The sequence below is a fragment of the Aegilops tauschii genome, chromosome 4 (genome assembly GCF_002575655.3).
Source record: "Aegilops tauschii subsp. strangulata cultivar AL8/78 chromosome 4, Aet v6.0, whole genome shotgun sequence".
Lineage (NCBI taxonomy): Eukaryota > Viridiplantae > Streptophyta > Magnoliopsida > Poales > Poaceae > Aegilops > Aegilops tauschii.
The window spans coordinates 493,667,243-493,739,331 of NC_053038.3; the positions used below are offsets into that span (position 1 = coordinate 493,667,243).

Here is a 72,089-nt window from a genome sequence, read left to right on the forward strand (position 1 = left end):
AGATGACATTTTTCTAAGGTGTAGTGTTACAAAACCTGAACATCACGGAAAGCAGCTTCCTCAACTGCCAGTTTGGAAGCTAACTCTGCCACTTGCTTGTATTTTTCTTCATATTTCTTAGACAACAATTCCACCTGAATTGAGTTAAAGACCATCCATCATTTTGCAAAGAACCCAAAAAAAAAGACAACTAGCAACCAATTTCCATGCCTGCACCACTAGCATGAGAAAAATAGGGCTAAAGGAAGAACTACAATGCTGGCATACATCAGATATGATAAGCATTACACAGTAATCTGTACCTCGCGTTTATCAGAAGACGCCCTTTCTGTGATCTCATTCAGTCTATTGTCACACCGACTTTTATACAGAACCTTTGATAAAAGAAGAATAAACGGATTTCAATACAATATGTAATTATATCAACTTTTGTTAACCTAAATAAGACCAGTAAATGTAATAATAGATCACAAACTGCATACGAGTCAGAATTTATTTACTGAGTCCTAATAATTGTAATACTATGAAGACAACTAACAAGATAGAAACATGCTTACAAGATCTTGCATTTTCGTGCGGTAGTACTCTAATTTCTCTCTGGAGTCTAGGACCTGCTTCTCCACCTCAACCTTCAAAATGCAAAAGAGACCAAAAAAAAAGACAAACTGTTTCAGAGTTCACAAACTAGGATTAATAGAAAGTTGTTGCAACTACAGAGCATGAGAAACAACCCCTTCCTGCTATCTATAGGAAATTGCTTGTTTAAGTACATAAGAAAGTGTAATAGAGTAACTAAAAAAAAGGCTACCCTGTAAAGTTTCCAAAAATAGTTCTGGACAAAAGCATAAGAAGTAATCCCTCCCTCCCTACGTGACATTTTAGAGAAGGTTGCTTACAAAGAACTAATTGAACTTCAAGGATTGCCAGAAAGATGACATGTTTCTGCTAAAGTATATAGTAGTTCAGACTTCAGAACTCCAAACTTTGCATCTTGATAAGATGTAATCCTTCGAACAATTGTACTGGCAGTATGATATATACAGGAGATGTTTTTTTACTGCCGGTATGATATATAAAAGACTCGTCTATATGGCTTTTCCCTAGGGCCTAATTTTAGATTTTGCACCGGTCCTTCAATTTCTCGAGTACAACTGGTCAATGTTAAATCATGTTTGCGACAAGATTTGGATACACCATTCAGCTGTAGACTTGCTTAATTGAATAACAAGAGCAGCTTAAATTATTCTCGATGTAATCAACTGGTGTTGAACACCACAAATCCAGTCTGGGCATAGTGGATCAGCAGTTCAGCACACTGATCCAGATTTAAGGAACGGGTCCAATACCTTCTTAGGAGCCTCCTGTGCAGCTGAGTTTACCCCACTTCTGTCATCTTTAATTCCTTGAGCTGCTGCATGATTATCCATACCAGGCATGTGAGGTCTTGGTTGCCCTGGTCTTGTTGCTCCATCAGTCTGTGAATGCATCTGAGGCAAGGGTGGCCGTACACCACCAGTAGGCAACCCAGGTGCGCCAGGTCCCCTATGCGGTAATCCTAGCCCAACATCAAATACCTTGTAAGCGGCAGGCCAAGTAAGCTAGACAAAGTATGCGTGGTTTAACTTGGACTACAGTTATATCATGTAATAACTAATAACTGAGATCTTGCAGCCAATACAAATATTACCTTGATTAGGCTGCCATGATGGGGCGTTGTAAGCTGTAGAAGGCAAGCCGGTTGCTCGTAACAGTGTCTCATCAAATTTAAGAGAGTCAGGGAGCGATGGAGGCAGAGGAGTTCCAGCTCTGTTCCTCTCCATCAAATAAAGAGCAATGCAAAACTCCCTCAGAGAAAGCATGCCGTCATTATCTTGGTCAGACAAGTCCCACACTTGCTTCAGTACATCTACAAAGTATAATGAAACAACAATTGCATTAGCCAATGGCAATGGTATTCATATGGTGATATGTTCGCACATCATATGAAAACCATCATAGAAACAGAAATAAAATACAATGATATCATTATGGAAAAACAATGACAGAATAGCCAAATAGGTCTAACAAGGAGCTCAACCAATAAGCATAGTAAAGGTACCCCGTTACCACAATATATTAGAGCATCTTATAGGCAGAAATACGCATATGCATGCTTAGGAAAGTAAAGTTGGTGATGAGATCCAACCTCTTGGAAGTCTCCAACTGAGAAATAGAGTGCGAGCTTCTGCGCCAGTTATTTTGCCATCTCTGTCCCTATCCACATCCCCAAAGACTTTCGTGTACTTCTGGATATCAGATTGAGTAACTTTTGGCCATTGGGAAGTGGAATTAGAAACGCTGGCAGAAACACCTGGAGATGGAACACTTGGCTTTGTGATGGGCTGCGTCTGCTGAGGTTGGCTGGTGCCGTAACTCACTGTTGGAGTACCTTGGAGAGAACCAGGCTGTGTTAGATTAGCCAGGTTCTGGGAGCCAGTTGGCTTGGACATAAAGCTTGATGAGTTGGGCATCGTGCTGGTCGGAAGTGCAGGTGTGGATGTACTTGGCTTTGGCTGAGTAAGAGCAGAGAAGATGTCAGTGCTTGCTCCTGAGCCACTGGCAGGGCCATTTCCAGATAGCACCAAAGCTCTTGAATCTGAAGGCAATACAGCACTGTTGCTCTGTGGAGGCAACGATGAAGAGGACATTGCATGTGTCTGCTGTCCAGGAACCATGCTCATTGAGCTCGACATTCCAAGACCAAATCCACCTGATGTTGTCTGTGAAGGAACAGCTGCTCCTGGAGAGGGTTGTGAGATACCACCAAATGAACCAACATTACCCCCTTGCCAGCCAACTGATCCTCCCATGCTGCCTCCACCCAGTGGACTTTGATTCATTCCGGTTGCTTGAAGTGATGTTGCGGGAGCTCCCACCTGAGGTGGTGGCCTCATGAAACCAGTGCTTGAAGTGAGGAGCTGCTGAGCATAACCCATGTTGGGAGATTGTGACTGAGTGCCCCTCGGCCCCGTAAACTGATTTGGCGGCATGGCGCCACCCTGACTTGCAGCGGGCATCATCGAGTTGACGCCTTGGGGTCTCGGAACAGCTCCGGCATTCGCCTGCGGTGCACCGGCAAATTGAGTTGAAGTCGGCATCATACCACTTCCCTGGGGCCTCGGAGCAGCAGCAGAAGTCAGCATCATACCGCTTCCCTGGGGCCTCGGAGCAGCAGCAGAAGTCGGCATCATGCCACTTCCCTGGGGCCTCGGCGCAGCGGCGGCCGGATTCATCTGCGGAGCTCCGGCCTGCCCCGAAGCGGGTGCCGGCGCAGCAGCATTACCTTGGGGCCTAGGGGCACCCGCGCCCGCCTGCGGAGGGGCCGGCCCGCCAGCAATCTTCGGAGGCGGGATTCTGGCAGCGGCGGGGCCATACAGCGCGGACTGCACTATGTCGGGCGTGAGCTGGCGCCCGCTCTGCGCCACGGTGACGAGCCGCAGGGCGTTGAAGAACTCGGGCCGGCCGAGGAAGCCGGTCTTGCTCTGATCGGCGTGCATCCACACCTGCGCGCACAAGGTCCGAACGTCACCAACCAACCAACCCTTAGCTTCCATCGAATCAATTCGCTAGAGAGGGGCTCTGATCTAGCGCTGCTCTAGGGAGATCAGGCCTCGAATTCGGGGCGCTCGAACCGGGGGAATGGATTGGGCGGCGGGGTTTAGGGGCGCTCACCTGGGCGAGGACCTGCTGCGGCAGGCTGGCGCCCTGGAAGAAGGCGACGGCCTCCTGGCCGCTGATGCGGCCGTCCTGGTTCAAGTCGGCGCGGCGGAAGTAGGCCTCGAAGGCCTCCATCCCCGCCATGGCCGGGATCCGGGGCGGGGATCTCGCCGGCCGCGCGGATCTGCTGCCGCGGGCTGTGGGGAGATCTCGGGGGAGCGTGTCGCGGGCGGGCGGGCGGCTCTCTCGTGTGTCTGCGAGCGAGGGCAGTGGTTGGGGGTCGGTCCTCCGGGCGGGCGCCACGTCCAGATGGTGTGTGAGCTGCCTGCCTGCCGCAAAACTTTTTGCTAAGTGCCCCCCCTCCAGTTTCAAGTCCTTCTAACCAAGTTTATTTTTCCGAACCATAGAGGAGAAGTGCACGTGATTCACTGAACGAGAAGGCTCTAATCAAGTTTGCCACAGCTTTTTTTTTCCAACCGGGCGCACACCCCTTTCCATTAATTGCTTAACGGAAATACAACAGTAGCAGTCTGAGTATACTGGACTAAAACCACACCAAATGGCTACTAGAGTTAACGCAACAGGAGGCAGAAAGGGGGGTAGCGAGTTGGAGCACCAGCAGAAAACCCACTGTGAGCACTTCTGAAACGAAGTACCCACCATGGGGCGAAAACCTGCTGACAGTAACCATCAAGCACCAAAATAGTATCCAAGAGACGGACCAAAATAAGGCAACTACTGACACCACCCACCAGGAGACAATTTAACCTCAGCGGGCATCAAACCCCAGTGAGTATCTAACAGACCAAACAGCTAGCACACACATCTAGCTCAGACTTTTTCAGCTCCCCTGCTCCAGCGCGAGTCTGCCACATGAAGTAGATCGATCAGCAAGAGACGTCGCCACTCGAACCATCTTCTGCACCCCAGCTTGGAATTTCGCCTTGTCATCACCTTTCATCAAACCTGACCAATACATTATGAAAGAGCACACAGTGAAAACAGTCTCTAGGGGTGTACGAACAGCACGCTTCTCAAACGTGATCTTGTTGCGAGTACACCAGATCCCCCAACAAACAGCAGCTATGAATTCCATGTAATACTTCCTCCCACCAGGGAGGAATTTATACAGCCACACCCAACTTTGCCAAAGAGATCTGGGGCAACTTGATGCCCCCAAGGCCAAGCCAAAAGTTCCCCATACCGAACGAGCAAATGTACAGTCAAAAAATAGGTGTCCAGCAGTTTCAACGTCACGACAAAACGAACACGAAGGATTACCAGGCCAGTTTCTTTTACGCATATTATCTCTAGTAAGGACCGCATTTTGAAACAGTTGCCAGATGAAGATTTTAATCTTCAGGGGAATCTTTGCTTTCCAAACCCACTTATAGTTAGGTCCGGCCAGGTCTTTCTCCAGCCACTCATATACTGATTTGGTGGTAAAGATTTTCTTAGGAGTAAACTTCCAGCCTACAGCATCCGGAAGGTTATTAAAAGGGAAGTGTCTAGCTCTCTCCACAATATCAGACCACTGCTCGGCCAAACCACTAAAGAGAGTGCGTCTGAAATGCATTGTAAAGTTGTTAGTAGCAAAAGATGCAACAGTACAGTCTTGTTCAGAGCAGATATCAAACAGAACAGGGAACTGACATTTTAAAGGTGTTTCATATAGCCAGGGGTCATGCCAAACCCTAGTAAGGTCACCCCTATTCGTCTTAATTTCTCTCCCAGCCATATAAACATCTTTGACTTTCATAATTGCTTTCCAACAGGGTGAATCAGAAAAACGAGCTTGCACATTGGCAACCGTTTTCCTTTTGAAGTATCGAGCACGGACAATACGTTGCCATAAGCCATCCCCAGATTCAAGTTTCCACCACCACTTCACAAGGAGACTGGTATTTTGCTTATGGAGATCCTTAATACCCAAACCTCCAATATTCCTAGAGCGACAGACCCTATCCCACCTGACCATATGATAAGACCGTTTTTTCCTCCCCTTCCTCCAAAAGAACCGGCGACGATGAACATTCATTTTTTCAATAACAGTTTTATTGAGGAGGAACATGGACATAAAGTAGGAGGGAATACCATCCAAGCTAGTGTTTACCAAGATCGCTCTAGCCCCAGTGGAAGCAGCATAACCCATCCACGGCGCTAGCCTTTTAATCAGCTTAGCATCCAAGAAATCCCAATCTACCGTTTTGAGCGAGGAGTATGTTACTGGGACCCCCAAATACTTCATAGGGAGCTTGCCAACTTGACAACCAAACATCTCAGCATACAGCTGATCAATGTTGTTGTCCCCTCCGATAGTAAACACCTCACTTTTATCAAAGTTGATTTTCAAGCCTGACATGAGTTCAAACAGGTAGAGGAGTAACTTAACATTTTTGGCTTTTTCCACATCATGAGAGATGCACAGGACCGTATCGTCGGCATACTGCAAAATGCCCACGCCCCCATCAATGAGATCGGAGGCCAAGCCTTGAAACAGATTATTTTTCTGAGCAGCCAACACCATCTTAGTGTTGGGGATCGTAGCAGAATTAAAAAAAATTCCTACGCATCACCAAGATCCATCTATGGAGTATACTAGCAACGAGGGGAAAGGAGTGCATCTACATACCCTTGTAGATCGCGAGCGGAAGCGTTCCAATGAACGGGGTTGATGGAGTCGTACTCGCCGTGATCCAAATCACCGATGACCGAGTGCCGAACGGACGGCACCTCCGCGTTCAACACACGTACAGAGCAGCGACGTCTCCTCCTTCTTGATCTAGCAAGGGGAAAGGAGAGGTTGATGGAGATGCAGCAGCACGACGGCGTGGTGGTGGAAGTAGCGGGATCCCGGCAGGGCTTCGCCAAGTGCAAACAGGACGGAGAGGTGTTGCAGGGGGAGAGGGAGGCGCCAGGGGTTGTGGTGCTGCTGCCCTCCCTCCCCCCCCACTATATATAGGCCCCCTGGGGGGCGCCGGCCCTGGGAGATCAGATCTCCAAGGGGGGGCGGCGGCCAAGGGGGAAGGGGGGTGGCTTCCCCCCAAGGCAAGTGGGGCGCCCCCCACCCCCAGGGTTTCCAACCTAGGCGCAGGGGGAGGCCCATGGGGGGCGCCCCAGCCCACTAAGGGCTGGTTCCCTTCCCACTTCAGCCCATGGGGCCCTCCGGGATAGGTGGCCCCACCCGGTGGACCCCCGGGACCCTTCCGGTGGTCCCGGTACAATACCGATAACCCCCGAAACTTTTCCGGTGGCCGAAACTGGACTTCCTATATATAATTCTTCACCTCCGGACCATTCCGGAACTCCTCGTGACGTCCGGGATCTCATCCGGGACTCCGAACAACTTTCGGGTTTCCGCATACTAATATCTCTACAACCCTAGCGTCACCGAACCTTAAGTGTGTAGACCCTACGGGTTCGGGAGACATGCAGACATGACCGAGGCGCCTCTCCGGTCAATAACCAACAGCGGGATCTGGATACCCATGTTGGCTCCCACATGTTCCACGATGATCTCATCGGATGAACCACGATGTCGAGGATTCAATCAATCCCGTATACAATTCCCTTTGTCAATCGGTACGTTACTTGCCCGAGATTCGATCATCGGTATCCCAATACCTTGTTCAATCTCGTTACCGGCAAGTCACTTTACTCGTACCGTAATGCATGATCCCGTGGCTAACTCCTTAGTCACATTGAGCTCGTTATGATGATGCATTACCGAGTGGGCCCAGAGATACCTCTCCGTCATACGGAGTGACAAATCCCAGTCTCGATCCGTGCCAACTCAACAGACACTTTCGGAGATACCCGTAGTGTACCTTTATAGTCACCCAGTTACGTTGTGATGTTTGGCACACCCAAAGCACTCCTACGGTATCCGGGAGTTGCACGATCTCATGGTCTAAGGAAATGATACTTGACATTGGAAAAGCTCTAGCAAACGAACTACACGATCTTTTATGCTATGCTTAGGATTGGGTCTTGTCCATCACATCATTCTCCTAATGATGTGATCTCGTTATCAATGACATCCAATGTCCATAGTCAGGAAACCATGACTATCTGTTGATCAACGAGCTAGTCAACTAGAGGCTTACTAGGGACACGTTGTGGTCTATGTATTCACACATGTATTACGATTTCCGGATAACACAATTATAGCATGAACAATAGACAATTATCATGAACAAAGAAATATAATAATAACCATTTATTATTACCTCTAGGGCATATTTCCAACACTTAGTGAGGCACTCAGCCGCCAAGTTGAATAAGAAAGGGGAGAAAGGATCCCCCTGTCGGACCCCTTTAGCACTCTGGATATACGGACCCGTCTCATCATTAATCTTGACACTAACCGTACCATTACGAAGAATTTGAGAAACCCAACCACACCATTTGTCATTAAACCCTCGTTTAACATGACAGTCGAGAAGGAAATCCCAGTTAACTTTGTCGTACGCTTTCTCAAAGTCAAGCTTAAGGATAACCCTGACCTGTTTTTTGATGTGAGTATAATGCATAATTTCATGGAGGGAAAGGACACCATCCATAATATTTCTTCCTTTTATAAAGGCATTTTGCTGGATACTAAACAGCTTAGGAGTATAGACACTCACCCTCCTATCCATCACCTTAGTGATCAGTTTATAGGGACAGCACAGCAAACAAATGGGTCTATACTGCTGGATTCTCTTGGCTTCAGAGGATTTAGGCAACAGGGTAATTATGCCATAATTCTACCTCTGTACATCCAATTTACCTTCATAAAACCATTCGAATAAATGATACAAGTCTGCATTAACCACCTCCCAACAATGTTGATAAAATTCGGTCGGGATACTATCGGGGCCAGGGGCACGATTAGGTTCCATCGCAAACAGAGCTGCTTTAATTTCCTCGAGGGAAAAAGGTCTCGTAAGGTCCTCATTATCACTAGCATTTAGAATTTCCTCCTCAGGCCACAAAGAGGCATCGATTTTGCAAATGTTACCAGGAGCAGGCCCAAATAATTCCTTATAGAAATCTGTGGCATGGGACAAAAGGTTCTTAGTCCCCTCAATGAATATGGAACCACACTCAAGGGAATGCATAGTATTTTTCCTCCGTCTCCCGTTAGCCACTTTATGGAAGAAATCCATATTACGATCCCCTTTAAGCAACCACCTCTCACTAGATTGTTTATGCCAATAAAGCTCTTCCTCTGTATACATATTATTTAGTTCCACTAAAATATCAAGTTTCCTAGCATAGGCTTCCCCACACAGGTCACTCTTCTCCTCTAGCAACTCCAATTCCTGAAGTTCTAGTCTGAGAAGATTCTTATTAATTCTGTTATTACCAAAAATGTTTGACCCCCACCCTTTAAAGAATTTTTTGACCCTCTTCAATTTAATATTAAGGGTGTCAATAGGATCCTCAGTATACACAGGTTTAGACCAAATATTAGCCACAAGAGGGAGGAAATCAGGGTTATTCAACGAGGTCACATCAAACCTAAAACATCTGCTGCCCTGAGCCCTTGAAGGAGCCACCCCCCCCCCCATCAAGAAGTAGGGGATTATGGTCCGAAAGCTCTTTAACCAACTTACGAACAGAGACCAAGGGAAACAAGTCTTCCCAATCAGGAGACATTAAGACCCTGTCCAACTTCTCCAAAGTGGGACATTCTTGCTTATTGGACCAAGTAAAAGAACCACCGGACATATAAATCTCTCTCAGCCCAAGTAAATGGATTATAGAATTAAAAACATCCGAGAAATGAGACATAGGAGTTTGTTTGTTTTTCTCTCCACAATGCCTAAGAATATTAAAATCTCCCAACCAGATATGGAATGTCAATTTTATTACAAAACGAGGACAACTCAGCCAAAAACTCAGGTTTCCTATCATCATGTGCAGCTCCATAAACGACCAGTAGAGCCCACTTGCACTTCTTAATTTTGTCAAAAAGGTTAATTTGCAAAATGTACTTGCCACAAACAGTGTCAATAACATCAAACTTCTCTGCTCTCAAACCACATAGGATTCCTCCAGACTTCCCAATAGAAGGGATCCATTCCCAGTGGAAATTAGACATAGGGTCAAGCTTCCTAAAAAAAGGAGGTTTTATAATTTTTCTTCATGGTCTCTTGAAGACCAATGAAATCAACACCATTAGCACTAATGATATCCGTGAGACAGGAAGACATGCCTTTCTTTCCTGCCCCCCTACAGTTCCAAAAGATACCTATCATTTATATTGACTAGGTTTATCCCTCACCCTGATAGGTCTGCCAGGGTCCGAGACAGACCTATCCTCGATTTTTTTCCTCTGTCTTCTAGTAAGAGGCCTAGAAGAGGAAATAGGGGATGAGAGAGCCACTTTGACCTTACTAGATTTCTCTTTTTTCTTTTTCCGAGACTGTACTTTGATGAAAATGTCATCATCCCCACTCTCCTGATCACCCCAGGTCAATGAGAGAGGAGCAGAGTTACCACAACAGTCATTAATAGTAATTTTAGCAGGAACAGAATTTTTCTCCTGAAGCATCTGCCTAGATGACTCTAATTCCCGAAGAACATCAATCGTAGCAAAATTATCGTCGGGAATTTCAACCCCCATGAGGGAGGCACGCAACATAATAGCAGTATTGGACAGAATAGAAAATTGATTATCAGTAGGAGGGGTGCCATTACCTTCCAAGTTGCGCTTCCTCATTCTTCCAGAGGCTATCTCCTCCACCCTAGCAAGCTTCTGGTACTGATTGCGAGTAGAAGGCCCGGTTGGCTCAGGAGGCACGTTTTCATGTATAGGGGATCCATTGGGCGACTCCACAGTGTACACACTATGAACCCGACCACCCTCCACCGATCCCTCCTCAAGTTCCACCACACGTGGCAGAGCAGGCCACACCACATAGTCTGATAGTTTAGTCAAGTTACTAAAGTGACCAAAATTATCCAAGAAAACAGGCGAAGGAGGAATAGGTGTAACAGCCCAAGCACCTGTTTTCATAGGCCCAACTGGAACCGGAGAGGCACACGAGGAGACAACAACTTCCTGATCTTGACTAAGCCCCTCTGAACTCACATTAACAGTTGGCGAGCTCAGCTCAGGAGACTCCATAGCTGCCTGTTCTTTTGCCATAGAGTGAATGAGCAATTCAGTATGGTTCCCATCGTCACTCTCCTCCTCCTCCTCCTCATTTTCAGATAGAGTGGGCAACCGAGAACACACGGTATAGTTTTGAGAAGATGAATTCCCCACCACAGACGCACTTGTCCCCCCTGGTCAGTAGAAGGCTCATGCTGAAAATCAAACTTAGCTTTTTTGGCAACTGAGGAAGATGCGCCATTGTCAACACGAACAGAAGACTGATTTTTATCAGGGGCCCCCACGATAACTTTTTCCACTTCATAAAAGAAATCATAGAACTTCCTTTCAAGCATACCCTCAGCAGAGGGAGGAATTTTTTAAACTTCCCTACAACCCAGCAGAATACGAGCATACTCAGGTTTATGTAAGGTAGCTGGATCAACTTCCAAAGTGACCCCAACTAAACCCCCAGCATATGACACATATTCGGTACAACGTTTCTCCAAGGGGACATTGCGCACACGAACCCAAGCTTTCTGAAGATCAGCCTTAGCCCCTACCGACGCTGACCAGGAGGAGATACCAACAATCACAGAGCCATCCAGGATCGGGAGGCGTTTACCATAACAACACGCCCTTTGAACCTCACAAGCGTTAGGGAATTGCATAACAAACTGAGTAGGACTGATTTGGCGAGCAGTACAACGCCGCTTTTTAGGTTTCTGAGAGAAAAAACCATTGAATTCAGTCTCTATTTCTTTAACAGAAGCATCCCCCTCTAGAACAGTAATCACAACAGTATTGGTTTTTTCACTGGATTGCTTACTATAGGCACACTCAGGGATGAAGAAAAAACCCTGGCCAGGGGACTGAAATCCACACATCATAGGAATGCATTCCCAGGGGCGAGGAGATTGGTATAGCTGTGCCATGTGCCCAAGTTTACTGCATCTCTCACATCTAATAGTGGGGCAATGAGGAGCGAAATGACCTGGTAAATTGCAGTTGTGGCAGAGCTCGCCTGTGCCTTTGTTGTCCTGGCGAGAAGGAGCAGCGGGAGGAACTGAAGCTCCCCCTTTCGGCACCGTCTTGGAACCTGGGTCAGGCCACTGCTCCCTCGCGCCGCTGCCTTGGGATTTCGCCGCCGCCTCCCATCGGTCCCCCGCGCCCGCGCCCACGGATCTGCTGCCAGGCGGGGGAGGTGTTGGGGAACGTAGTAATTTCAAAAAAATTCCTACGCACACGCAAGATCATGGTGATGCATAGCAATGAGAGGGGAGAGTGTTGTCCACGTACCCTCGTAGACCGAAAGCGGAAGCGTTAGCACAATGCGGTTGATGTAGTCGTACGTCTTCACGATCTGACCGATCAAGTACCGAACGCACGGCACCTCCGAGTTCAGCACACGTTCAGCCCGATGACGTCCCTCGAACTCCGATCCAGCCGAGTGTTGAGGGAGAGTTTCGTCAGCACAACGGCGTGGTGACGATGATGATGTTCTACCGACGCGGAGCTTCGCCTAAGCACCGCTACAGTATTATCGAGGTGGACTATGGTGGAGGGGGGCACCGCACATGGCTAAAAGATCAAACGATCAATTGTTGTGTCTCTAGGGTGCCCCCTGCCCCCGTATATAAAGGAGCAAGGGGGAGAGGTGCGGCCGGCCAGAAGGGGCGCGCCAGGAGGAGTCCTACTCCCACCGGGAGTAGGACTCCCTCCCTTTTCCTTGTTGGACTAGGAGTGGAGGGGGAAAGAGGAGGGAGAGAGGAAGGAAAGGGGGGGGGCGCCGCCCCCCTCTCCTTGTCCTATTCGGACCAGGGGGGAGGGGTGCGCGGCCCTGCCCTGGCCGCCTCTCCTCTCTTCCACTAAGGCCCACTATGGCCCATTAAGCCCCTGGGGGGTTCCGGTAACCTCCCGGTACTCCGGTAAAATTCCGATTTCACCCGGAACACTTTCGATATCCAAACATAGGATTCCAATATATCAATCTTCATGTCTCGACCATTTCGAGACTCCTCGTCATGTCCGTGATCACATCCGGGACTCCGAACAACCTTTGGTACATCAAAACATATAAACTCATAATATAACTATCATCGAAACTTTAAGCGTGCGGACCCTACGGGTTCGAGAACTATGTAGACATGACCGAGACACGTCTCCGGTCAATAACCAATAGCGGAACCTGGATGCTCATATTGGCTCCCACATATTCTACGAAGATCTTTATCGGTCAGACCGCATAACAACATACGTTGTTCCCTTTGTCATCGGTATGTTACTTGCCCGAGATTCGATCGTCGGTATCTCAATACCTAGTTCAATCTCGTTACCGGCAAGTCTCTTTACTCGTTCCGTAATACATCATCCCGCAACAAACTCATTAGTTGCAATGCTTGCAAGGCTTAAGTGATGTGCATTACCGAGAGGGCCCAGAGATACCTCTCTGACAATCGGAGTGACAAATCCTAATCTCGAAATACGCCAACCCAACAAGTACCTTCAGAGACACCTGTAGAGCACCTTTATAATCACCCAGTTACGTTGTGACGTTTGGTAGCACACAAAGTGTTCCTCCGGTAAACGGGAGTTGCATAATCGCATAGTCATAGGAACATGTATAAGTCATGAAGAAAGCAATAGCAACATACTAAACGATCGAGTGCTAAGCTAACGGAATGGGTCAAGTCAATCACATCATTCTCCTAATGATGTGATCCCGTTAATCAAATGACAACTCATGTCTATGGCTAGGAAACATAACCATCTTTCATCAACGAGCTAGTCAAGTAGAGGCATACTAGTGACACTCTGTTTGTCTATGTATTATGTTTCCGGTTAATACAATTCTAGCATGAATAATAAACATTTATCATGATATAAGGAAATAAATAATAACTTTATTATTGCCTCTAGGGCATATTTCCTTCAGGAGGTGGATCCGTGCGTTGCCACACCAGATTCCGCCCCTGGCTCGACGGCGCCTGCGTCCGACCTCCTCCGAAACTGCCACGGCCTGCGCCCTCTTGTCGTCCCCTGAACCTGCCTGCTCCACGATCCGCCATCGGAGGAGTCGGCGCGCGCGACGTCTCCCCGACGACCTGAGCAAACGAGCGCTCGTCGCCGCCAACCTTCCCCGGCCACCACTGAAAGGAATCAGATGAGGGAAGAGGGGAGGCCTTGGATCTGGTCCAGAAATGGCCGAAGAGCCGCTCAAGGTGCGCGTCGGCATTCCCCGCACTGGAATGGGATGTGGTAGGTGCGAGATCCCCTCCCGAAACCCTAAAATGCCCCTACTCGGCCGCTGCAATGGGGTCCTCATGGCGGTGAGCCATCCGTGGCCCCAAGCCCCGCATCCCCGCAGTAGCGCCAGGTGGAACGCATCGAGTGGCTGCATGCGGCCATGGCCCATCTCCAGACGTGCTCGACCCAGGCGCACCTTTCGTCTTACATGGCGGCGGTATCCTCCGGTCAACCCTCGCCAGATGGCAGGGGAACCCAATCACGGCTCCATCGAACACCGCCGCGCCCTTGCGCAGGGACCTCGCATCCACCGTCCAACCATCTGCGTTGAGCAGGACCAGCCGGAGCGCCTCTCGTCGGAGAAGCAGAATGCCCGGCCAGAACGTGACCGTGCTCTTGGAGCGCAGATCCGCAGCGAACGAAGCCTCCCACCTCGGGTCGCCTGAGTCGTCCATCGCATATGGTTTCCAGGACTTCCCCTAGCTAGCTAGCTACCAACAAACACACCGGATGATCCCACCAGATCGAGCGCCCCTGTGGTGGGCACCTAACTCAACTGCCAAAGCTTCTCACTAAGGGTCAGAATTAATGTGACAGAATAAATCTAGTTGGCATCCTTTGCAATAGCTGGATTGTTTTTTTTAACTTTCGCAACTATAATTAGGTAACAAGCATGTCCTTTACAATAAAATGGGATCAGGAAGTCCAGAGGTTTATCATTCCACACCCCATATCCATGTCCCTCAAAACTAAAGCGAGCAATTTCATGAGCACACCCTTTAGCTTCACGCACACAATGACTTATAGTCGCCTTGCCAAAAGAACTCATCAACTTCCGGCAATCATCGGTGATCACTGCTCCTGATGCCCGATACTCAGAAGGATTCTGTATAGCCTAGACAATCTCCATAGAATTGCTCTCGATATTAATAAAGAGAATACACCGCCCCTCAGCAAGTTGTAAGCCTAATAGCACAGCTAACGCCTCCATCGTAGGAGCATCAAGAGCATGTTGCCTAAACTCCATCGTTGCGGCAATAAAACCTCCTTTGCAGTCCCGTAGAATTGCACCACAAGAACCAGCACCTCTGTCCACGTGGTATGAAGCATCCACATTCAATTTTATACATGTCGATGCCGGCCTAGACCAACAAATATCCCTCTGGGAACTGTCTTCTTATCTGCGACCCAATTGGCAACAATCCCTCTAATTTGTAGGGCAGATTGAGCTGGCGTTGGAACCTTCTCATCATGTGAAACCTGACGTCGTTCCCACCATATGTACCAACACGCAACAAGAATAACCTCCACCGCATTTTCTCCAGGGACTTCCACTCCCCCTGGTAGTTTTGAACATAAAATCTCATCCAGAATTAGTGATCCTGACCTGTACTGTGACGCGACAGCTGTCACACAATCTCTAAGCCCTAATTCTTTCCATACTTTTGTAGCTCTTTGGCAAATGAAAAGCATGTGTCTAAGGTCTTCTGGATCAATTTTATACACCGGGCAAATAACCGGTGTCTTTATATGTCTGTCCGCCAAGGTACAATAACAAGGCACAATACCTGTTGGGAATCGTAGCATAATTTTAAAATTTTCCTACGCTCACCAAGATGCATCTATGGAGTATACTAGCAACGAGGGGAAAGGAGTGCATCTACATACCCTTGTAGATCGCGAGCGGAAGCGTTCCAATGAACGTGGATGACGGAGTCGTACTCGCCGTGATCCAAATCACCGATGACCGAGTGTCGAACGGACGGCACCTCCGCGTTCAACACACGTACGGTGCAGCAACGTCTCCTCCTTCTTGATCCACCAAGGGGGAAGGAGAGGTTGATGGAGATCCAGCAGCACGACGGCGTGGTGGTGGATGTAGCGGGTCTCGGCAGGGCTTCGCCGAGCTTCTACGAGAGGGAGAGGTGTAGCAGGGGAGGAGGGAGGCGCCCAAGGCTGTAATCCTACTGCCCTCCCTCTCCCCCCCTTTATATAGGCCCCCTGGGAGGGGGGGGCGCCGGCCAGAACCCATCTGGTGGGGGGGGCGGCCAGGGGGGTGCCTTGCCCCCCAAGGCAAGTGGGGCGCCCCCCACCCTAGGGTTTCCAACCCTAGGCGCAGGGGGGAGGCCCATGGGGGGGCGCCCAGCCCACTAGGGGCTGGTTCCCTTCCCACTTCAGCCCACGGAGCCCTCCGGGATAGGTGGCCCCACCCGGTGGACCCCCGGGACCCTTCCGGTGGTCCCGGTACAATACCGGTAACCCCCGAAACTTTCCCGATGGCCGAAACTTGACTTCCTATATATAATTCTTCACCTCCGGACCATTCCGGAACTCCTCGTGACGTCCGGGATCTCATCCGGGACTCCGAACAACTTTCAGGTTTCCGCATACACATATCTCTACAACCCTAGCGTCACCGAACCTTAAGTGTGTAGACCCTACGGGTTCGGGAGACATGCAGACATGACCGAGACGCCTCTCCGGTCAATAACCAACAGCGGGATCTGGATACCCATGTTGGCTCCCACATGTTCCACGATGATCTCCTCGGATGAACCACGGTGTCGAGGATTCAATCAATCCGTATGCAATTCCCTTTGTCAATCGGTATGTTACTTGCCCGAGATTCGATCGTCGGTATCCCAATACCTGGTTCAATCTCGTTACCGGCAAGTCTCTTTACTCGTACCGCAATGCATGATACCGTGACTAACGCCTTAGTCACATTGAGCTCATTATGATGATGCATTACCGAGTGGGCCCAAAGATACCTCTCCGTCATACGGAGTGACAAATCCCAGTCTCGATCCGTGCCAACCCAACAGACACTTTCGGAGATACCCGTAGTGCACCTTTATAGTCACCCAGTTACTTTGTGACGTTTGGCACACCCAAAGCACTCTTATGGTATCCGGGAGTTGCACGATCTCATGGTCTAAGGAAAAGATACTTGACATTGGAAAAGCTCTAGCAAACGAAACTACACGATCTTTTATGCTACGCTTAGGATTGGGTCTTGTCCATCACATCATTCTCCCAATGATGTGATCCCGTTATCAACGACATCCAATGTCCATAGTCAGGAAACCATGACTATCGGTTGATCAACGAGCTAGTCAACTAGAGGCTTACTAGGGACACGTTGTGGTCTATATATTCACACATGTATTACGATTTCCGGATAACACAATTATAGCATGAACAATAGACAATTATCATGAACAAAGAAATATAATAATAACCCTTTATTATTGCCTCTAGGGCATATTTCCAATAGTCTCCCACTTGCACTAGAGTCAATAATCTAGTTACATTGTGATGAATCGAACACCCATTGCGTCCTGGTGTTGATCATGTTTTGCCCTAGGGAGAGGTTTAGTCAACGGATCTGCTACATTCAGGTCCGTATGTACTTTACAAATATCTATGTCTCCATTTTGAACACTTTCACGAATGGAGTTGAAGCGACGCTTGATATGCCTGGTCTTCCTGTGAAACCTGGGCTCCTTCGCAAGGGCAATAGCTCCAGTGTTGTCACAGAAGAGAGTCATCGGGCCCGACGCATTGGGAATCACCCCTAGGTCGGTAATGAACTCCTTCATCCAGACTGCTTCCTGTGCTGCCTCCGAGGCTGCCATGTACTCCGCTTCACATGTAGATCCCGCCATGACGCTTTGCTTGCAACTGCACCAGCTTACTGCTCCTCCATTCAAAATATACACGTATCCGGTTTGTGACTTCGAGTCATCCAGATCTGTGTCGAAGCTAGCGTCGACGTAACCCTTTACGACGAGCTCTTCGTCACCTCCATAAACGAGAAACATATCCTTAGTCCTCTTCAGGTACTTCAGGATATTCTTGACCGCTGTCCAGTGTTCCATGCCGGGATTACTTTGGTACCTTCCTACCAAACTTACGGCAAGGTTTACATGAGGTCTGGTACACAGCATGGCATACATAATAGACCCTATGGCCGAGGCATAGGGGATGACACTCATCTTTTCTATATCTTCTGCCGTGGTCGGGCATTGAGCCGTGCTCAATTGCACACCTTGCAATACAGGCAAGAACCCCTTCTTGGACTGATCCATATTGAACTTCTTCAATATCTTGTCAAGGTATGTACTCTGTGAAAGACCAATGAGGCGTCTTGATCTATCTCTATAGATCTTGATGCCTAATATATAAGCAGCTTCTCCAAGGTCCTTCATTGAAAAACACTTATTCAAGTAGGCCTTTATACTTTCCAAGAATTCTATATCATTTCGCATCAATAATGTGTCATCCACATATAATAAGAGAAATGCTACAGAGCTCCCACTCACTTTCTTGTAAACACAGGCTTCTCCATAAGTCTGTGTAAACCCAAACGCTTTGATCATCTCACCAAAGCGAATGTTCCAACTCCGAGATGCTTGCACCAGCCCATAGATTGAGCGCTGGAGCTTGCATACTTTGTTAGCATTCTTAGGATCGACAAGACCTTCCGGCTGCATCATATACAACTCTTCCTTAAGGAAGCCGTTAAGGAATGTCGTTTTGACGTCCATCTGCCATATCTCATAATCATAGTATGCGGCAACTGCTAACATGATTCGGACGGACTTCAGCTTCGCTACGGGTGAGAAAGTCTCATCGTAGTCAACCCCTTGAACTTGTCGATAACCCTTAGCGACAAGTCGAGCCTTATAGATGGTCACATTACCATCTGCGTCTGTCTTCTTCTTAAAGATCCATTTGTTTTCTATGGCTCGCCGATCATCAGGCAAGTCAGTCAAAGTCCATACTTCGTTTTCATACATGGATCCTATCTCGGATTTCATGGCTTCTAGCCATTTGTCGGAATCCGGGCCCGCCATCGCTTCTTCATAGTTCGAAGGTTCACCGTTGTCTAACAACATGATTTCCAGGACAGGGTTGCCGTACCACTCTAGTGCGGAACGTGTCCTTGTGGACCTACGAAGTTCAGTAGTAACTTGATTCGAAGCTTCATGATCATCACCATTAACTTCCTCCCCAGTCGGTGTAGGCACCACAGGAACATCTTCCCGCGCTGCGCTACTTTCCGGTTCGGAAGGGGTGACTATCACCTCATCAAGTTCCACTTTCCTCCCACTCAATTCTTTCGAGAGAAACTCCTTCTCCAGAAAGGACCCGTTCTTGGCAACGAAGATCTTGCCTTCGGATCTGAGGTAGAAGGTATACCCAATGGTTTCCTTAGGGTATCCTATGAAGATGCATTTCTCCGACTTGGGTTCGAGCTTTTCAGGTTGAAGTTTCTTGACATAAGCATCGCATCCCCAAACTTTTAGAAACGACAGCTTAGGTTTCTTCCCAAACCATAATTCATACGGTGTCGTCTCAACGGATTTCGACGGAGCCCTATTTAAAGTGAATGCGGCAGTCTCTAAAGCATAGCCCCAAAATGAGAGCGGTAAATCGGTAAGAGACATCATAGATCGCACCATATCCAATAGAGTGCGATTACGACGTTCGGACACACCGTTTCGCTGAGGTGTTCCAGGCGGCGTGAGTTGTGAAACTATTCCACATTTCCTTAAGTGTGCACCAAACTCGTGACTTAAATATTCTCCACCACGATCTGATCGTAAGAAATTTATTTTCCTGTCATGTTGATTCTCAACTTCACTCTGAAATTCCTTGAACTTTTCAAAGGTTTCAGACTTGTGTTTCATTAGGTAGACATACCCATATCTACTTAAGTCATCAGTGAGAGTGAGAACATAACGATATCCTCCGCGAGCCTCAACACTCATTGGACCGCACACATCGGTATGTATGATTTCCAATAAGTTGGTTGCTCGCTCCATTGTTCCGGAGAACGGAGTCTTGGTCATCTTACCCATGAGGCATGGTTCGCACGTGTCAAATGATTCGTAATCAAGAGACTCCAAAAGTCCATCTGCATGGAGCTTCTTCATGCGCTTGACACCAATGTGACCAAGGCGGCAGTGCCACAAGTATGTGGGACTATCGTTATCAACTTTACATCTTTTGGTATTCACACTATGAACATGTGTAACATCACGTTCGAGATTCATCAAGAATAAACCATTGACCAGCGGGGCATGACCATAAAACATATCTCTCAAATAAATAGAACAACCATTATTCTCGGATTTAAATGAGTAGCCATCTCGAATTAAACGAGATCCAGATACAATGTTCATGCTCAAAGCTGGCACTAAATAACAATTATTGAGGTTTAAAACTAATCCCGTAGGTAGATGCAGAGGTAGCGTGCCGACGGCGATCACATCGACCTTGGAACCATTCCCGACGCGCATCGTCACCTCGTCCTTCGCCAGTCTTCGTTTATTCCGTAGTTCCTGTTTTGAGTTACAAATATGAGCAACCGCACCGGTATCAAATACCTAGGAGCTACTACGAGTACTGGTAAGGTACACATCAATTACATGTATATCACATATACCTTTGGTGTTGCCGGCCTTCTTGTCCGCTAAGTATTTGGGGCAGTTCCGCTTCCAGTGACCACTTCCCTTGCAATAAAAGCACTCTGTCTCAGGCTTGGGTCCATTCTTCGACTTCTTCCCAGTAACTGGCTTACCGGGCACGGCAACTCCCTTGCCGTCCTTCTTGAAGTTCTTCTTACCCTTGCCCTTCTTGAACTTAGTGGTTTTATTCACCATCAACACTTGATGTTCTTTTCTGATCTCCACCTCCGCTGATTTCAGCATTGAATATACCTCAGGAATGGTCTTTTCCATCCCCTGCATATTGAAGTTCATCACAAAGCTCTTGTAGCTTGGTGGAAGCGACTGGAGGATTCTGTCAATGACCGCGTCATCCGGGAGATTAACTCCCAGCTGAGTCAAGCAGTTGTGCAACCCAGACATTCTGAGTATGTGCACACTAACAGAACTATTCTCCTCCATTTTACAGCTGAAGAACTTGTCGGAGACATCAAATCTCTCGACCCGGGCATGAGCTTGGAAAACCATTTTCAGCTCCTCGAATATCTCATATGCTCCATGTTTCTCAAAACGCTTTTGGAGACCCGGTTCTAAGCTATAAAGCATGCCGCACTGAACGAGGGAGTAATCATCAGCACGTGATTGCCAAGCGTTCATAACGTCTTGGTTCTCTGGGATTGGTGCTTCACCTTGCGGTGCTTCTAAGACATAATCTTTCTTGGCTACTATGAGGATGATCCTCAGGTTCCGGACCCAGTCCGTATAATTGCTGCCATCATCTTTCAGCTTGGTTTTCTCTAGGAACGCGTTGAAATTGAGGACAACGTTGGCCATTAGATCTACAAGACATAGTGTAAAGATTTTAGACTAAGTTCATGATAATTAAGTTCATTTAATCAAATTACACAATGAACTCCCACTCAGATAGACATCCCTCTAGTCATCTAAGTGAAACATGATCCGAGTTAACTAGGCCGTGTCCGATCATCACGTGAGACGGACTAGTCAAGATCGGTGAGCATCTCCATGTTGATCGTATCTTCTATACGACTCATGCTCGACCTTTCGGTCCTCCGTGTTCCGAGGCCATGTCTGTACATGCTAGGCTCGTCAAGTCAACCTAAGTGTATTGCGTGTGTTCCGAGGCCATGTCTGTATATGCTAGGCTCGTCAACACCCGTTGTATGCGAACGTTAGAATCTATCACACCCGATCATCACGTGGTGCTTCGAAACAACGAACCTTCGCAACGGTGCACAGTTAGGGTGAACACTTTCTTGAAATTATCATAAGGGATCATCTTACTTACTACCGTCGTTCTAAGCAAATAAGATGCAAAACATGATAAACATCACATGCAATCAAATAGTGACATGATATGGCCAATATCATTATGCTCCTTTGATCTCCATCTTCGGGGCACCATGATCATCTTCGTCACCGGCATGACACCATGATCTCCATCATTGTGTCTTCATGAAGTCGTCACGCCAACGATTACTTCTACTTCTATGGCTAACGCGTTTAGCAACAAAGTAAAGTAATTTACATGGCGTTATTCAATGACACGCAGGTCATGCAAAATAATAAAGACAACTCCTATGGCTCCTGCCGGTTGTCATACTCATCGACATGCAAGTCGTGATTCCTATTACAAGAATATGATCAATCTCATACATCACATATATCATTCATCACATCTTCTGGCCATATCACATCACATAACACATGCTGCAAAAACAAGTTAGACGTCCTCTAATTGTTGTTGCAAGTTTTTACGTGGTTTGTAGGTTTCTAGCAAGAACGTTTCTTACCTACGTATGACCACAACGTGATTTGCCAATTTCTATTTACCCTTCATAAGGACCCTTTTCATCGAATCCGTTCCGACTAAAGTAGGAGAGACAGACACCCGCTAGCCACCTTATGCAACTAGTGCATGTCAGTCGGTGGAACCTGTCTCACGTAAGCGTACGTGTAAGGTCGGTCCGGGCCGCTTCATCCCACAATGCCGCCGAAACAAGATACGACTAGTAGCGGCAAGAAGAATTGGCAACATCAACGCCCACAACTGCTTTGTGTTCTACTCGTGCATAGTAACTACGCATAAACCTGGCTCTGATACCACTGTTGGGAATCGTAGCATAATTTTAAAATTTTCCTACGCTCACCAAGATGCATCTATGGAGTATACTAGCAACGAGGGGAAAGGAGTGCATCTACATACCCTTGTAGATCGCGAGCGGAAGCGTTCCAATGAACGTGGATGACGGAGTCGTACTCGCCGTGATCCAAATCACCGATGACCGAGTGCCGAACGGACGGCACCTCCGCGTTCAACACACGTACGGTGCAGCGACGTCTCCTCCTTTTTGATCCAGCAAGGGGGAAGGAGAGGTTGATGGAGATCCAGCACCACGACGGCGTGGTGGTGGATGTAGCGGGTCTCGGCAGGGCTTCGCCGAGCTTCTGCGAGAGGGAGAGGTGTAGCAGGGGAGGAGGGAGGCGCCCAAGGCTGTAATCCTACTGCCCTCCCTCTCCCCCCTTTATATAGGCCCCCTGGGAGGGGTGGGCGCCGGCCAGAACCCATCTGGTGGGGGGGGGGGGGACGGCGGCCAGGGGGGTGCCTTGCCCCCCAAGGCAAGTGGGGCGCCCGCCCACCCTAGGGTTTCCAACCATAGGCGCAGGGGGGAGGCCCATGGGGGGTGCCCAGCCCACTAGGGGCTGGTTCCCTTCCCACTTCAGCCCACGGAGCCCTCCGGGATAGGTGGCCCCACCCGGTGGTCCCGGTACAATACCGGTAACCCCAAAACTTTCCCGGTGGCCGAAACTTGACTTCCTATATATAATTCTTCACCTCCGGACCATTCCGGAACTCCTCGTGACGTCCGGGATCTCATCCGGGACTCCGAACAACTTTCGGGTTTCCGCATACACATATCTCTACAACCCTAGCGTCACCGAACCTTAAGTGTGTAGACCCTACGGGTTCGGAAGACATGCAGACGTGACCGAGACGCCTCTCCGGTCAATAACCAACAGCGGGATCTGGATACCCATGTTGGCTCCCACATGTTCCACGATGATCTCATCGGATGAACCACGATGTCGAGGATTCAATCAATCCCGTATACAATTCCCTTTGTCAATCGGTATGTTACTTGCCCGAGATTCGATCGTCGGTATCCCAATACCTTGTTCAATCTCGTTACCGGCAAGTCACTTTACTCGTACCGCAATGCATGATCCCGTGACTAACGCCTTAGTCACATTGAGCTCATTATGATGATGCATTACCGAGTGGGCCCAGAGATACCTCTCCGTCATACGGAGTGACAAATCCCAGTCTCGATCCGTGCCAACCCAACAGACACTTTCGGAGATACCCGTAGTGCACCTTTATAGTCACCCAGTTACGTTGTGACGTTTGGCACACCCAAAGCACTCTTACGGTATCTGGGAGTTGCACGATCTCATGGTCTAAGGAAAAGATACTTGACATTGGAAAAGCTCTAGCAAACGAAACTACACGATCTTTTATGCTACGCTTAGGATTGGGTCTTGTCCATCACATCATTCTCCCAACGATGTGATCCCGTTATCAACGACATCCAATGTCCATAGTCAGGAAACCATGACTATCGGTTGATCAACAAGCTAGTCAACTAGAGGCTTACTAGGGACACGTTGTGGTCTATATATTTACACATGTATTACGATTTCCGGATAACACAATTATAGCATGAACAATAGATAATTATCATGAACAAAGAAATATAATAATAACCCTTTATTATTGCCTCTAGGGCATATTTCCAGCAATACCACAGCTGGATTGTTGATTACTAGAAGGATCGAGCGCGCTTTGCTGCGTGTTGGTGTTGATGTTGTTGGATTTTATAATTTTTGTTTGTCGTTTTGTTTGGCGCAGGGGAAAGATGGAGTGTTTTTTTTTATAATAATGTGGTGTTTTGATGGACTTTCTTGGTAATGTGATTCTGTGTATCTGCGAATTAACTTATACTTATCTAGGGAAATTTCTTGTGTTGCTGGTTGTATGTAATATATTGATGATACAGTGCCACATGTTGGTGCTTCTTTCTTCTACGTGGTGAAAGGATACGCATGACTAATGTGTTTTTTAGGTTGCCTGATGCTGATTAATTTAAGAAATCATTGACCCGGTCAAAATCATTCAAAATTGAACGACTCGACTGAATGAGAGAGCTCCTTAAAAAATAGTTGACACATTCAAAATGAACACGTCAATTGAATGGGAGGGCTTCAAAATAGAGAGCATGATGTATTAGAAGATTCAAGACCAGTTAACTGAATAATTGAGATAAGGACATAGAGGGAAGTAAAAACCATTTCAGACCAGTCACTTTACTTAACTGTTGTTTGGAGATCAAAACAAAAATCCTAGCAACAGATTGCAAAATTCATTTTGAGCATTGTGCACAAAACCCTTCGCAGCAGAACGATTAAAGAGAGCCTCGCATGAGCATTTAGATACATATACCAATGTCAAACCTTGAAAAGACCTATTATTATGCTTAAGTGGACTTCGCAAAAGCATTTGATATAATCGAACACTCGTCCATGTTGGAAATCATGAAATATATAGGATTTGATGACAGATGGCTAAATTGGATCAAATGCATCTTTGGATCAGGTACCTCGTCGGTGGTGTTGAACTATGTCCCCGGTCGTCGGTTTCTCTGTCGTTGAGGTGTACGTCATGGAGACCCTCTCTCCTCCCATTATTTTCTGTTCCATGGACCTACTGCAATCGGCCATCAATGATGCGTACCGTCGCCAGCTGATGGAACTACCATTACCTGCTTGGGGGCGACGAAATACCCAGTGGTGCAGTACGCCGACAACACAATTTTGGTGATGCCATCTTGCCCATAACAAGTGAAAACTATCAAGAAACTATTGATCGACTAAGCTGACTCAATTGGTCTCAAATCAACTTTCATAAATCGATGATTGTGCCTTTTAACGTGGAAAAATCCCTAGTAACACACCTGGCACATTTCTGGCCATGCTCTATTGTAGCAATGCCTTTTACCCACCTCGGGTTGCCGAGGGGACCACCAAGCCTACTGTGGTACATCTCATGCCCATGGAAGCAAAGAAACCTTTATGAACCATTGACCACATCTATATATGATTTATCCCACATGCACACCAAAGTTTCCACCCAAGCTGATTGAGCATCCCGATAAGATCATAACTAGGTGTATGTGGTGTAAGAAAACTAAACAAGGGGGCATGTAATTTGTTAGCTGCCTGGAGTCTTGTTTTTCGTCCCAAAAAATCATGAAGGGCTCGACATTCTGGACATAAAAGTTCACAACATTGCTCTGCTTTTGAAGTTCCTGCATACTTTTTATAACAAGCAAGATACTCCATGGATAAACCTCGTATGGTCAACATACTATGAGGGCAAAGTGTCCCACGCCTCGAACATTTGTGGATCATTCTGGTGGCGTGACATCATGAATCTTAGTGATATATACCGCAGGGTTGATGAGTGATATTTTACACTCATCTACCTTAGTTTAACCAAGATATTCCATTTAAAAAGAGATATTTGCTCTGATATTGCTACTAATGACTAATGAATGCAAATGATTTCACAAATTCTCTTTTGATGTGTTTCCATGGGAAATGGGCTAAAAAGGTAAGAAATCACATGTGGACATGGAAAGGAAGGGAAATGGAGGAAGAATGAATCAACAGGAGGTGTCTCAAAAAAACAAAGCAAAAGACGGCGTTCCATACAGGCGCGTGCACCTGTATGAGCGTCCGTATGGCGTGGAAACCGAGGTAGATCATCCACCTGAACAACTTTTATAAAAGGGGACCCCATCGAAATGTCAATAGGGGAGCGTCGACAGAAGCCAGAACATCATCATCTTCTTCTTCATCCACAAACCCTAGTCGCCGCCATTTCCATCTTCATAGCCACCATCGCCACCATAGTGGTTCCTAATATAGTTCATACTTGTAATCGTGCATCGCACAAGGCACCCGTTGTAAGACATATTTGCAATCAATCAATCTCCAAGGTGTGTTCTTCAATGTTTTCTTCTCGCGATCTGATCTCCATGTGTGAGTAGTCCGGTAAGGTATGGGTTGAGGCATGAGCCTTGCAACCCTCTGTATTTGTTTTGGGGGTCAATGGAAGGGTTTTCAATTAACATCCCGTATGTTTGAAATAAAATTGTTTCGTTGATGTCTCTTGTCTTGTGTGCGATCTTCATCCCTGCAGGTACCCAGGATCATGGAGATCGAGCCACGGTGAGGCTAGGAGCAAGGAAACCATAAAGTGCTATACAGAACACTGGTGATAGTAAGGTTTAGTATGGTAACACGGATCCTATCCTTGGGGATACATGAGGTATAGTCATTAAACACCCAAAGCTCTTGTCTGATTTCATTATCTTAATTATCGAGGCACCCCCGTGTGATGGATAGGGCCCGCGGTAGGACAACTGATTCTTGATGCACGACTCGTGCTGGTCAAGATGTTATTTGGACACATCCCCCACTTCGGTTCATAACAAGCACATCTCGATGGGTGACTTCAAGCGCACAAATTAAGATCATATCTGGTCTCAACACTACATGGTTGTAAGCATTAAGACCTCATACACGTACCTCTTTTTATTATAAGTGTTTGAATCACTATTTGCTTGATTGATCCGGTCAAAAGCTAAAATTGATCCTTTAACATAATCTTGCTAGAGACCATCGCTTCAAGGACATCTTCCTCTCGTGGGTTCGACAACCCAGGGTCACCTCTGAGGAAATAGGTCCGGGGTACACTTTTCTATTTCATTATCGGATTACTAAAAGGAGGTATCAGGGGTCACTAAGGTGGATGTTGGTGATGGCTCAACTACATTATTTTAGAAAGATCTTTGGTATGATCAACCCTTCAAAGTGTCACACCCACAAGCATTTTCTTTCACAAAACTCGAAGATGCCTCTGTAGCTGTCTTCCTGGCAATGACTGATCTCCAAACCAGCTTTCACTTGTCACTGTCAAAATCAGGCTAGGGTTGAGGTTCAACAACTACAAATGTTGGCAACTTCAACCATGCTTGATGATGCATCGAAGGACGTCTGGTTATGCTCCTGGGGCCCTACATACTCCTCGGCCAAGTTATGCTCCTAATTAGACGTGCTCTAATCTCGGTCTAGTTGGTCTAATAGAATTAGACTCCTAATTAGACGAGAAACGTCGCTAGGCTTTCTCTCTCTACTTTCTCAGAGTTATTCTTCATGGACATTGAATCTCTGCCGGAGTATTACTTCAGAACGTGTGGATACCTCGAAGGGGTCATCTACTTCGACTCTCGTCTCATATAGCGTTTTCGTGGCTAGGAGGTATAACCTAGTTGTGAAATCATCGCGCTTCACCAACTTCTTCACTGCTTCCGCTACTCTGCTTGTTTGTGAGTTTGATCGTTACCGTCATCTTCATAATTCCTGGGTGTGATCTGTAGCATAATTTTTTGTTGCGTAGCACTTTACCCTACAGCTTCTCCATATCATGGTCTACACGGTCATCAAGTTCAAAACAACCAAAAAAGCTTCAAACCCGGCATTGTTAGACAAAACAATGGAAAAATGCCTAGGATGAAGGAGATAATATCCAAGACTACACCGTCATCCATGTTGGGATAAAACCTTCTTAACTGTATGCTCCAACCGGGTAGAGATCACGTAAAAGTAATCATCCTCCAATCTCTCCAAGATAGACCATGCACACGGCAGCATTGTGTACATACATGGATAACCCACGTAGAGATGAAACATTGTTTATGTTGGAAAAAACAAATGTTCTTGGATAGTCGCAATTCGCAAAGCCCAACATAAGGCACATTGCCCCCATCAGGTATGGGAGATAAATCAACCAGGGTGAATGGATGGGGGACAACTACCTGAACTATGGACCATACAGGTCGAGCAAACTCACCTTGACAAACAAGTTTTAATTAAGTGTCGTGATAGTAAAAGTCACAACACTATCAATTTTGCCGCACAAAGGTTGTTTCTAATCAAAGACTACATCACTGTTAAAATTTAACCCAAATGATAATGCCCGCACGTGTGGCATGTTTGCACTTCGTCCACACGCGTTGATACACGTTGATTCTGTTTTGCATGAATCCTAAAGGAATCTGATAGATTTTCAGTGCCACGTGGGCATTATCGTGTGTGCCTAAAGGAATCAGCGTTCAAATTTAAAGAATAATCTTCAGTGTAAGACTTATTTTGAGCTTTCATATTATTTTTGTTAATCTTGAAGGCAAGAGCCGAGCTATAACGACTTGCCTGAAAACCTTGAATCTGATGTAAATTCCATCTAAACTCATCCGGCTTGTGCGTTAGTTGAATGAGCTTCAGATGTTCGAGCAGCTCATTCCATGTAGTAAGATGTAGTCCCTACGAAAAGAAATGGCGGCCTCTACTTGACCCAAGACCTTGCCAAATTTATGCCTGACAATCCGATAAAGTCATGTTCGTCGATACCAGATTCAGCTCCATAGGTGTCGCGGGTGGCTGACCCATCCAAAATGCATCGTGGTCTTCTATGAGCTTCATGTTCGGTCTCCCCAATAAATTTTCGGTAACATTACCGTGCTGACTTTCTCCGGAAGGGCATGGCAAACCAAATGCTTTTATGGCAACTTATATTGCCACCAGGATGGAAAATTTAGTTTAGCAAAGGATGACAAATCCCGGCAAAAAACCGAACCGAGACGGATTTGATCCTTGGTCAACATAAATTACCATGCAAACCGTTCGCAATTGTCATGCAAATGTTTTCTTATAGCAAATTATGTTTTTCAAGTATGATAAGTTTAGTTGACCAGCATGATAAATCCGTCTAAGTTCATATTTTTTGTTTGTCGTGCTTGCAAATTAAAATTGTCATCATCGCACTAATATAAATTACCATAAAAACATGATGTATAAAAATCCATCGTCAGATTTTTTTAGTGTTTCTGTATTTTAGTTTCTAATAACTAGTATCGGAGAAAACTTGGTCGCCGGACAACTTTTGTAGGTAAGACGTGAATTTCTCAGTTCCAGTAACCAGAATAGCGTAAAAGCAATGAGTTTCTCGAAAATCCATCTCTGCAAAAAAATCAAAACAAATACTAAGAAAATACAAAAATTCCAATTTTTTTTGTGAGGTAGACAATTTGATGTGTGAGGTCTGCTTCAATTTTCATGTCATTTGGACATCTGAGGAGCTCTCAGCAAAAAAGACAAATTAAGGGTTTGTAAAAATGTTTACTGTTTATGTACTGTTTTGGCCCGATTTGTCTTTTTTGCTAAGAGCTGCTCAGATGTCCAAATAACTTGAAATTTGGAGCGGGCCTCACGCATCAAATTGTCTACCTCAAGATTTTTTTTTCTCAACTTTACTTCTTGAAACCAGTTTCTGAACAGTAGAAGCATGTTGCACTAATTCGGCGCTGCGCGTTTCTACAATTTTTTGATGGCTACATGAACGTTTCTGTCCAGCAGAAGTTTAAAAGTTTAAAGCACATGGATGCGTTGCGGGTCAGCTTGTTAACGTGTAAGCGTGTTCGTGTATAAATCCATGCCTCCAGAAAAGAACATGTGCGGCTCTCCAACGGACCATTCCGCTCTGAAGGAAGAACAATGAGGACCTGCGCTCTCCTCCTCGCTGTCACCGTCGCCCCCGCGGCGTTCGGCGGCGCACAAGCCGCTAGGAGACGAAGTTTCTGGCGGCCTCTGTGGCAGCCACTGCCAACGCCGCCTGCGATCGCCGCCACGTGCCAGGCGGCTCACGACGCCGACAAGCGCGCCAACGTCACCTTCTGCATGAATATCTTTGGCCTGTTAAGACCGCACGACAGCACCGTGCGGGGCCTCGCCCAGGCCGCCGCATCCATGGGCGCCGGTCGCGCCGACACCGCGCAGACCACGATCGACAGGACGCTCAGGCAGGGCGGCGTCGACGATCCGAGAGCCAGGCGCGCGCTGGAGCGGTGCGACCGGCTGTACGGCTCCGCCGCCGCGGCCTTCAAGGCGGCGCGCAAGGCGATCACGGAGGGGCGGTACGCCGACGTCGGGCGGGCGCTGGAGGGGGTCTCGGAGCTGGGGCGCCAGTGCGACTCGGAGAACCCCCCGGCCAGCAGTGGCAATCTGGCGCCGCTCTGGATCTTCAGCGGGGCAAACGAGCAGCTCACGTACCTCACCATCGCCATCACCAGCCTGATCAAGTGACGGCGTGTCTTCCACTTACACTGTTTTAGGTGGACGTCACCAATCAGTGCCTCGTGTACGGTACATCTGAACTGATAATGAATAAAACAAATGGCACTTGTTCCGGTCATCTAGTCGCAGCAGCGTCGGTTATGTTCCCGTTCGGCTTTGGACGAGATGCATGCCACCAGGCGCGAGACGCTAAGGATGTACTAGTAGACTGCCCGTGCGTTGCCACGGACTCTTGAAATAGTTTACAAGAGTTACATGTTAACTTTATAAGGTCTCGCCTCGTCGTAGATCCAGATCCCCACCACTGATTCCACCCCGCCTAGGCCGCCGCCTGCCGCCGCGCTGCCCCATCGCGTTCGCGTTCGCTCCGGCCGCCCCGACCCCGCCCGCCTCCGCCTCCGGTCCATCCTCCGCCCGGCCCCGCTCCGCCCGCCTCCTTTCCGGCCCTGCTCCATTCGCCTCCTCTCCGGTCCGTCCGCCGCGCCGCTCCGTCCGCTTCCGCCCCGCGCCGCACTCCGCCGCCCCGCTCCGTCCGCCTCCGCCCCGCGCCGCACGTCGCCGCCCCGCTCCCCGCTCGGCCGCCGCCCGCTCCCCGATGGCGCCGAAGAAGACGCCGAAGGGAAAGTCCGGTTTCTTCGGCATGAGGGCGAAGCCCTCCGGGAACTTCGGACTGGAGTTCTCCGATGCCGGGCAGCGTTGGTGGCTCGGCACGTATCCCACCGCCGATGAGGCTGCTCGTGCCTACGACGTGGCGGTGTGGCGTGCCGGACGGCCGAAGACGGATCTAAACTTCCTGGAGGTCGAGTCCCAGGCGGTGGCGGAGTGGCTCGTACCGCAGGGCATCCGGATGGAGGAGATGCCGGCTAAGAAGGCGAAGAAGAGACCGGCGGTTGTTATCGCTCCCGGCGAGAGCGACGAGGCAACGATGGCTTGGTTTGCGTGATTTGCAATTTGCTGCAAAGCCATCTCTAATGAAATGCTATTTGCTACATTTTTAAATAGGAAAATTATTCCGATCAGCCAGCCATAACTCAACAGACCAATCTCTAATGAAATGCTATTTGCTACATTTTTTTAAATAGAAAAATTATTCTGATCAGCCAGCCATAACTCAACAGACCAATCCGAACCCACATTTTCTAAAGTAAAAAAAAATATTCCCTTGATGGATCAAGATGCCAAAGTGTCGTTTGCCCGACTGCTATGTTCCTATACACGTAGAGCAAATTAATTTTCAAATCAAGGAATTAAGAAAAGGAAGAATATCATGATGTTCATGGCACTTGCCAGGTCTGCCATGCTACCCTGGCATCGTCTTTTTAGTCTCTACCCACATGCCGAGTTGAGAAATAATCTTCCGATATACCCACTGTTAACACACTCACGTACATAATGGCCCTTGGCTGATTGATTTGGCTGGCTGTTAACACAAGCACACAACACACAAAATCAGTCAATAGCCACACGTATGCATTGTTTATTTTATTCCAATTGTGATGCAATCGTGACACCTACACGCCCCGTCCGCTCGCCCATCACGGTAATTGCCTACTCGCCGCTGGTGCCAACCGCTCGACCTCGCCACCGCCGCTCACCACTCAGTCTCCACCGGCTGCCCATTGCCTCTTGCGCCACCCGCGCGCTCGCTCGGCCCAATGTTGTTGATTGGAATGCGGGACCGAAGGTAATCCATGGACAGGTTTTAGTTCTGCTTGGCATCAATCTTTGGTACTTGTCAATCCATCTAACGCACAAAAAAATCGACTCTCAGACAGAAAAGTGATCTAACTCTATTGATGAGCACAACAGTACATACCATCCCATCATGATGTTGCCATCTCTCACACTTGATGATTACATCTTGTTATTTACAACATGTACACCATCGGGCGATTGCTTTATTAGAAATATATTTACACAATATGATCAGAGCAACATCAAGGAGTCGGATGCTGGTGCACAGATTCTCCTCAAATTCCACATGCAACCCTTGTAGAGAAGAACGACATATTTTCCTTAGGTGATTTTTGACCGAGCTCCTACAGAAAAATTCAAAGAAATCATGAGGAGCACGGAGCCAGGCAAACTAATCAGAGTAAATCATGAGAGGAGAAGCCTCTCAACCTACTACAGAGAATCGAGTCAACATTAATTCGTGTAAGAATTAAACCGTAATGTAGATCAACAACCCAGTAGTTGATAAAATAACCCTGACACAACCCATTAATACAATAAATGGTCAGAGGAAGTAGATTGAGATTGTGCAGATATCATGATCTACGAACCGTATCTACGAATATTGATTGCAAAGTCACAAACAGAACCTCCTCACATCACAAAACAAATGTTTCATCAACAGAAACTCTAGCGAATGCCAATTGGATTATAGAAGTAAGATAGAGACATCGAAAAAAAGAAAAGATAATTCAAAGAGTATATATTCTATTTTCTTACTTGACATCACAGAGAATGCAAGTCATATTGCGATACATCTTACCCTTCTATAAATTGACTGCAAGGCACAATCCCCAGCAAAATATACAGAATGAATTGCTCCTATGGTCTAAGTATTGCATAAATAGTTATATACATACTATTCAACAGTGAGCATAAACATGGCATGTACTACCAAAATCCCTTGGATATGGAGCTTAGTCTGCATGTCTATTCGTCTTGTTTCCCTAGTACAATGCCCATGCGTTGCCACGGGCCTTTTAATTTTTTTTTTCTGATTGCATACATAAGCATAATGCACTTCCAATTTCACATGTATAGAAAAAATTTACAGTAACAATCGAGAAATGTACTTGATGCAATGTATTTTCATTATTCCACTTCACTTGCATCTCCTAGTAGAATGCCCGTGCGTTGCAACGGGCTATATTGACGACTTCTTCTTTTTTACGTCAAAGCACTCTTCTTTTCTTCCATTCTTCCTTCCCCCAATTAAAAATGTTTCTCAGAGTGATATGTGAATGGATAAATTTACAACGATACTAAAATATGAAGGACTAAAACCATATTTATGGAAGAACATATTTCTACAACACATTCGACATGAAACTTATGGTGTTTGATAGATTGGATAAAACACGATGCTGACTTAGCACCAAATCTCATTGATATTTCAAAACATGGTTGTCGTACCATTGTACCTGAAAGATCTGTCTCCCCCTTCCTCGCTCCCTCTCTAGTAGCCGTCTCATGAGCCGGTCGTCATTGTTGCTGTTGATGGCGATGACAACAATGAGGAGGAACACCACAAGAGCTAGATGTTCTTGACCTCTTCCCTGTGGTAACTGCCGCCTCTGCATTGGGTGTCGTTCATCAACACCACCGCTGCGCCAGCTACTACTTGTATAGAAAATAAGAAGATAGAAACTTTGTGTGTTGGGTGGGCTTGAATTTGAAATTATAGCCTTATAGGAGGAAAACTTATATGAAATATGCTACAAAAATATCATCCTGTGTTTAAAGCCATGGAAACAAGATCTTTAATAAGGCCATGAGAAGACATGTGCAAAGCAACATAGTTAAGGTGACTATGCTTTGCCATGGATTCAAGAAAGACATGAAAGTCCAGCTATAGTAATTTTCTCCTACACATTATGTGTAATTTAGACATAGATCTATTCAAGTCCAAAAAGAATAGTGATGAACACTGATTTATCACAATTTTAATCACAACACCTGTTTAAAAGATCCAGGGAGAGAAAGAGATCCATCCGGGGAGCAAGCATGTGTCGTTTATGACGGCCAAAGTGCAAAAGTAAAAAGGAAAACGACCAGCAACACCACCACAACCCAGTTCTCCTTCTAGCACCTCGTTGGGTCTTTTTTGTTGCAGCCGAGATGTAGGGGATTGCAAGCACCCTGCCTAGAGGATTCCAGAATGGAACCTGCAATATATAAAGGCAAACAGAAAATCATTAAAGGCAATCTTAGAGGTGCAAAATCATCAAGCTATGGATGCCCTCATAGAGAGACTTCTTGTCATCAAAACCGACAAGGTACAACTTGCGTACTCACACAGCTCCCACCGTCTAATTTTACTTTTTACCAATCCAAGTTATTTTTAAGGCTTCATTGGTATGCTGCAAAGTCACACACATGTATAGAAATTACCATTACAATTTGTGTGGCATTCATAGAAGTTACTCCCTCCGTCCCATAATATAAGAGTGTTTTTGACTCTAGTATAGTGTCAAAAACGCTCTTATATTTTACGACGGAGGGAGTAGAAAAAAATGCTAATCCAGTTTAGCTTGATTGGTTACCTTGGTAAACCCACATGTCATTGAAATTAATTATACCTTTTCTAATTTGGAAAGGAATGGGGAAAACATTTGTAGTCTGCACAGATGTTATATGTAGATGTATTGTCTACCCAACAAAGGCCTTTTTTAGGAGAAAGGCGGGAGCTTTGCCCAATTCATTAAGAGAGGAAAATAAAATTACAGAATGGCCCTGTTTACGAGGAAAACAAGGCCGAAAACCACGCGATTTAAAAGGGAAAATTGTGCAAAGCCCCGAAAAAAGAAGAGAAACAAAAAAGAAACAACAATTCCGACATCAGCCAACTCGAAACTATACCACCAACTTGCCCACACCCCAGAGATGAGTGGATGAACTCTTCCGAGATGCCTTCAAGAAGGATAACGACGCCCAAGGGCGCCGCCGTTTCCCTCCTTTTCCCGCTAGGATCGGAAATCCTGTATTTTCCATATCCATACAATCGAGTCATTAGGTTTCTGAAATAGTGTAATGGAAAAAGAAGTGCTTCGAATCATTGCTATTTGACTCGGACCTGTTCTGAAAAAGTCGAGGTATTTCGAATTGTTTGTTGACACGGACAAAGTAAGTCGCGGTCATCGACCCCCTTCGAAGACTTAAGATTTCGCCCAGAGTGACCCACAACAGCTGGCAGACCTCAGGAGATGGCCGCCCACACCAACAACCCCCACGGCAACCCTTAAAACCAGCAAGCCATGGTCTAGTGAAGAGGAGGAACTCATCGATGACAACTCCAGAGAGGAGGGAGCTACAACGCCATGGTCGCTGGTATCCTTCAACGCCCATCAAACCAAGACTTTCACCCTAAGCCCCTCGACCTAACCCAGCCCCGAGGAAGGAACTCAGCCACCGCCGATCGAGAGCAAGCCAAGACCACGCTATACGGGCAGCAGCAAACCATGACCACCAGTTCTGAGAGCCCTTCAATCGATCCGCACGACCAACATGGAGGCGAGTCAACACCAACGCACAACACAACACAACCGAGCCTCAGATACACCACGAAAGCCAAAGCTCACGCAGTAAGCACGGCCCGGACGCAGTCCAACCATGCCCATGTCACAGTATCCAACGGCCAGCCCCATGGCCGGAGCGGACAGATCGGGACCGCCATGATCTGAGCCTTCGAGCCCGCTCCCGGGCAGCTGCCCCAGCAACCGAGTCGCCCACGCCTCCTAGGCCACCGACCTCACCACATCCGCCGACGCAAGAGGCACGACACCGCGCTGGCAGTCGCCCTCCGCTTGCCGCCCGCCCCATGAGCTCCCCAACTCATGGAGGACACAACCGCGGAGAAAAGGAACCGTCCCCGCCGCCGCCCGCTCGGCGACGGTGAGGGGAGGAGGAGGGTGGGGGTCGCCGGGCTTAGGGTCGCCCATGGGGATGGAGTGACATGGGGCTGGTCGGCATTTCACTGTCTAGCTGTTTTATCATTTCCAACAAAGGCCTTTCATGCAATATAATTGGGCTATTAAGTTCTAGTATCGATCATACTGTGAGAACAACAAAAAAGAGCATATTGTATACAACACCACAATAATGATATCATAGACATACATAAAAGTACATGTTAGTACCTTGAGCATTTTAATCCCTTCCTCGTACGTTAGCTTCAACGTTTTCTCTAGGTACTGTATATAAATTAGAAGAAGTTGAGACAGTAAATTAAGCAAAAGCACACATATAACAACACAAAACAGTAAGGAGTAATGTCTTACCTTCAGAGGTTCAAATGGATACTGCCTATTTATTGTCTCGAGTTCCTTCTGACAATTTTCATTTGGGTGTTTGAATATTGCTACAATTAGCAATCTATGATATCACAAACCTGAAAACAAAAATCAGTACTTGGTCAGCATCGCTTCAATAGACAAACTAAAGAAATATTTCCTCCAAATCTTCCTTGCCTCAAAGTAGTGCTTCTTAATCTCCATTTCTGCATCCAACCCAATAAACTCACACAGATGCCTGTGAGTGTTTGATTTTTCTGATCTAAATACCGGACCAGCCTCAAACACGCGCCCAAAGCCACCACAGATGCTCATTTGCTTGTATGATTGTGGAGACTGCGCTAAACAAGCAGGCTGGTAATTGTACGCCAGCTTGAATGGAGATGCACCAAGTTCACTTGATCCACCAATCAACTTTGGACTGTGGATCCCAAGTCCGAGAACAAAAACTCGCTGAAAGTCTGCATGTGTATCCAACAATCATGACATGTACTCCCTATGTAAAGAAATATAAGAGCGTTTAGATCACTTCTTTAGTGATCTAAACACTCTTATATTTCTTTGAGGAGGGATTATGGACCAAAAGAAGAAAATAAACATTGCATGCTACAGAAATGGATAATAAAATCTATCTGCATGAGATGCCACATGAATGTCAGAAACATAAGCATAGTTTCGATGCACACTATCTCATGCTGCATGTTAAATACAGGTTTGTGCACGTTGCCTTTTGCTGGTAGATGGAGATACTAAGATGAAAAAATGGTCACACAAAAATTGCTTTTCAAATGTTAATATTACCAAGACTAATCCATGAATAAAATGTATGCAACTATGCACAGTAAAGATACTTAAAATAGTTACTGTACTAAACTCACTGATATAGAGCTATCAAAACCGGAGCCAAGGCTCAAATCTTGAACAATGATCAAAGCAGACTTCAGCCTTGTGGTTGCCGCATAGGCTCACCACACTGACAACACCAACTCTCTTCCGTCTTCTCAGTTTCTTGACAAAAAATGATACTGCTATTTGCACATTAGGGAGTAAATTATGCTTCAAGCATTCCTCAAACCAAATCGGCAATATGTAGGCTTAAAATATCAGCAGGCATCCACACAGATTTCTACAGCTGAAATATAGTGTTGTGATTTGTGTACCCATAATGCAGAATAACCTATTGTTCTATTTGGTGGTTAAATAAATAAACTTTATTGTTTTTGGCTAGTGCCTGTAGAGCTACTAAATGATAGTCAGTGTCACTGTATATTTCTAAGAAAGAAAATTATAAGACTTCATTGGTTGTAAATAACGCTAATTGTATTGGTTGCCACCAATGTCGACTTGAAAAGAAAATTATGGAGCTTCAGTTCATATGCATCTAGTCATATAAAAAAATAAGAACACATGCTTCAGCTCCTGTTAGTTCAGTCACAAAAAAAAATCACCACCAAAAATCAGAAGACAAAGTATCATTGTTATATTTGTTGACTTGATTGATTACTGTAGGTTAACACACCCAACTGGAATTAACCTGCAATAGGATAAAAGAAATTAAGATTTGAGACGTGTGTTATAGGGTTCATAGAAGAGAGAAGAGGGAGGTACCATAGCAAATCATTGGTCGCACAGTTTGACATTCAACTTTCCATTTGCCAATGAGACCTCAGGGATTCATATACATAAACGTTGATTGATATATCAGGTCCAACTCCCTGTAACTCATAAAAGTTACTGGGAAGTCAACTAAAAAACAATTCTCAGTAGAAGCATACGGCTTACCAATAAGGTGGACCAAAGGCCTTTATACAATCCTCTACCACTCTCTTCTCTACAAATTGTAGACAACGTGTGAAAGATTACCTTGTAATCCTAGTGGTTTTCTGCAGAATTTTATAGACATGAAAGTTTAGCTTACTAAAACCTGTTCCTTTGGTCTGTAAAGCTGCATTGCATGAAAGCGTTAGGTAAAGATGCTCTAAGTTCTAACTGGAAGTTATATTGATTGATTGTTGGCTTAGTGTTATTCACAAATCACAAAAGGAAGAAAAGCATCACCTGTGTTGTCAGGTGATTTCGAACAACATCCAATGGGTAAGTTACAGATGCAGGTGTCACTCACGCTAGACCACCACCAAGTAAACATATAGACACTAACATAATTTGGGCCGTCCATTCCGTGAAGCTGCAACTATATTTTGAAATTTATAAACCTTGCACAAAAAAACATAGTCACGAGAAATCTTGCAAGTTAACATACTAAAATTCAGTGCTGAACTTTTTGTATCGCTCATATCAATAGAAGCTGATGGCGGAATAAGAAAATCGATGTACAATTTTGACAAGATTGCCTTTCGAATATGCCCAAAACACTTCTTGTCGAACAACCCACGAAGCCATGTGCCATATACTACCCTTCCTTAGAGCTGCAACATCTGAATGCATACCTGCCACCTGTCAGATCAGTATGCCACAAGCTCATACAACAAACTTTATCATCAGCATATGGGTTATGTGACAAAAAAATTACTGTATTCAAGAACATTTTCAAGAGATTGCAATTTTGTAGCTATGAACAGCATATGGTACATACAATGAATCCACATCCAAGGTTTAAGTTTGGACCATGATTGGACAATACAGCGCAGAGTGTTGTAAATTAACAACAATAATAATAGGCCATGACTGTCAACCAGAGATATATTGTTTGGGTCAATCAATTCAAAGCGAGGGAAGAATATATATATCACATTCAGGGAACTAAGTTGATATTATCAGCATCCAATTCCTTTGAAGAATCTATATATGTGCAGTGTGAAGGCAGAAGGAGCACAGCAGCACCATGAAATAGAAGAGAAATATTCCTTCACGCTCACAATCCGTGCACACGAGAACGCGGGAGATAAAAGAGGGGGCGGAAAGCCTATTACCTGCAAGAGGATGGAGAGTGGCGAGGATCGAGATGCAGATCTTGCCGACCACGCCGGCGAGGTGTGCGACGGTGATCCAGCCAAGGAGCCGCTGCGCTTGGCAGGGGAAGGCCCTGCCGACGCCATGGAAGAGGACACGGTGGCCGCCGCCAGTCGACGGCAACGGGGACCTGGCCGATATCACCAGGGCCTGGATATCACCTCCATCATCCCAGACACGCCTTCATGGTGGGCATCCTCACGGCCCCTTGAAACCGCAGCAGCTTCTCCTTGCATCCCCGTCGCCAGATCATAGCAAACTGCACACACGCCCGAATCAGATCAAGATGCGGAAATAACCAAACCAGAAGAAGTGGAGGAGGGATTCGTACCTGGTCGAGGCCATGGACCAGAGGGTGATCTGCGGCGCCCACGCCAGATCGGTCATCATGGCCGCGGGCGAGGAAGGCGGCGGCGACCTCGTTCCCCGGCGGCGGCGGCGGATCCTCTCGGGGCTGGGGCGTCTCCTCTCGGCGGCGGTGGCTCCTCTCGGGGCTGGGGCGTCTCCTCTCGGCGGCGGCGGCGGCTCCTCTCGGGGCTGGAGGCTGAGATGAAACAGATCGAGATTGAGGTTAGTTTTACGTGCGGGGTGAGATACGAAAGAAAAACCTGACGAAAAAAAACCAGACGAAGGTGGGACTAAAATAAACCCGGAACGGAGACTACCAACTGAGACATCTCTACTCCTAATGTCTCAGTTGGTAGTCTGCGTTCCGGGTTTAATTTCATCCCACCTTTCATGGTTTTTTGGTACCTCCTCCCACCTCCCACTTTCAAAGAAACCAACCAAAACCACGTCCACGTAGTTCTCTCGCACGCCAGAAAAAACGGACGAAATTAAACCTACGAAATTAAACCAGCGAAAAAAGTTCCGCTACGCGCACGAGCGAGCGAGCGAGCGAGCAGCGAGGCGCCCAGAGAGCCCTCGAGTGAGAACCCCGCTGTCGTCTCCCTCAGAAGCAGCCGCCCGCCGAATCAAATCGCGCTGCCAGCCTCGTCCGCCTCGCCGTGCCTGCGTCCCTCCCCGGACGGCGGCGACGATGGAGGGATCCACTGGCGCTGGCCAGCCCCCCGGCCGATGGACGCGCCGGATCGTCGCTCCTCTGGGCCAGCCCCTCCCGCCGCGCTGGATCACGTGGCAGCCTAGGTAACCCTAACCAGCCCCCGATCTTCGCATCTCTCCCTGAATCCCTCCTCCTCCACGAGCCGTGCGGTGTGCTTCCCTCCCACACGCTGCTCCTCTCCCTCCCCAAATCAACATGGATCTCGCGCTGCTGGATCCCCTCCTCTCCCTCCCTGATTTGCCGTGAATCTTGTGCTGCGAGAGCTGCTCCTATCCCTTCCCTGGCCGCCATGGATCTCGCCAGGCACCATCGGAGGAAGCCCCACACCCAGGCTTGATGTGCTGGGGCTATACTGTCATCTTTTGGATCTCATAGATCACTGAATTTATGTTCAGCATAAAAAAAGGCTACTTGGCTGCACCAATTCCATGTAGCTAATAAACTATGAGACAACATTTTTTCGGAATCTCCAGCATTTGATTCATTTTCGCTGCTGTATGTGAAATAGTATGATTTATGGATACTGGGATGCATCAACGCAATTTTACAGCCTTAGTCTATAATCTGATTGATGATTGTTACATACATAAACTCCTGATTCTTCCATACAACAAAACAGTTCGTCAGTTGTTTTACTCGTGTATTCTCACATAATATTTTTTTCGGAGTTACAAAAATAATGCATAACATGTTGATCACAATACTGTGCCAGCTTGTCAGAGATGGCAAAGCTGTTATATACAGGGTACGGCTCCGAGCTAGCCGATGCCTACTGTATCCAGTGTTCTGTTGCATCCGGTGCGACCTCAAAGAATACCTTCTTCTAGCTGGGCGTTGAGCGCCTCAGGGACGACGAGGTGCAGCGCCTGGGGTGGAAGCAGTTCAACTACATGATGAAGAAGTGAGTGAAGGGGTTAAGACGGTTGCGTTGTGCGTGCGCTGCTTGCTTGCTGGTGAGTGTCGCCTCTGTGACTAGGTGTTCTTTGCTGTCTATGCCCTCTGTAGTTTAAGGTGTTTGTTCTTTTAGCAGCCATTAAAATACTGCAATGTAAATGAATGTCTTCTCTATGTCTACAGCATGCACTTGAAGTATAGAACTAATGGCAGTGTTTTGTCTATACAATATATATAGTATGTTATACATGTTTTTGATTCTAAGTGTATTATAAATTAGTATAGACTATCTATCATCCTTTCATTCAGTTTTTGCAGAGAAGTTCCGTTGCCTTGCAAATGTTAAAAAACTTAAATACAATGAATGATTGTGTTTTCAGATGGGAAACGCCATTTCCAGTAATAGTTGGACAACCTCAAAAGAATTGCTCGAGTAACATGTTTCCAAGCAGCATACTGCATAATCTTTCAAATTATAGGCAAAGTTATACAAGAAACACTGACCTAGGAGTTAGTGTAGTACTTTGTTCATCATTCCATAATTTCTTTGCACCTAGACGTGGATCCTAATGGCTTACTAAGATCTTAATTTTCCATCATGGTGGTTTGAGTTTGTTGCCTGCGCTTATTACTAGGAAATGAAGTTCTCAGCCTGGTTCTAACAAACTTAACTGAACTTCTGTACACGAGATAAATAAATACAGTGTATTAAGATGTTAAGAGTCCTTATACTGATATTTTATTTAGTTCTTTTTATTCAAGGATACATTAATTAAGTTTCAAAGTTAATTGTCATTTTCAGTAAATTGGTGTGTGGTAGCATTCTTTAGGTAGTTGATTACGTCACTTGAATCTTTGCAGCTGTTGCATATAGCTTGTGGCTGTGGTTGTCCAGCCGGGTTATCTCTGGCTGCAGAATCATCAAAGAAAGGATCCACTGCTGGTCTCATTGGCCTTGATCTTCCATTCACAAGCAATTAATGTTTATGGGAGCACGAATTCAAAGTAGCACATTTTCGCGGCTGTGAAATGCAGCAACATGTTTGGATAGCTGACCAAAAAGGATCTCACTGAAAAACTGAAATATTTAAGTAACACGTCAACGACGGCTGCGTCCTGCGTGTTGGCAAGGCGGCGGCGACGGATGGTGTGCAGGATGCGGCCTTTTTTGTGTATAGCTCTCTAAACTTGACAGTTGAGTTTCTTTTTGGTCATGTTAAAACTGAGTTTCTGTTAGTTCAGTTTGCACAAGCGGCCATAGTGCGGACCATCAGGAGACAGGGGCACACAAGCACCAGCACGGCAGCACCACCATCAGAACACACCAGACGGCTCGCATAGGGAATACTTCAAGATGGACACTGGTGGTACAACATGGCTTACTATCATCTGTTTACACATGGCTAATTTGACGGAATAGCTTTGGCCATCTTTGATATATGTTACTCCTACTACAGATTTCGCTCCCTCGTCTCCAAGAAATTCCCTACTAGCTACACTTGACATGAGAGTCCAATTTGAATTCCCATAAATGAGAGGAAAGCTATGATTCGTTTGCTCCACTTTTAGCTTTGTATCTCCTCCTGAAGACATCCTCCCTGAACTACTTGATTTCAGCCATCAGGTCCAGGCTTCTACTGAATGGTGTCCTCTGTCTCCAGCGCCCATTTCCGCTTAGCGAGTTGTTGGATTGCATCCTACTTCTTATTTTCCTCCTGCACACCGTCTCCCTTTGTGTCGTCAATCACGTACTATAACATTTGACAAATAGTATGTGTTGTGTTGGTGTCAGCATGCCAGCACTACATGAATGATCCCACTGCTGCAGACTTCAGCCAATACTGGCCGGCTATGTTTACAAACAGAAATGAATTATTCAGAGAAGAGGAGCAGACGTGGTGCAAAATTTACCTCAAGGTGGTGAATCAGCAAATCGAGGGACTTATTTTTTGGTGGGGCCAGCAGGGTATCCCATTACCTTAATTTCCTCTCCAGTGTGCTGACTCCGATCTCCAGAGTCATGGTTGCTTCTTTCTTAGTCTGTTTAATCGGTTATTTCTTTCAATATGCACTCTCACAATCATATACTTTTTCTGTTCTTGATGGTGATTTTTTGATGGTACAAGGAATGAATGAAACAATGTCTTCTCATCAAGGAAAAGACTTGTGTTCTCCTTATAGAACATAATTTATTATGTGAGGCATTTGCCATTACAACATCTTGTCCAGGGTATGATTTTTCTTCCACTAAACTGAACTGCCTCGCATACAATTGTATGTAATACCCCCTTTTCCAAAAATAAATGACATCTGCTTGGCGGTAGGCCATGCTTGGCATCGCCTCATCCTGGTCTTCGGCGCTCCTACAGGAACTGAGCGCCAGTGTGGTCGAGCCAAGTACAACACCAACAAGCGACAACAGCGCACCACTCTGTAAGGAATTATGGCTCTTGTTTCAATAAATTTGAAATTGGACGTGCATGTGTATATAACTCTACTTGATTCTTCTGTACAGAATATGAACCGAGATGGAGTGGAATGTTAAATATGTGCATACCATGTCTCGATTGAGCAATCTGTTTACTGATGGCAAAGATGTCTTATGAATACAATTTTTTTGTTCAATTGTTTTAGGAGATTTTGACTCAATTATGTCTTCCTATGGGTAATATAGTTATGCTGAACCATGGTGCCGTCATACAAACAGTGTAGATTTCAGAGCTAGCGTATACTTCCTAGATGTTGAATAATTGTTTGTAACTTGCTTATAGACCTCAGTAGTTTAGTTGTTTGTAACTTTGCTCACATACTTCAGTAGTTTGGTGTGAAAAATGAAAGGGTATCTAGAAAAGTATTGGGTTAGTGCTACCGATGACATTTGAAATAAGTAAATAAACACACAAGGTTTGAATTTTATTTATTTTTAGTTTTCCAGATAATGTGGTTCATGCTGATGTGATCAGAGACATTATGATTGATGCTACATCCTCTCTTTGTCCATAGATCTAGGTTTTTACACATCGCTGGTACTTGTTATATTGTTTGGATCTGACTGTTCTGCGTAATCACCAAAATTAACTGTGACCAGGATCCATGCGGGAAACATGCAGTGTACAGAGAAATCAGGTCAGCTACCTTGCCTTTGGAATTTTTGAGAAAGTGAATAGAGGATGTAACAAACCAACCCATGATCTTGCAGCGCTTTCACAGGCTGATAGGAGAAATTTTTGGGTGGGGCCTGCATGTTTCTAGAGAATTGTCGTGTCATAGTGCTAACTAGGAAAATGTTGAGGAGGTCCTGTTGCGTCCCATGTTCAATATAAGGTAAAAGAAATAATAAACTCCTGGTTCTACCAAATGTGTGAACTTAAAATGAAATCACGCGTATGACGCCACTATACTATATTGTACTGTTCTATCAAGAAAAACACCCTCCATTTGGAGGGAATAAATCTCTGACAAATACCAATGAAACATGGCCAAGCAAGAGCAAGCTATTATTTTTTAAGTACCAAATGCTTTCTCCTCTTTTACAACCGGTTGTGAGAAGATATATTGCCGAACTGAAATTTTTGTATTATTTTTAACATATGTGAACTGGGTGGTCATTTTAGATCTAAGACATTAGTCATATATTTAAACTACAAAATGTAGTTCTATTCTCCAAACAAAGGGGACAAGATATATGTCCATATTACAATTTCTGTAATTTTTGTAAAAAAATGTGAACTGGGCGATCATTTATATCCAAGACATTAGTCATACATATGTTACATTCAAATCAATTTTTGTACTTTGTCAAGGGATATAAATATAAAATATGAAACGTTTAGCCATGTGATCAAAGTAGATTTTGTCCGAACCGATCTAATTCTGGAAATTATCTGTTGTTTGAAATATAAATATTTAAATCAATACGAAATTAAATATTTACATTCATATATTTGGTTAGTATGTGAATCAACTAAGCAATCAGCTACCAAAAATTACAGGGGGTGTTAAAAGGGACTCGAAGCATTTTCATGTGTCGATGGCACGAGAGATCCTCCCGATACTCTCCTCAAGGTTGACCCAACTAGATCCTGATGCGCCAGCGGCACGGGTGGTCAGGCCTGAGCAGCGAGCTCTTCTGCCCCCTCCTCATTGGATCGGCGGCCAGGGAGGCCAGATCGTGTGGCACGAGAGAAGGCTCATGTGTGAGGAAGGGGAGCAGCAACATGCGTCGATTGGGGAAGGGAGGAGCAACGGGTGCCACTGAAGGGAGGGGAGCAGCGGCAAGCGCGGAGGGAGGGGAGCACGGGAGCCCCAAGGGAGGCGGAGCAGCGGCAGGTGGCGTGGAGGTTGGAGATCTTGGTGAGGACGGCGCGACGCGAGGTCATGGTGGCATGTGTCGGAGCAGTGGTAGGTGGCATGTGCAGGTAAATAGCAACATCACTACCTCTTTTATTATGTGCATATTACATTTTGAATATTTCAAGTAACCAGATGGACGTGAACATATACACATAATCCACTTTCCAGTTGAAGCTTATTTTCTTGCATGAGTGGTGAAGAAAATGAGTGACAAGGATGATGAGAATAAAGGGAGTGCAATGTGGTTATTGAAGAAGGGCAAGGAAGAGGAAGACACATGTTAGTCGGGTGAAGTCAGCAGCGATCGCTATCAGTGATGTTATTGGCCAAATAGGTTGTCTAAACATTTTGCTAGGTCTCCCTCAGGGATGATGGTGTAACCTTGTTTCAAGTAGATAAACAGAAGTGGGCTAAAAGAGTGTCATATTACAACAGATCAGTTGGTGTGAAACTAGATGTTGGACTAATACGTAATGTAATGGGCATGAATGCATTCTTTTGAGGATTGGTGGTTGCAGCAGCGCCTGATCATGGTTATAAATCCTTTTGCTGCTAAAAAGACGTTGTCACTTGGAGAAATATATGATATGGCCTGATTGGAGTTTATCATAACTGGTAAGTATGGATACTTAATTTTCTTATCTTATACAAATTACATAGGATTCCATTTCCTTGCTTGCTTGTGCGTATATTATGGCAACAAAAACACACCGCAGATTTTGCTTTTACTTTTCCATATTAACACTGAAAAGATGACCCACAAAGACACATAAATAACTAGATTAAAGGGTGGACATATAAGTTTGAGACCTGGTTATGGCCGCCGTACTCGGGGAAGGTGCGATGCTGTGATGAGCAGCAGGTTGCATCGTCATGGTGGTCACCCTCAGCTACGATAGAGTGCACACCTTGGCACCGGGAATCGGCCTGGGATGCCGTGGAGGGAAGAGGAGGGGGCGGGCAACGACTTGTCACCAAAATATAACAAACCCTAACAAGTCATTTGTACTAAAACTTGGGATACGACTCACTATAATAAAAAGCATGATGACACTCACTCTGACTAAAAGTGATCACCTGCTTGCATCTAGCAGCTGATCAATGTATATAAGCCATTTATTTTTATTATATGTTCACTTGTAGATCAGAGAGAAAACCCGATGGCTTCGGATGATGCTTTGAAAATGTCGATTGACAAAGTCACAGACGTAACTAACCGAGCGGACTGAAAACTAATCGAAATTTTAGAATTAGAAGGGATGCATAAAAATAATTGTTCTTTACATATACTGTATATTGCATGCGATAATACAGAAGATGTATTTTTGTATATGTTTATTTTGCAGATTATGGATGGAGGTGGATTATGTGGACGCTCAAAAAGATCCATTGGCAAGGGTCCTGACGATATCGTTGGAAGGGGATGCAACCAGAAAAAAGAGTTCAAAAGCCCGTAGCAACGCATGTGCCTGAGATTGTGGCACGGTTTAGAGGGTTGGCCGGCGGCGGAGGCGGCGACTCGGGTAGGGGGCGATGACCAAAATATTTCAAAAGCCCGTGGCAACGCACGGGCATTATACTAGTTAGGAGTAGAGATTTGGTTGCTCGAATCTTTTTTTACCTATCCGCATACTTGTCCCAGTTGAGCATAATCGAGCTATGCCTGCATATTTCCTTCCTGCATTGTAACGACGCGTCTACGCATCACGTTAGGTTGCTTGTATGGTATGTGGTCAGATGAGTGCATGTTATTTGGTTGCATACGAGCATAAAGTTGTGCTTACCTTGTACCCTACTTGGTGAGCTTATCCAATACTATTACACCTTACACACGATCACACCGAGCACTGTTATGGCGATTAACTGGACGAAGATGATGAAGTCCTTCAGCCCTAACGGATGATCCATCTTCTTGCCAACCTCAACCTTGCTGCATGCCTTCTCTTGCACATACTTGGAGTAAGCATCTTCTGCCGCCTTCCTAGTCTTAAACCCTCTCTGGCTGTTGTCGTTGTACCTTGAAACTTGTTGGTTGCAAATTTCCCATGAACTGTAAACCCCTGGAACCCTCCCTTCGAACACCGCATACCACTTGCCCTAGCAGTGCAAATGAGCAATAAGTTGAAGCAACAAGCATTCAGAAACAACAAGCAATGAAGCACAGAAGCAATGGAGCAGAAGAGCATTAGTAAGCATGCATAATCATACCGCATAGCAAGTTTAACCTACCACTATTTTGATGTCACCTTACCACCACATCCAAAAGAGGGTGTAATCCTACCACCGCAAGTTCATGATCACCATGAGGATCACCGTGAGGGGTTAGAGCATCTACATCCGGACTTGGCAAATCCAGCCCCTCAAACGCTCGCGGGCGCGGAGAGTGACCAGTCACGCCTCAAATTAGCAACTCTACATCCGTCTCCCTCATATTTCATCCCTTAGATCCATACAAAGCATGCAAAGAAATCCTACGTACTACCCTAGCTAGTCTTCATTGTCAGAGATGTCCACGAGCCGGGCTAGGCACGAAGCAGCCGCCGGAGCTGCGCCACGCGGCGCCACCGATCCGACGGAGGAGACGAGCTTCGGACCTCCGGGTTTCAGGGTGTTTCCAGTTGGGACCCCTTCCTCAGTCCGACGTGGCGGGCGTACCCGGGCACGCCCGGGCGCCCTCATATTCGCCCCATATTTGGGCTGGAAATGAGGGTGTCGGTCAGCCCGGGAGTTTGAGAGCCGTTTGAGGGGTCGTTTGGGTCAAAAAATCGTGACCGGACAGTGACCGGCGGCCCACCCGGGCGTATGAGGCGAGTTTGAGGCGCCCGGCTGTAGATGCTCTTAGTATATACCACCTCACCAAAATATACAGACCATAAGATTGTTTTCAGGCCTAAGTACACAAAATATACGTCGTCATCGTCATCCTTGTTGCTATCGCCGTCGAGGATCATGCACGCCGTCGCCACCAGCAGAAGCAACACTAGTAGTAGTGCTTGCCCAGCCAGGTCCTCAGCCAGAGCAACCTGTGGGTGTCTCCCATGGCAACAAACCGAACACCCTGGGCTTTGTTAGCTAGCAGATGGCTGATAGCCACCATGAGAGCCTCTGGGCTGAAGTCACCTTGCTCCATGACAGCGTCATAGAGCTCAGGGTGGACGTCGACCGTCTTGCTCTCCCTGATGGCAGTGGCCACCTCCTTCACTGCCCGAGTGATACGTCCATTTTGCGTCATGTTTTCCTACTGCTATTTTTAGTGTTTTAATCAATATAACACTTTGTAGAGCAATTTCAATGCCTTTTCTCACTTAATATGCAAGATTTACATGAAGAGGGAGATTGCCAGCGGCTGGAATTCTGGACCTGAAAAAGCTATGTCAGAGATACCTTTTTCACAGAGATTTATTTTGGAATAACTAAAAAAATTAGAGAAAAGAAGTACCAGAGGGGGCCACCCAGGTGCCTACAAGGCACTAGGGCGCGCCCTGGTGGCTTGTGGGGCCCCTGGCCAGCCTCCGGTGCCCATCTTCTGGTATATAAGCCCATTTTCCCTAGAAAAATGAGGGGAGGACTTTCGGGGCGGAGTGCCACCGTCTCGAGGCGGAACTTGGGCAGGAGCACATTTGCTCTCCACCGGAGCGATTCCGTCGGGGATACTTCTCTCCGGGTGGGGGGGGGGAGGAATCGAAGCCATCATCATCACCAACAACCCTCTCATTGTGGGAGGATCAATCTTCATCAACATCTTCACCAACACCATCTCATCTCAAACCCTAGTTCCTATCTTGTATTCAATCTTTGTATCAAAACATCATATTGGTACGTGTGGGTTGCTAGTAGTGTTGATTACATCTTGTAGTTGATGCTAGTTTGTTTATTTGGTGAAAGATGATATGTTCAGATCCATTATGCTATTTAGTATTCCTCTGATCCTGAACATCAATATGATATGTGAGTAGTTTCTTTTGTTCTTGAGGACATGGGAGAAGTCTTGTCATAAGTAATCATTTGATTTTGGTATTCGTTTGATATTTTGATGATGTGTATGTTGTGATTCCCTTAGTAGTGTTATGTGAACATCAACTACATGACACTTCGGCATCCTTGGGCCTAAGGGAATGCATTGTGGAGTAGTAATTAGATGATGGGTTGCTAGAGTGACATAAGCTTAAACCCCAGTTTATGCGCTATTCCGTAGGGGGCTGATTTGGATCCATATGTTTAATGCTATGGTTAGATTTATCTTAATTCTTCTTTCGTAGTTGCGGATGCTTGCGAGAGGGGGTACTCATAAGTGGGAGGCTTGTTCAAATAAGAACCGCACCAAAGCACCGGTCCACCCACATATCAAATTATCGAAGTAGCGAACGCGGATCAAACAAACATGATGAAAGTGACTAGATGAAATTCCTGTGTGTCCTCAAGAATGCTTTACCTATTATAAGAGATTGTTCCGGCCTGTCCTTTGCTACAAAAAGGATTGGGCTGCCTTGTTGCACCTTAGTTACTATTGCTACTTGTCACTTATTACAAATTATCTTGCTATGAAACTATATGTTACCGACAATTTGAGTGATTGCAGAAAATACCTTACTAAAAACCGCTTGTCATTTCCCTCTGCTCCTTGTTGGGTTCGATGCTACTTCTTGATCTTGCATTGATTTTTCCCTTGAAGAGGAAAGGGTGATGCAACAAAGTAGAGATAAGTATTTCTCTCAGTTAAGAACCAATGTATCAATCCAGTAGGAGGCACAAGCAAGTCTCCAATCTATGCACCTGCACAAACTAACAAACACTTGCACTCAACGCGAAAAAGGGGTTGTCAATCCCTTCACGGTCTCGAACAAGAGTGAGATCAAATAGAGATAGGTATAAAAGATAAATAAAAAGGCAAACTAAAGTAAATATAAATAAATTGCAGCAAGGTATTTTTGGGTTTTTTGGTTTATAGATCTGAAAATATATGATAGAAAATAGACCCGGGGGCCATAGGTTTCACTAGAGGCTTCTCTCTTGAAAGAAAACATATGGTGGGTAGATAAATTATTGTCGACCAACTGATAGAAAAGCGCAAAGTTATGAAGATATCCAAGGGAATGATTATGAATATAGGCATCATGTCCGTGTCAAGTAGACCGACTCCGGCCTGCATCTACTACTATTACTCCACACATGGACCGCTATCCAGCATGCATCTAGAGTATTAAGTTCATAAGAATGGAGTAATGCCTTAAGTAAGATGACATGATGTAGAGAGATAAACTCAAGCAATATAATGAAAACCCCATCTTTTTACCCTTAATGGCAACAATACAATACGTGCCTCGCTACCCCTACTATGTCACTGGGTGAGGACACCGCAAGATTGAACCCAAAACTAAGCACCTCTTGAAGGAAATATGCCCTGGAGGCAATAATAAAGTTATTATTTATTTCCTTATATCATGACAAATGTTTATTATTCATGCTAGAATTGTATTAGCCGGAAACTTAGTACATGTGTGAATACATAGACAAAACATAAGTGTCCCTAGTATGCCTCTACTTGACTAGCTCGTTTATCAAAGATGGTTATGTTTCCTAACCATAGACATGTGTTTTCATTTGATGAACGGGATCACATCATTAGGAGAATGATGTGATGGACAAGACCCATGCGTTAGCTTAGCACTATGATCGTTTAGTTTATTGCTATTGCTTTCTTCATGACTTATACATGTTCCTATGACTATGAGATTACGCAACTCCCGAATATCGGAGGAACACTTAGTGTGCTATCAAACGTCACAACGTAACTGGGTGATTATAAAGATGCTCTACAGGTGTCTCCGATGGTGTTTGTTGGCTTGGCATAGATCGAGATTAGGATTTGTCACTCCGTGTTTCGGAGAGGTATCTCTAGGCCCTCTCGGTAATGCACATCACTATAAGCCTTGCAAGCAATGTGACTAATGAGTTAGTTGTGGGATGATGCATTACGGAACGAGTAAAGAGACTTGCCAGTAACGAGATTGAACTAGGTATTGAGATACCGATGATCAAATCTCGGGCAAGTAACATACCGATGACAAAGGGAACAACGTATGTTGTTATGCGGTTTGACCGATAAAAATCTTCGTAGAATATGTAGGAACCAATATGAGCATCCAGGTTCCGCTATTGGTTATTGACCGGAAGTGAGTCTCGGTCATGTCTACATAGTTCTCGAACCCGTAGGGTCCGCACGCTTAACGTTCGATGACGATTTGTATTATGAGTTATGTGATTTGATGACCGAAGGGCCTCAAGGGGTGGCCGCCTCTCCCCCCCATGGGCTGGTCCGAATTGGAGTAGGAGGGGGCGGCGCCCCCCTCCTTCCTTCTCCCCTCTTCCTCCTTCGCTTCTTCTCCTAGTTGGAATAGGAAAGGGGGGCCGAATCCTACTTGCACCGGGAGTCCAAGTAGGACTCCCCCCTTGGCGCGCCCCCTCTAGGGCCGGCCTCCTCTTCCTCCCTCCTTTATATACGTGGGCAAGGGGCACCCCAAAGGCACCCAGGATTTGTCTTAGCTGTGTGTGGTGCCCCCCTCCACAGTTACACACCTCGGTCATATCGTCGTAGTGCTTAGGCGAAGCCCTGCGCCGGAACTTCATCATCATCGTCACCACGTTGTTGTGCTGACGAAACTCTCTCTCGGCCTCAACTGGATCAAGAGTACGAGGGACGTCATCGAGCTGAACGTGTGCTGAACACGGAGGTGTCGTACGTTCGGTGCTAGGATTGGTCGGATCGTGAAGACGTACGACTACATCAACCGCGTTGATATAACACTTCCGCTTTTGGTCTATGTGGGTACGTGGACACACTCTCCCCGCTCGTTGCTATGCTTCTCCTAGATAGATCTTGCGTGGTCATAGGAAATTTTTGAAATACTACGTTCCCCAACAATGGTATCAGAGCCAGGTCTATGCGTAGATGTTATATGCACGAGTAGAACACAAAGAGTTGTGGGCGATAATAGTCATACTGCTTACCAGCATGTCATACTTTGATTCGACGGTATTGTTGGATGAAGCGGCCCAGACCGACATTACATGACCGCGTTCATGAGACTGGTTCTACCGACGTGCTTCGCACACAGGTGGCTAGTGGGTGTCTGATTCTCCAACTTTAGTTCAATCGAGTTTGACTACGTCTGGTCCTTGTTGAAGGTTAAAACAGCACACTTGATGAAAAATCGTTGTGGTTTTGATGCGTAGGTAAGAACGGTTCTTGCTAAGCCCGTAGCAGCCACGTAAAACTTGCAACAACAAAGTAGAGGATGTCTAACTTGTTTTTGCAGGGCATGTTGTGATGTGATATGGTCAAGACATGATGAGATATAAATTGTTGTATGAGATGATCATGTTTTGTTAAAGTTATGGACAACTGGCAGGAGCCTTATGGTTTTCTCTTTATTGCATGAGATGCAAGCGCCATATAATTGCTTTATTTTATCGCAATGCGATAGCAATAGTTGAAAAAGCAATAGTTGGCGAGACGACCATATGACGACACGTTGATGGAGATCAAGATGATAGAGATCATGGTGTCATGCCGGTGATGATAGAAATCATGGCGGTACTTTGGAGATGGAGATCAAAGGCACAAGATGATGATGGCCATATCATGTCACATATTTTGATTGCATGTGATGTTTATCTTTTATACATCTTATTTTTCTTAGTTCGACGGTAGCTTTATAAGATGATCCCTTACAAAAATATCAAGGTATAAGTGTTCTCCCCGAGTATGCACCGTTGCGACAGTTCTTCTGTTGGAAATATGCCCTAGAGGCAATAATAAATGGTTATTATTATATTTCTTTGTTCATGGTAATTGTCTATTATTCATGCTATAATTGTATTGTCCGGAAATCGTAATACATGTGTGAATACATAGACCACAACGTGTCCCTAGTAAGCCTCTAGTTGACTAGCTCGTTGATCAACAGATAGTCATGGTTTCCTGACTATGGACATTGGATGTCATTGATAACGGGATCACATCATTAGGAGAATGATGTGATGGACAAGACCCAATCCTAAGCATAGCATAAAAGATCGTGTAGTTTCGTTTGCTAGAGCTTTTCCAATGTCAAGTATCTTTTCCTTAGACCATGAGATCGTGCAACTCCCGGATACCGTAGGAGTGCTTTGGGTGTGCCAAACGTCACAACGTAACTGGGTGACTATAAAGTTTCACTACGGGTATCTCCGAAAGTGTCTGTTGGGTTGGCACGGATCGAGACTGGGATTTGTCACTCCGTGTGACGGAGAGGTATCTCTGGGCCCACTCGGTAACGCATCATCATAATGAGCTCAATGTGACTAAGGCGTTAGTCACGGGATCATGCATTGCGGTACGAGTAAAGAGACTTGCCGATAACGAGATTGAACAAGGTATTGGGATACCGACGATCGAATCTCGGGCAAGTAACATACCGATTGGCAAAGGGAATTGCATACGGATTGATTGAATCCTCGACACCATGGTTCATCCGATGAGATCATCGTGGAACATGTGGGAGCCAACATGGGTATCCAGATCCCGCTGTTGGTTATTGACCGGAGAGGCGTCTCGGTCATGTCTGCATGTCTCCCGAACCCGTAGGGTCTACACACTTAAGGTTCGGTGACGCTAGGGTTGTAGAGATATGTGTATGCGGAAACCCGAAAGTTGTTCGGAGTCCCGGATGAGATCCCGGACGTCACGAGAGGTTCCGGAATGGTCCGGAGGTGAAGAATTTTATATAGGAAGTCAAGTTTCGGCTACCGGGAAAGTTTCGGGGGTTACCGGTATTGTACCGGGACCACCGGAAGGGTCCCGGGGGTCCACCGGGTGGGGCCACCTATCCCGGAGGGCCCCGTGGGCTGAAAGTGGAAGGGAACCAGCCCTTAGTGGGCTGGGGCGCCCCCCTTGGGCCTCCCCCCATGCGCCTAGGGTTGGGAACCCTAGGGGGGAGCTTTCCCCTTGCCTTGGGGGGCAAGGCACCCCTTCCCCCCCTTTGGCCGCCGCCCCCCCTTGGAGATCCCATCTCCTTGGGCCGGCGCCCCCCCCAGGGGGGCCTATATAAAGGGGGGGAGGGAGGGCAGCAAGACACAGCCTTGGGCGCCTCCCTCCTCCCCTGCAACACCTCTCTCTCTCTCGCAGAAGCTCGGCGAAGCCCTGCAGGAGAACCGCTACATCCACCACCACGCCGTCGTGCTGCTGGATCTCCATCAACCTCTCCTTCCCCCTTGATGGATCAAGAAGGAGGAGACGTTGCTGCACCGTACGTGTGTTGAACGCGGAGGTGCCGTCCGTTCGGCACTCGGTCATCGGTGATTTGGATCACGGCAAGTACGACTCCGTCATCCACGTTCATTAGAACGCTTCCGCTCGCGATCTACAAGGGTATGTAGATGCACTCCTTTCCCCTCATTGCTAGTAGACTCCATAGATGCATCTTGGTGAGCGTAGGAAAATTTTAAAATTATGCTACGATTCCCGACATCTTCGTGCTGGGACACCACGTGATGATCGGGTGTGATAAGCCTTACGTTCACATACAAGGGTGCAAGCCAGTTTTGCATGTGCAGAATACTCGGGTTAAACTTGACGAGCCTACATTGCAGATATGGCCTCGAAACACTGAGATCGAAAGATCGAGCGTGAATCATATAGTAGATATGATCAACATAGTGATGTTCACCATTGAAAACTACTCCATCTCACGTGATGATCGGATGACTCGAGGGATGTCTATCTAAGTGGGAGTTCTAAAGTAATGTGATTAATTGAACTTTAATTTACCATGAACTTAGTCCTGGTAGTATTAGCATATCTATGCTGTAGATCAATAGCTCGCGATGTAGCTCCCCGTTTATTTTTTATATGTTCCTAGAGAAATATAAATTGAAAGATGATAGTAGCAATGATGCGGACTTGGTCTGTGATATGAGGATTTTCCTCATTGCTGCACAGAAGAATTATGTCCTTGATGCACCGCTAGGTGACAGACCTATTGCAGGAGCAGATGCAGACGTTATGAACGTTTTGACAAGCTCAGTATGATGACTACTTGATAGTTTAGTGCACCATGCTTTACGGCTTAGAACCGGGACTTCAAAAATGTTTTGAACGCCACAGAGCATATAAGATGTTCCAAGAGTTGAAATTGGTATTTCAAACTCATGCCTGTGTCAAGAGGTATGAGACCCCTGACAGTACTTTGCCTAAAAGATGGAGGAGAATAGCTCAACCAGTGAGCATGTGCTCAGATTGTCTGGGTACTACAATTGCTTGAATCAAGTGGGAGTTAATCTTCCAAATAAGATCCCATCTCCTTTGGCCGCCGCCCCCCCTTGGAGATCCCATCTCCTTGGGCCGGCGCCCCCCAGGGGGCCTATATAAAGGGGGGAGGGAGGGCAGCAAGACACAGCCTTGGGCGCCTCCCTCCTCCCCTGCAACACCTCTCTCTCTCTCTCTCTCTCTCGCAGAAGCTCGGCGAAGCCCTGCAGGAGAACCGCTACATCCACCACCACGCCGTCGTGCTGCTGGATCTCCATCAACCTCTCCTTCCCCCTTGCTGGATCAAGAAGGAGGAGACGTTGCTGCACCGTGCGTGTGTTGAACGCGGAGGTGCCGTCCGTTCGGCACTCGGTCATCGGTGATTTGGATCACGGCAAGTACGACTCCGTCATCCACGTTCATTAGAACGCTTCCGCTCGCGATCTACAAGGGTATGTAGATGCACTCCTTTCCCCTCGTTGCTAGTAGACTCCATAGATGCATCTTGGTGAGCGTAGGAAGATTTTAAAATTATGCTACGATTCCCGACAGTGGCATCATGAGCCAGGCCTATGCGTAGTTACTATGCACGAGTAGAACACAAAGCAGTTGTGGGCGTTGAGTTTGCCAATTCTTCTTGCCGCTACTAGTCGTTTCTTGTTTCGGCGGCATTGTAGGATGAAGCGGCCCGGACCGACCTTACACGTACGCTTACGTGAGACAGGTTCCACCGACTGACATGCACTAGTTGCATAAGGTGGCTAGCGGGTGTCTGTCTCTCCTACTTTAGTCGGAACGGATTCGATGAAAAGGGTCCTTATGAAGGGTAAATAGAAATTGGCAAATCACGTTGTGGTCATACGTAGGTAAGAAAACGTTCTTGCTAGAAACCTACAAACCACGTAAAAACTTGCAACAACAATTAGAGGACGTCTAACTTGTTTTTGCAGCAAGTGCTATGTGATGTGATATGGCCAGAAGGTGTGATGAATGATACATGTGATGTATGAGATTGATCATATTCTTGTAATAGGAATCACGACTTGCATGTCGATGAGTATGACAACCGGCAGGAGCCATAGGAGTTGTCTTTCTTATTTTGCATGACCTGCGTGTCATTGAATAACGCCATGTAAATTACTTTACTTTGTTGCTAAACGGTTAGCCATAGAAGTAGAAGTAATCATTGGCGTGACGACTTCATGAAGACACAATGATGGAGATCATGATGATGGAGATCATGGTGTCATGCCGGTGACGAAGATGATCATGGTGCCCCGAAGATGGAGATCAAAGGAGCATAATGATATTGGCCATATCATGTCACTATTTGATTGCATGTGATGTTTATCATGTTTTTGCATCTTATTTGCTTAGAACGACGGTAGTAAGTAAAATGATCCCTTATAATAATTTCAAGAAAGTGTTCACCCTAACTGTGCACCGTTGCGAAGGTTCGTTGTTTCGAAGCACCACGTGATGATCGGGTGTGATAGATTCTAACGTTCGAATACAACGGGTGTTGACGAGCCTAGCATGTACAGACATGGCCTCGGAACACACGCAATACACTTAGGTTGACTTGACGAGCCTAGCATGTACAGACATGGCCTCGGAACACGGAGGACCGAAAGGTCGAGCATGAGTCGTATAGAAGATACGATCAACATGGAGATGTTCACCGATCTTGACTAGTCCGTCTCACGTGATGATCGGACACGGCCTAGTTGAATTCGGATCATGTTTCACTTAGATGACTAGAGGGATGTCTATCTGAGTGGGAGTTCATTAAATAATTTGATTAGATGAACTCAATTATCATGAACTTAGTCTGAAACCTTTGCACTATGTATTGTAGATCAAATGGCCAACGTTGTCCTCAATTTCAACGCGTTCCTAGAGAAAACCAAGCTGAAAGATGATGGCAGCAACTATACGGACTGGGTCCGGAACCTGAGGATCATCCTCATAGTAGCCAAGAAAGATTATGTCTTAGAAGCACCGCTAGGTGAAGCACCAATCCCTGAGAACCAAGACGTTATGAACGCTTGGCAGCAGCGTGCTGATGATTACTCCCTCGTTCAGTGCGGCATGCTTTACAGCTTAGAACCGGGTCTCCAAAAGCGTTTTGAGAAACATGGAGCATATGAGATGTTCGAGGAGCTGAAACTGGTTTTTCAAGCTCATGCCCGGGTCGAGAGATATGAAGTCTCCGACAAGTTCTTCAGCTGTAAAATGGAGGAGAACAGTTCTGTTAGTGAGCACATACTCAGAATGTCTGGGTTGCACAACCGCTTGTCTCAGCTGGGAGTTAATCTCCCGGATGACGCGGTCATTGACAGAATCCTCCAGTCGCTTCCACCAAGCTACAAGAGCTTTGTGATGAACTACAATATGCAGGGGATGGAAAAGACCATTCCCGAGGTATATTCAATGCTGAAATCAGCGGAAGGGGAGATCAGAAAAGAACATCAAGTGTTGATGGTGAATAAAACCACTAAGTTCAAGAAGGGCAAGGGTAAGAAGAACTTCAAGAAGGACGGCAAGGGAGTTGCCGCGCCCGGTAAGCCAGTTACTGGGAAGAAGTCAAAGAATGGACCCAAGCCTGAAACTGAGTGCTTTTATTGCAAGGGAAGTGGTCACTGGAAGCGGAACTGCCCCAAATACTTAGCGGACAAGAAGAAGGCCGGCAACACCAAAGGTATATGTGATATACAAGTTATTGACGTGTACCTTACCAGTACTCGTAGTAGCTCCTGGGTATTTGATACCGGTGCGGTTGCTCATATTTGTAACTCAAAGCAGGAACTACGGAATAAACGGAGACTGGCGAAGGATGAGGTGACGATGCGCGTCGGGAATGGTTCCAAGGTCGATGTGATCGCCGTCGGCACGCTACCTCTGCATCTACCCACGGGATTAGTTTTAAACCTCAATAATTGTTATTTAGTGCCAGCTTTAAGCATGAACATTGTATCTGGATCTCGTTTAATTCGAGATGGCTACTCATTTAAATCCGAGAATAATTGTTGTTTTATTTATTTGAGAGATATGTTTTATGGTCATGCCCCGCTGGTCAATGGTTTATTTTTGATGAATCTCGAACATGATGTTACACATGTTCATAGTGTGAATACCAAAATATGTAAAGTTGATAACGATAGTCCCACATACTTGTGGCACTGCCGCCTTGGTCACATTGGTGTCAAGCGCATGAAGAAGCTCCATGCAGATGGACTTTTGGAGTCTCTTGATTACGAATCATTTGACACGTGCGAACCATGCCTCATGGGTAAGATGACCAAGACTCCGTTCTCCGGAACAATGGAGCGAGCAACCAACTTATTGGAAATCATACATACCGATGTGTGCGGTCCAATGAGTGTTGAGGCTCGCGGAGGGTATCGTTATGTTCTCACTCTCACTGATGATTTAAGTAGATATGGGTATGTCTACCTAATGAAACACAAGTCTGAAACCTTTGAAAAGTTCAAGGAATTTCAGAGTGAAGTTGAGAATCAACGTGACAGGAAAATAAAATTCTTACGATCAGATCGTGGTGGAGAATATTTAAGTCACGAGTTTGGTGCACACTTAAGGAAATGTGGAATAGTTTCACAACTCACGCCGCCTGGAACACCTCAGAGAAAAGGTGTGTCCGAACGTCGTAATCGCACTCTATTGGATATGGTGCGATCTATGATGTCTCTTGCCGATTTACCGCTCTCATTTTGGGGTTATGCTTTAGAGACTGCCCCATTCACTTTAAATAGGGCACCGTCTAAATCCGTTGAGACGACACCGTATGAATTATGGTTTGGGAAGAAACCTAAGCTGTCGTTTCTAAAAGTTTGGGGATGCGATGCTTATGTCAAGAAACTTCAACCTGAAAAGCTCGAACCCAAGTCAGAAAAATGCGTCTTCATAGGATACCCTAAGGAAACTATTGGGTATACCTTCTACCTCACATCCGAGGGCAAGATCTTCGTTGCCAAGAACGGGTCCTTTCTAGAGAAGGAATTTCTCTCGAAAGAATTGAGTGGGAGGAAAGTGGAACTTGATGAGGTGATAGTCACCCCTTCCAAACCGGAAAGAAGCGCAGCGCGGGAAAATGTTCCTATGGTGCCTACACCGACTGGGGAGGAAGTTAATGATGATGATCATGAAGCTTCGGATCAAGTTACTGAACTTCGTAGGTCCACAAGGACACGTTCCGCACCAGAGTGGTACGGCAACCCTGTCCTGGAAATCATGTTGTTAGACAACGGTGAACCTTCGAACTATGAAGAAGCGATGGCGGGCCCGGATTCCGACAAATGGCTAGCAGCCATGAAATCCGAGATAGGATCCATGTATGAAAACGAAGTATGGACTTTGACTGACTTGCCCGATGATCGGCGAGCCATAGAAAACAAATGGATCTTTAAGAAGAAGACGGACGCGGATGGTAATGTGACCATCTACAAAGCTCGACTTGTCGCTAAGGGTTATCGACAAGTTCAAGGGGTTGACTACGATGAGACTTTCTCACCCGTAGCAAAGCTGAAGTCCGTCCGAATCATGTTAGCAATTGCCGCATACTATGATTATGAGATATGGCAGATGGACGTCAAAACGGCATTCCTTAACGGCTTCCTTAAGGAAGAGTTGTATATGATGCAGCCGGAAGGTTTTGTCGATCCTAAGAATGCTAACAAAGTATGCAAGCTCCAGCGCTCAATCTATGGGCTGGTGCAAGCATCTCGGAGTTGGAACATTCGCTTTGATGAGATGATCAAAGCGTTTGGGTTTACACAGACTTATGGAGAAGCCTGTGTTTACAAGAAAGTGAGTGGGAGCTCTATAGCATTTCTCATATTATATGTGGATGACATACTGTTGATGGGAAATGATATAGAATTCTTGGAAAGTATAAAGGCCTATTTGAATAAGTGTTTTTCAATGAAGGACCTTGGAGAAGCTGCTTATATATTAGGCATCAAGATCTATAGAGATAGATCGAGACGCCTCATTGGTCTTTCACAGAGTACATACCTTGACAAGATATTGAAGAAGTTCAATATGGATCAGTCCAAGAAGGGGTTCTTGCCTGTATTGCAAGGTGTGCAATTGAGCAAGGCTCAATGCCCGACCACGGCAGAAGATATAGAAAAGATGAGTGTCATCCCCTATGCCTCGGCCATAGGGTCTATTATGTATGCCATGCTGTGTACCAGACCTGATGTAAACCTTGCCGTAAGTTTGGTAGGAAGATACCAAAGTAATCCCGGCATGGAACACTGGACAGCGGTCAAGAATATCCTAAAGTACCTGAAGAGGACTAAGGATATGTTTCTCGTTTATGGAGGTGACGAAGAGCTTGTCGTAAAGGGTTACATCGACGCTAGCTTCGACACAGATCTGGATGACTCGAAGTCACAAACCGGATACGTGTATATTTTGAATGGAGGAGCAGTAAGCTGGTGCAGTTGCAAGCAAAGCGTCGTGGCGGGATCTACATGTGAAGCGGAGTACATGGCAGCCTCGGAGGCAGCACAGGAAGCAGTCTGGATGAAGGAGTTCATTACCGACCTAGGGGTGATTCCCAATTACTCGGGCCCGATGACTCTCTTCTGTGACAACACTGGAGCTATTGCCCTTGCGAAGGAGCCCAGGTTTCACAGGAAGACCAGGCATATCAAGCGTCGCTTCAACTCCATTCATGAAAGTGTTCAAAATGGAGACATAGATATTTGTAAAGTACATACGGACCTGAATGTTGCAGATCCGTTGACTAAACCTCTCCCTAGGGCAAAACATGATCAACACCAGGACGCAATGGGTGTTCGATTCATCACAATGTAACTAGATTATTGACTCTAGTGCAAGTGGGAGACTGTTGGAAATATGCCCTAGAGGCAATAATAAATGGTTATTATTATATTTCTTTGCTCATGGTAATTGTCTATTATTCATGCTATAATTGTATTGTCCGAAAATCGTAATACATGTGTGAATACATAGACCACAACGTGTCCCTAGTAAGCCTCTAGTTGACTAGCTCGTTGATCAACAGATAGTCATGGTTTCCTGACTATGGACATTGGATGTCATTGATAACGGGATCACATCATTAGGAGAATGATGTGATGGACAAGACCCAATCCTAAGCATAGCATAAAAGATCGTGTAGTTTCGTTTGCTAGAGCTTTTCCAATGTCAAGTATCTTTTCCTTAGACCATGAGATCGTGCAACTCCCGGATACCGTAGGAGTGCTTTGGGTGTGCCAAACGTCACAACGTAACTGGGTGACTATAAAGGTGCACTACGGGTATCTCCGAAAGTGTCTGTTGGGTTGGCACGGATCGAGACTGGGATTTGTCACTCCGTGTGACGGAGAGGTATCTCTGGGCCCACTCGGTAATGCATCATCATAATGAGCTCAATGTGACTAAGGCGTTAGTCGCGGGATCATGCATTGCGGTACGAGTAAAGAGACTTGCCGGTAACGAGATTGAACAAGGTATTGGGATACCGATGATCGAATCTCGGGCAAGTAACATACCGATTGACAAAGGGAATTGCATACGGATTGATTGAATCCTCGACACCGTGGTTCATCCGATGAGATCATCGTGGAACATGTGGGAGCCAACATGGGTATCCAGATCCCGCTGATGGTTATTGACCGGAGAGGCGTCTCGGTCATGTCTGCATGTCTCCCGAACCCGTAGGGTCTACACACTTAAGGTTCGGTGACGCTAGGGTTGTAGAGATATGTGTATGCGGAAACCCGAAAGTTGTTCGGAGTCCCGGATGAGATCCCGGACGTCACGAGAGGTTCCGGAATGGTCCGGAGGTGAAGAATTATATATAGGAAGTCAAGTTTCGGCTACCGGGAAAGTTTCGGGGGTTACCGGTATTGTACCGGGACCACCGGAAGGGTCCCGGGGGTCCACCGGGTGGGGCCACCTATCCCGGAGGGCCCCGTGGGCTGAAAGTGGAAGGGAACCAGCCCTTAGTGGGCTGGGGCGCCCCCCTTGGGCCTCCCCCCATGCGCCTAGGGTTGGGAACCCTAGGGGGAGCTTTCCCCTTGCCTTGGGGGGCAAGGCATCCCTTCCCCCCCTTTGGCCGCCGCCCCCCCTTGGAGATCCCATCTCCTTGGGCCGGCGCCCCCCCAGGGGGGCCTATATAAAGGGGGGAGGGAGGGCAGCAAGACACAGCCTTGGGCGCCTCCCTCCTCCCCTGCAACACCTCTCTCTCTCTCGCAGAAGCTCGGCGAAGCCCTGCAGGAGAACCGCTACATCCACCACCACGCCGTCGTGCTGCTGGATCTCCATCAACCTCTCCTTCCCCCTTGATGGATCAAGAAGGAGGAGACGTTGCTGCACCGTACGTGTGTTGAACGCGGAGGTGCCGTCCGTTCGGCACTCGGTCATCGGTGATTTGGATCACGGCAAGTACGACTCCGTCATCCACGTTCATTAGAACGCTTCCGCTCGCGATCTGCAAGGGTATGTAGATGCACTCCTTTCCCCTCATTGCTAGTAGACTCCATAGATGCATCTTGGTGAGCGTAGGAAAATTTTAAAATTATGCTACGATTCCCGACATCTTCGTGCTGAGACACCACGTGATGATCGGGTGTGATAAGCCTTACGTTCACATACAAGGGTGCAAGCCAGTTTTGCATGTGCAGAATACTCGGGTTAAACTTGACGAGCCTACATTGCAGATATGGCCTCGAAACACTGAGATCGAAAGATCGAGCGTGAATCATATAGTAGATATGATCAACATAGTGATGTTCACCATTGAAAACTACTCCATCTCACGTGATGATCGGATGACTCGAGGGATGTCTATCTAAGTGGGAGTTCTAAAGTAATGTGATTAATTGAACTTTAATTTACCATGAACTTAGTCCTGGTAGTATTAGCATATCTATGCTGTAGATCAATAGCTCGCGATGTAGCTCCCCGTTTATTTTTTATATGTTCCTAGAGAAATATAAATTGAAAGATGATAGTAGCAATGATGCGGACTTGGTCTGTGATATGAGGATTTTCCTCATTGCTGCACAGAAGAATTATGTCCTTGATGCACCGCTAGGTGACAGACCTATTGCAGGAGCAGATGCAGACGTTATGAACGTTTTGACAAGCTCAGTATGATGACTACTTGATAGTTTAGTGCACCATGCTTTACGGCTTAGAACCGGGACTTCAAAAATGTTTTGAACGCCACAGAGCATATAAGATGTTCCAAGAGTTGAAATTGGTATTTCAAACTCATGCCTGTGTCAAGAGGTATGAGACCCCTGACAGTACTTTGCCTAAAAGATGGAGGAGAATAGCTCAACCAGTGAGCATGTGCTCAGATTGTCTGGGTACTACAATTGCTTGAATCAAGTGGGAGTTAATCTTCCAAATAAGATAGTAATTGACAAAGTTGTCTAGTCACTATCACCAAGTTACTAGAACTTCGTGATGACGAAAAAAATTCCCATGCTCTTCGTGATGCTAAAATCGGCGAAGGTAGAAATCAAGAAAAGCATCAAGTGTTGATGGTTGACAAGACCACTAGTTTCAAGAAAAAGGGCAAAGGGAAGAAGGGGAACTTCAAGAAGAACGGCAAGCAAGTTGCTGCTCAAGTGAAGAAGCCCAAGTCTGGACCTAAGCCTGAGACTAAGTGCTTCTACTGCAAAGGGACTGGTCACTGGAAGCGGAACTGCCCCAAGTATTTGGCGGATAAGAAGGATGGCAAAGTGAACAAAGGTATATTTGATATACATGTTATTGATGTGTACTTTACTAGTGTTTATTGCAACCCCTCGGTATTTGATACTAGTTTAGTTGCTAAGAGTAGTAACTTGAAACAGGAGTTGCAAAATAAACAGAGACTAGTTAAGGGCGAGGTGATGATGTGTGTTGGAAGTGATTTCAAGGTTGATAAGATCACCATTGCACACTCCCTTTATCTTCGGGATTAGTGTTGAAACCTAAAATAAATGTTATTTGGTGTTTGCGTTGAGCATGAATATGATTGGATCATGTTTATTGCAATACGGTTATTCATTTAAGTCAAAGAACAATTGTTGTTCTATTTACATGAATAAAACCTTCTATGGTCATACACTCAATATAAATGGTTCATTGAATCTCGATCATAGTGATACACATATTGAAGCCAAAAGATGCAAAGTTAATAATGATAGTGCAACTTATTTGTGGCACTGCCGTTTAGGTCATATTGCTGTAAAGCGCATGAAGAAACTCCATGTTGACGGACTTTTGGAATCACCTCATTATGAATCACTTGATGCTTGCGAACCATGCCTCATGGGCAAGATGACTAAGACTCCGTTCTCTGGAACAATGGAGCGAGCAACTGAGTTATTGGAAATAATACATACTGATGTATGCGGTCCGATGAGTGTTGAGGCTCGCGGCGGGTATCGTTATTTTCTGACCCTCACATATGATTTGAGCAGATATGGGTATATCTACTTGACGAAACATAATTCTGAAACATTTGAAAAGTTCAAAGAAATTCAGAGTGAAGTAGAAAATCATCGTAACAAGAAAACAAAAGTTTCTACGATCTGATCGTGGAGGTGAATATTTGAGTTATGGGTTTTGTCTTCATTTGAATGGAATAGTTTCGCAACTCACGCCACCTGGAACACCACAGCGTAATGGTGTGTCCGAACGTCGTAACCGTACTTTATTAGATATGGTGTGATCTGTGATGTCTCTTACCGATTTACCACTATCGTTTTGGGGTTATGCATTAGAGACAGCTGCATTCACGTTAAATAGGGCACCACCTAAATCCGTTGAGATGACACCGTATAAACTATGGTTTGGCAAGAAACCTAAGCTGCCGTTTCTTAAAGTTTGGGGCTGCAATGCTTATGTGAAAAAGCTTCAACCTGATAAGCTCGAACCCAAATCGGAGAAATGTGTCTTCATAGGATACCCAAAGGAGACTGTTGGGTACACCTTCTATCACAGACCCGAAGGCAAGATATTCGTTGCTAAGAATGGATCCTTTCTAGAGAAGGAGCTTCTCTCGAAAGAAGTGAGTGGGAAGAAAGTAGAACTTGATGAGGTAATTGTACCTTCTCCCGAATTGGAAAGTAGTTCATCACAGAAATCAGTTCCAATGATTCCTACACCAATTAGTGAGGAAGCTAATGATAGTGATCATGAAACTTCACATCAAGTTACTACTTAACCTCGTAGGTCCACCAGAGTAAAATCCGCACCAGAGTGGTACGGTAATCCTGTTCTGGACGTCATGTTACTAGACCATAGCGAACCTACGAACTATGAGGAAGCGATGATGAGCCCAGATTCCGCGAAATGGCTTGAGGCCATGAAATCTGAGATGGGATGCATGTATGAGACCAAAGTGTGGACTTTGGTTGACTTGCCCGATCGTCGGCAAGCCATCGAGAATAAATGGATCTTCAAGAAGAAGACTGACGCTGATGGTAATGTTACTGTCTACAAAGCTCGACTTGTTGCGAAAGGTTTTCGACAAGTTCAAGGAGTTGACTACGACGAGACTTTCTCGCCCGTAGTGATGCTTAAGTCTGTCCGAATCATGTTAGCAATTGCCGCATTTTATGATTATGAAATTTGGCAAATGGATGTCAAAACTGCATTCCTGAATGGATTTCTGGAAGAAGAGTTGTATATGATGCAACCAGAAGGTTTTGTCGATCCAAAGGATGCTAACAAAGTGTGCAAGCTCCAGCGATCCATTTATGGACTGGTGCAAGCCTCTCGGAGTTGGAATAAACATTTTGATAGTGTGATCAAAGCATATAGTTTTATACAGACTTGCGGTGAAGCCTGTATTTACAACAAAGTGAGTGGGAGCACTACAACCTTTCTGATAAGTATATGTGAATGACATATTGTTGATCGGAAATGAGGTAGAATTTTCTGGAAAGCATAAAGGAATGTTTGAAAGGAGTTTTTCAAAGAAAAACCTCGGTGAAGCTGCTTACATATTGAGCATCAAGATCTATAGAGATAGATCAAGACACTTGATAAGTTTTTTCAATGAGTACATACCTTGACAAGATTTTGAAGTAGTTCAAAATGGAATAGACAAAGAAGGAGTTCTTGCCTCTGTTGCTAGATGTGAAGTTGAGTAAGACTCAAAGCCCGACCACGGCAGAAGATAAAGAGAGAATGAAAGTCATTCCCTATGCCTCAGCCATAGGTTCCATAAAGTATGCCATGCTATGTACCAGACCTATTGCATACCCTGCACTGAGTTTGGCAAGGGAGTACAATAGTGATCTAGGAGTAGATCACTGGACATTGGTCAAAATTATCCTTAGAGGACTAAGGAAATATTTCTTGGTTATGGAGGTGACAAAAAGTTCGTCGTAAAGGGTTACGTCGATGCATGTTTTGACGCTGATCCGGATGACTCTAAGTCTCAATCTGGATACATATTGAAAGTGGGAGCAATTAGCTAGAGTAGCTCCGTACACAACATTGTAGACATAGAAATTTGCAAAATACATACGGATCTGAATGTGGCAGGCCCGTTGACTAAACTTCTCTCACAAGCAAAACATGATCACACCTGAGTACTCTTTGGGGGTTAATCACATTGTGATGTGCCCTAGATTATTGACTCTAGTAAACCCTTTGGGTATTGGTCGCATGGCAATGTGAACTATACAATGTTAAATCACATGACGATGTGAACTATTGGTGTTAAATCACATGGCGATGTAAACTAGATTATTCACTCTAGTGCAAGTGGGAGACTGAAGGAAATATGCCCTAGAGGCAATAATAAAGTTATTATTTATTTCCTTATATCATGATAAATGTTTATTATTCATGCTAGAATTGTATTAACCGGAAAGTTAGTACATGTGTGAATACATAGACAAAACATAAGTGTCCCTAGTGTGCCTCTACTTGACTAGCTCGTTTATCAAAGATGGTTATGTTTCCTAACCATAGACATGAAGGAAATATGCCCTAGAGGCAATAATAAAGTTATTATTTATTTACTTATATACTGATAAATGTTTATTATTCATGCTAGAATTGTATTAACCGAAAACATAATACATGTGTGAATACATAGACAAACAGAGTGTCACTAGTATGCCTCTACTTGACTAGCTCGTTGATCAAAGATGGTTATGTTTCCTAGCCATAGACAAAGAGTTGTCATTTGATTAACGGGATCACATCATTAGGAGAATGATGTGATTGACTTCACCCATTCCGTTAGCTTAGCATTTGATGGTTTAGTATGTTGCTATTGCTTTCTTCATGACTTATACATGTTCCTATGACTATGAGATTATGCAACTCTCGTTTACCGAAGGAACACTTTGTGTGCTACCAAACGTCACAACGTAACTGGGTGATTATAAAGGTGCTCTACAGGTGCCTCTGAAGGTACTTGTTGGGTTGGCGTATTTCGAGATTAGGATTTGTCACTCCGATTGTCGGAGAGGTATCTCTGGGCCCACTCGGTAATGCATATCACTATAAGCCTTGCAAGCATTGCAACTAATGAGTTAGTTGCGGGATGATGTATTACGGAACGAGTAAAGAGACTTGCCAGTAACGAGATTGAACTAGGTATTGAGATACCGACGATCGAATCTCGGGCAAGTAACATACCGATGACAAAGGGAACAACGTATGTTGTTATGCGGTTTGACCGATAAAGATCTTCATAGAATATGTGGGAGCCAATATGAGCATCCAGGTTCCGCTATTGGTTATTGACCGGAGACGTGTCTCGGTCATGTCTACATAGTTCTCGAACCCGTAGGGTCCGCACGCTTAAAGTTCGATGACGGTTATATTATGAGTTTATGTGTTTTGATTTACCGAAGGTAGTTCGGAGTCCCGGATGTGATCACGGACATGACGAGGAGTCTTGAAATGGTCGAGACGTAAAGATCGATATATTGGACGACTATATTTGGACACCGGAATGGTTCCGGGTGAGATCGGGATAATACCGGAACACCGGGAGGTTATCGGAACCTCCCGGGAGGTATATGGGCCTTAATGGGCTTTAGTGGAAAGGAGAGGAAAGGAGCAAGGGAGGGGGCGCCCCCCCAAGCCCAATCCGAATTGGGAAGGGGGTCGGCCCCCCTTTCCTTCCTCCCTCCTTCCTCTTCCTCCCCTCTCCCTCTCCAAATAGGAAAAGGAGGAGTCCTACTCGGAGTAGGACTCCCCCCTTGGGCGCGCCTCCTCCTCCTGGCCGGCCCCCTCCTCCCCTCCTTTATATACGGAGGAGGGGGCACCCCATAGACACAACAATTGATCCCTTGGATCTCTTAGCCGTGTGCGGTGCCCCCCTCCACCATAGTCCACCTCGATAATATCGTTGCGGTGCTTAGGCAAAGCCCTGCGTCGGTAGAACATCATCATCGTCACCACGCCGTCGTGCTGACGGAACTCTGCCTCAAAGCTCGGCTGGATCGGAGTTCCAGGGACGTCATCGAGTTGAACGTGTGCTGAACTCGGAGGTGCCGTGCGTTCGGTAGTTGATCGGTCAGATCGTGAAGACATACGACTACATCAACTGCGTTGTGCTAACGCTTCCGCTTTCGGTCTATGAGGGTACATGGACACACTCTCCCCTCTCGTTGCTATGCATCACCATGATCTTGCGTGTGCATAGGGAATATTTTTGAAATTACTACGTTCCCCAACAGAGGTATCAGAGCCAGGTTTTATGCGTTGATGTTATATGCACGAGTAGAACACAAGTAAGTTGTGGGCGATACAAGTCATACTGCTTACCAACATGTTGTTAGGGAACGTAGTAATTTCAAAAAAATTCCTACGCACACGCAAGATCATGGTGATGCATAGCAACGAGAGGGGAGAGTGTTGTCCACGTACCCTCGTAGACCGACAGCGGAAGCGTTATCACAACGCGGTTGATGTAGTCGTACGTCTTCACGATCCGACCGATCAAGTACCGAACGTACGGCACCTCCGAGTTCTACACACGTTCAGCTCAATGACGTCCCTCGAACTCCGATCCAGCCGAGTGTTGAGGGAGAGTTTCGTCAGCACGACGGCGTGGTGACGATGATGATGTTCCACTGACGCAGGGCTTCGCCTAAGCTCCGCAACGGTATTATCGAGGTGTAATATGGTGGAGGGGGCACCGCACACGGCTAAGAGATCTCAAGGATCAATTGTTGTGTCTCTGGGGTGTCCCCCTGCCCCCGTATATAAAAGAGCAAGGGGGAGGCAGCCGGCCAAGGGGAGAGGCGCGCCATAGGGGGGAGTCCTACTCCCACCGGGAGTAGGACTCCTCCTTTCCTTGTGGGAGTAGGAGAAGGGAAGGGGGAAGGAGAAAGAAGGAAGGGTGCGCCCCCCTTCCCTAGTCCAATTCGGACCAGACCATGGGGAGGGGTGCGGCCACCTTTTGAGGCCTTTCTCTCCTTTCCCGTATGGCCCATTAAGGCCCAATACGAATTCCCGTAACTCTCCGGTACTCCGAAAAATACCCGAATCACTCGGAACCTTTCCGAAGTCCGAATATAGTCGTCCAATATATCGATTTTTACGTCTCGACCATTTCGAGAATCCTCGTCATATCCCCGATCTCATCCGGGACTCTGAACTCCTTCGGTACATCAAAACTCAATAAAACTGTCATCGTAACGTTAAGCGTGCGGACCCTACGGGTTCGAGAACTATGTAGACATGACCGAGACACGTCTCCGGTCAATAACCAATAGCGGGACCTGGATGCCCATATTGGCTCCCACATATTCTACGAAGATCTTTATCGGTCAGACCGCATAACAACATACATTGTTCACTTTGTCACCGGTATGTTACTTGCCCAAGATTTGATCGTCGGTATCTCGATACCTAGTTCAATCTCGTTACCGGCAAGTCTCTTTACTCATTCCGTAACACATCATCCCGCAACTAACTCATTAGTCACAATGCTTGCAAGGCTTTTAGTGATGTGCATTACCGAGTGGGCCCAGAGATACCTCTCCGACAATTGGAGTGACAAATCCTAATCTCGAAATACGCCAACCCAACAAGTACCTTTGGAGACACCTGTAGAGCACCTTTATAATCACCCATTTACGTTGTGACGTTTGGTAGCACACACAGTGTTCCTCCGGTAAACGGGAGTTGCATAATCTCATAGTCATAGGAACATGTATAAGTCATGAAGAAAGCAATAGCAACATACTAAACGATCGAGTGCTAAGCTAACGGAATGGGTCAAGTCAATCACGTCATTCTCCTAATGAGGTGATCTCGTTAATCAAATGACAACTTATGTCTATGGCTAGGAAACATAACCATCTTTGATTAACGAGCTAGTCAAGTAGAGGCATACTAGTGACACTCTGTTTGTCTATATATTCACACATGTATTATATTTCCGGTTAATACAATTCTAGCATGAATAATAAACATTTATCATGATACAAGGAAATAAATAATACTTTATTATTGCCTCTAGGGCATATTTCCTTCACATGTCACACTTTGGTTCGGCGGTATTGTTGGATGAAGCAGCCCGGACCGACATTACGTGTACGCTTACGCGAGACTGGTTCTACCGACGTGCTTTGCACACAGGTGGCTGGCGGGTGTCAGTTTCTCCAACTTTAGTTGAACCGAGTGTGGCTACGCCTAGTCCTTGAGAAGGTTAAAGCAACACTAACTTGACAAACTATCGTTGTGGTTTTGATGCGTAGGTAAGAACGGTTCT

The 72,089-nt window shown here is 46.0% G+C and overlaps 1 protein-coding gene and 2 long non-coding RNA genes across 13 annotated transcripts in view; 1 reads left to right on the forward strand and 2 right to left on the reverse strand.

Moving 5' to 3' along the window:
• The window catches only part of LOC109750399 (uncharacterized), a 6,935-nt gene extending 2,881 nt beyond the window's left edge, over positions 1 to 4,054 (reverse strand). Inside the window, exons 1-7 of the mRNA XM_020309358.4 lie at positions 3,712 to 4,054; positions 2,186 to 3,542; positions 1,688 to 1,906; positions 1,347 to 1,555; positions 558 to 629; positions 303 to 374; positions 36 to 134 (exon numbers count right to left, since the gene is read on the reverse strand). Coding sequence (XP_020164947.1) covers positions 36 to 134; positions 303 to 374; positions 558 to 629; positions 1,347 to 1,555; positions 1,688 to 1,906; positions 2,186 to 3,542; positions 3,712 to 3,840 — 2,157 coding nt within the window. The 5' untranslated portion in view covers positions 3,841 to 4,054. The remainder of the gene's footprint in view (positions 1 to 35; positions 135 to 302; positions 375 to 557; positions 630 to 1,346; positions 1,556 to 1,687; positions 1,907 to 2,185; positions 3,543 to 3,711) is intronic.
• Positions 4,055 to 34,404: 30,350 nt separating this feature from the next.
• LOC109756530 (uncharacterized) lies at positions 34,405 to 40,334 on the reverse strand. 8 transcript variants are annotated; one of them, XR_012182623.1, is made up of 12 exons: positions 40,081 to 40,322; positions 39,710 to 40,008; positions 39,114 to 39,233; positions 38,838 to 38,992; positions 38,562 to 38,662; positions 38,388 to 38,494; positions 37,658 to 38,313; positions 36,957 to 37,240; positions 36,768 to 36,877; positions 36,627 to 36,680; positions 35,350 to 35,468; positions 34,405 to 34,655 (listed from the first exon to the last, which is right to left on the reverse strand). It is a non-coding gene; the product is annotated as an uncharacterized lncRNA (long non-coding RNA). The 8 variants fall into 8 exon arrangements; XR_012182617.1 differs by lacking the exon at positions 35,350 to 35,468 and having other exon boundaries at positions 39,114 to 39,214; XR_012182616.1 differs by lacking the exon at positions 35,350 to 35,468.
• A 267-nt stretch (positions 40,335 to 40,601) lies between these two features.
• On the forward strand, positions 40,602 to 46,561 carry LOC109750368 (uncharacterized). 4 transcript variants are annotated; one of them, XR_012182627.1, is made up of 10 exons: positions 40,602 to 40,895; positions 41,525 to 41,765; positions 42,568 to 42,878; positions 42,949 to 43,073; positions 43,164 to 43,936; positions 44,031 to 44,139; positions 44,710 to 44,832; positions 44,906 to 45,030; positions 45,699 to 46,124; positions 46,234 to 46,561. It is a non-coding gene; the product is annotated as an uncharacterized lncRNA (long non-coding RNA). The 4 variants fall into 4 exon arrangements; XR_012182625.1 differs by having other exon boundaries at positions 44,795 to 44,832; XR_012182626.1 differs by having other exon boundaries at positions 44,795 to 44,832; positions 46,260 to 46,561.
• The last annotated feature ends 25,528 nt before the right edge of the window (positions 46,562 to 72,089 follow it).